Genomic DNA, 72,089 nt, shown 5'->3' with positions numbered 1-72,089 from the left:
ACGCATTTAATTCTCTAATCTGCTTGACCTATGCCAACTATTGGTTGGCTCATATAGCAATTCAGAGATGATTACCTTTGAAGTTCTACTTTTTAACTTAGACCCTAACTCCTTGAATTTTTTAGTTAGAGCCAGGAATGATGTTCTGTTGTGTCATTGGTTCAAAATGGACAGCAACAACTAGATCCTTCCCTCCCACTCCAAGTTCCTCTCCAGCGATGAGGAGGTGTTCTTAACCCTGGCACCGGGCAAGGCTATCACTATCACTAACACATTATTCCTTGCTGCCCTCACTTGAATGGCATCCTCCACCATGGTTCTATGGCCAGTCCACTCATCCACCTTGCAATCCTTCTCCTCATCCATACAGTTAGCAAGCACCTCGTACCTATTTGACAAAGTCAGGGGCTGAGGCTCCTCCATCACTAATTGCTGATTCCCTCATACCTGCCTGACTTGAAGTCGCACCCTCCTGCCCCTGACCATTGACCAACTAACTCTAGGGGAGGATTCTGCCTAACCTACGAGGTGTGACTGCCTCCTGGAACAAAGTGTCCAGGTAACTGTCCCCCTTGCTGATTACCCACAATGTCCATAACTCTGATTCCAGCTCAGCAACTCTGAGCCCAAGTGGCCTAAGCTGCTGACACTTACTGCAGATCTGGTTGTCAAGGACTGCAGTGCATTCCACAGATTCCCACATGCTGCAGTCACAACTCACCAGTAGCTTTGCCATTTCCATCCAGCCTTATTTATGTAATTAGTCAATTTGTTAATAATTTACGCAGATAAACTAAAGAAAGTTGCAGTCACCCAGGTTGGAGACAGAGGGAAAAAACTCACCAAATACTGGAAGCTAACCAGAAGTAGAAAAAGAAGCAGCTCTTTGCCTTTTTGCACGGAACTCCCACCTGAACCAAATTCTCAACTACACACTCTGTCTACATCACATTCTAGTGTAGTTTCCTCTCCATACACCTCCTTACTCCTTAAAATTGTTTTCTTTAAAAGCTTCTACCATAAGCTGAAGGATGGAGAAAAACAACGGGAAGTCAACCATTAGAAACATATGTACTCGTGCATAATTATATGGCAGCTAACTCTTTGAGCTCATAGCTGACTTGCTGGCTCAAGGTGAACTTGAAAAGAAAAGTGGATGGAATAAAGATTAAACCAAGCTAAAACATAATACATGAGCAACTTACTCTCACGTGTGCTTGATTGCTTCTAAACTGTGTACTGCTGTGGTAAGAAGACCCCCAGAAGATAGCACAGCATCCTGTTTTGCAATACATTCTAAGTGGGACATTATCACAGTGGAACGAGGCTTCTTTCAGAAATCATGATGGATGGTCACAGTCAACTGTTGACGATCATCTTATGAATAACACCTTAGAATTTTGATTCTTATGACAATTTATAACAACAGATCAATCTTAAGCATAACTGTTAATGGTATGTTACTTGTATTATTAAGGTTAAAGGTACACAGGTGATTGATTAAGTACTTTTAGCAGATATAAAGAAAGACTTCTGTGACACTGGGTGTTGGTGGGATGCAGGCATGGCATATGTAATGCTGTATTGTGTAAATAAACCTATTAGCAAGAAAAGGATTTATGTTTAGTTTCATACTTTACCATCTGGCTTGGGATCTATTTAACCATAATGACTTTGCTTAGATTAATGTAACCTATTTGCCAAAATACTGATTAGCCTTTGAAATAAGTAGGAACTTTCGTTAGTAAGTAAAAATTGATCAACACCCATCTTAACCATTTATTTTAAATTTACAATATGTAAATGACTTGATCTATTCCATGTTTTGCATGTGACACCATTGCAATCTGACCATTAGAGATGGGAGTATGCATTTTCCAATTAGTAAATGCTGCACAGTGCGAGCCTTATCTCCCTGCACAGGCATCAAGCAGAATGGGAGTTAAAAAAAGCAGTGCATTGGGTGTTAATTTCCTTCCCTACCCTCAAATTAACGCTATTGTTTTCTTGTGTGGTTCAGGTAGGTGCCTAACAAATAACTGAAAATTAGCGTCTGATGATGTTTGGTCTACAATGCAATTTTAACTGCCCATGGACAGAAATGTCATGGCAGCTACTCAACTCATTATAACCTTGAAGAGGTGCTGCCAAAAAAATGTAATCGTGTCTTTGTAGGACCAGGTGAAGGAGGAGTGTGCCTCCAGATCCTGCAAAGAAATTATGAGCCATTTGACAGTACAGGCTCCCCTCTGCTCTTCTTTGTAAAACCATGCTGAAGCATTTCCCTCTCCCCAGCACCCCAACACCCCGCACCTCACTGTATGCTTATCTGACTGCTAGCCTGGTGGGGCCCACAAGGTTTATCCTGAATTCCCCCCGATTTGATTTATTAGTAACTGCCTTATATTTATGACCCCGAGGTATTGATCTCGCCCATAAGTGAAAATGTCTTTTTTTACCCCGTACTCTGTCAAATCCTTTCATTGTTTGAAATACTTCTATTCATCTGCCCCTCAGTCTTCTCTTTGCAAGTGAAAAGGGCCTCAGCCTTCTTAATTTTTTCTTCAGATAATTTTAACCTCTATTTCAGAAGCAGTGCTGTAAAAATTGGGCACTTTTTTTACGAAGCTAAACAAGGGATTCCATGCCATGAAACTGAATAGTAACGTACAGGGAAACTTGTCACAAGGTGGTGTGTTTTATAAAAGCAATCCTGTGTGCATAGTTTTACGCAATTTAAATTTTTATTGCATTTTCTAGAACCTGTATAATACAGAGCCAACAGAATAGAAGTGCAAACGATACATCACGGGATCACTGTGAGTAGGTTTATAAGCTACCAACGAAATGAAGGTTGATAGGGATAGTTATATAATCAACATTTCCCAGCAGCCTGCATGTAGCAGCAAATTGGATTTTTGATTTTACAAATTAACAGCAAAGATCGTGCAACAAATCGAGCCAATGGAAATGTCAACTTCTTTCTTTTTGTTTCAAATTTTAGGAAAGCGATGCTGTCTTCCATTATTTTGAATCAGAGAGCTTTCATAATAAAACTGGGTCACTGGAATTGGGTGCAGTATCTTCTGACAAATTGGTGGTGGATGTGGAGGGGGGAGAGGTGAGCAGAAATGCACTTGAGGAAAAGGAGAAAAAAAATGGGTGTTGATGGAGGAATAACTACAATCTCTGATATTTTCCAACCTTATTTTATTCCAAGGGTATCAGAAATCATCTTCGCTGTCTGTCAGAGCTATCCAGACTGGAATAAGATTACAAGCCTCTTTCAAAGGGCTAACATAGGCTTGATGGGCTGAATGGTCTCCTACATGAACTATAAGATTCTTGTGATTTTGTAGTAATCACATTGAATTACATGGAATATATTGCACTGAAGCAGGCAGCCAACCCAAGTCCATGCTGGTTTTTATGCTTCACTCAAGCCTCCTCCCTTGCTTCCTCATCTAACTCTATCAGCATAACCTTCTATTCCCTGTCCCCTCTCCCTTTTCTTTGAGTGCAATTATACCATTCACCCCAACTGCATCCTGTGGTGGCAAGATCCACATTCTCACCACTCGGAGTAAAACATATTTCTTCCTGAATTCCCTTTTTGATTTCTTGGTGACTAGCTTGCACTGATTATCTTTAGTTTTGCTTTACCCAAAAAGTGGAAGCACTTTCTCTTTATCAAAATCTTTCATATTTTGTAAACCTCTGTTTAGGTCATCCCTCAGTCTCCTCCTTTAAAAAGAAAAAAAGATCAGACTGTTCATCCATTCCTGATGGGTGTAACCTCATAGTTCTGGTATCATTCTTGTAAATCTTTTTTGCACTCTCTCCAATGCCTCTTGGTGGCAGCCTGCCATCTCATAAGATAATGGTTTGTACCTAGGTGGTTAACTCTGTGTTAAGCATCACCTGGTGTGGCTCAGGAGCCTCACTCTGACATGGCAGTCTCTGCTATATTTGCTGCAGAGGAAGACAGTGGACTGAGAAGCTGCACTATTCACTGGCCTCTATTTTCTCTGGGCCCTCTTCTTGGCCAGCTGAGCTTTTCATTTCTGCTCCTGTCTTCCAATTCCCTTCCAAACAGTCAGCTTCCAGAGGTCACAGCTGTCAGCAACCACCTCACAGGTGTTAGTGTCAATGATTGCTATTTTCATATCTCGCTTGCTGATGTCCTTGTAGCGAAGGAACGGACGTTCAGGAGGTCGTGATGCAGTGACCAGTGCAATGTACAGAAAGTTTTTGCCTATATGGCCAAAATTAATGCAATGAATGTGGCTGAGCCAGCGCAGAAGTTGTTGGCTTAGCAATGAGTGTACGCTGATGGAATTAGCATGCTTCAGGACCTCTGAGTTGGTGACCTTGTTCTGCCAAGAGATGTGTCTGAGACAGCAAAGATGCAAACTGTTCACCCTTTTAGCTTATATTGTCCAGATCTCACCAGTGTAGAGGAATACACTGAGGATGCAGGCTTGGTAGACCAGCAGTTTGGCATTCTCAGTCAGGTTGCTGTTGTTCCACACTCTCTTACTCAGCTTGGACACAACAGTTGCAGCTTTCGCAATGTGTGTGTTGATTTCAGGTTCAAGTGACAGATTGTTGGTGATTATGGAGCCTAGATATGTGAAACCATCAATGCCCTCCAGTGTCACATTCTCAATGCTGTTGGATATTGTATGGCAATATCCTGGACCATGACATTTTGCTGATGATCAAACCTCGCTCTTTACTTGTGTGAGAAAGTCTGTTCATTTGCCGATGAAGGTGTTTCTCAGGATGGATGCTAAAGTGGCATTGTCGGTGTAAAGCAACTCTCTATTATATTTATATCCTTTATATAATATGACAACCAGAATTTAATACAATACTCTTAAAAGTGGTCTAAGTAAGTTTCAATACAAGTTTAGCATAATTTCTTTACTTTCAGATTTATTACTCTAGAAATAATCCTTGCTGCTTGGTTCGCTTTGGCAATTGCCCTATTGACCTGCATCACAACTTTGAGTGATTTGTACTGCCAGATTCTTTTTTTCCTCTCCCCCGTTTAGATTCCTATTTTCCAAGTAATATGTAACCTCCTTATTTTTCAAGCATTCTGTTATATTCGTGAATAATCCATTTTGTTTGGTCTGTATTGGTTATGTTTGAAGGTCTCTGAAAGGGCAAACACTACTTAATTTCTATTTTGTACAGAATAAATTACCGTTGAAGTTTATTACTTGTGATGCAATGCCCCATTGGAAATGAAATGATCCCATTTATCGGTTCTCTTCATGACAACAAACCCTCATCAGGTCTGATTTAACATATTGGGAATCAATTGTTGCCTGTGACAATGTCCCCTATAGAATAATATTTTCAATTGCTGATTCAATTGCCATGGTTATTGGATTAGATGGGTAGTCTGTTTACATATATTTTTTAATTGCTGCAACAATCAAGTTTAGTTTTGATGAATTATAATGAATTTTCTATAAAGACAAGCAGTATCTTAAAAGCTATAGATCCTCAGGGCTATCAACTGGTTTAGTGGTTGTGGTAATTTTGAATGTATCAACAGAGTTTAATTCTCAAGTCTCTTAAGAATCTTGAAACTGTCACCATTAAGTCCAATAGGGTATTCAGGAGAAGCTTCTTACCCAAAGAGTGGTAGGAATGTGGACCACAACAGCATTAGGAATGGCTAAGGCAACAGCAAGTGTGCATTTAATGGGAAACAGGATGAGGACAAGGAAGAAATGAATAGAAGGATATATGATAGGGTTAGATGAAGATGAGACACTTGTTGATCATAAACAGCGGTATAGACCAATAAGACTGATTGACCTGTTTGTGTTCTCTAACTTTGATTTAATTCTAGATAATGAATGATCAATACTGTGAGGCTCCTTTTTTTGAGCAATGAACAAACAATCTCAGGCTCTCAAACTCTCAGAGCTGAGGTGCATTAAGCTAGGTGTTAGCTGGGTTTCCTTTCCAGTATTGCTGCCAATGCCGGGATATCTTTGCTGTTATACAACAACCATAAATGTACACAGGATCCAGGGTGTGACCCAACCAGTACCTTGTAAATTGTCATTATCAACCTCGTTGATTTGTGCTATATCTGTTGACTCAACAGCCATTCCATCAGTTTTCTTTATTGCTGCTGGTTTCATTGACCTGCCCATCAATATCCCAGATCTTCTCTCTGTGTTGTGTCTCTGCTTATAAAACATAACTTACTTGGGTTTATTTTGCTTCCCACCCATTGGTTAAAGTCCCTTATTTTCTTTTATTTTTTAATGGGATATGGGCATCGCTGGAAAGTCCCCATCCCTAACTGCCCTTCAAATGGTGATAGTGAGCCTCCTTCTTGAACCATTACAGTCCATCTTACTGAATATAAGAGAGAACCTAGATGCCTGATATTAACTTAGCAACAAATGTCTCACAAGGAGCAAAGATGCAGGTCAGAATACGTTAAAGATGAGGAGATTGGCATTAAGCTCCTGCCCCATACTTATGTTTGTCCTTTCTGTTTTGATTTTCTAAATTTGACAGTCAAAATTGTCATAAATTTGGTATTCCACTATGACACTCAATACCTGCACAACTCTACCTTGTCACATCCTGTTTGAGAAGTTAGCCAAATCTCATTACTATAAATATTGCTTAACGAATGAGTTCATAGAGCTTAAGAAAATTCAAATGTCAGAGCCAGGTCATTAACAATGTATTTGTGTAGCAGAGTATTTAGATCTAATATTAATGTTATGGCACTTTGAGGGATTGTTCAGTAAATGTCAGGCCTTTGTAAAAAAAAACACGAAATGCTAGTAATTATTAGTTGTTGTGTTGTGGTTAAAGCTTTGTGCTGGTGACTTCAGATATCAATGTCTTTATCCAAGGACTGTATATTCCTTGATGCTAATGCCTAGTGGGATACAGATGGGGTAGGAGGAATGGAGATTCATGCCAACCTGGAAAGACAGAACAGCTTTAAACTGCTTTGTGAAGAAAGTCTTATTGCTTTTACCAGTAGAATGATAGTTGATCCAGAGAAAGATGAGATCAGCTACAAATGAAGAGACTTGGCCTGCATTGATATGAGGACATGTCAAATCTCAGGTTGTCAGTTACTGTAGTAATTACTGACCTGAAAAATTCCTTCTGAGCAGAAAGATTTTTCTTTCCTCTGAGCCCTTGGCTTTCTGACTGAACTATGTTCAAATGTGGCCCAATTGTTAGGATTCAGAAAGTGTTCAGCAATAAGAATACAGTAGATGTGTGCCCTAGAACGTCTATGTGATGCATAATACCACCTGTAGGCATTGTAAAGGTAACCTGTCATGAATAATTTATTGAACTATTATAGGAAATGGTGTGATGTTAGACTGGAAGAGGAACAATAGTCAATGACTGACTACAGAGAATTCAGATCAGAAAAATTTTAGACTGTGTTAAAGATTATGTTTAATGAGTCACTCCATTGAAGATGTCATTTGCAGAATGGATCAAAAGCTACATAGTACATGTTGAGGCTTCATCACATTGGAGTATTGGAATTGACATCAGACCAAGAGTAGGATAAGGGGGAGAACTGAGGAGATGAAAGTTTATTAACTTGATTCCAATGTTACAAAAATCAGACAGAAGAAAATAATTTGCAGAAAAATTGATTTTAGTGTTGAAAAGGAAACTTCTTTCTCTTGTGCCAAATGCAGTTTCAATCCAACCTTGTTCAAATGAGCTCCGGAAAGCCGAACTAATACACTTTTTTATTATAGAGTTTGATTATGTGGCTAAATCTTAGTACAATTACTAACTTGAACCTTTTGTGCATTGGCCAAGAAGATAAATAATGTAATCCTCAGACATACATACCAGGAGATCCCTAGTCTAATTTCAAGCCTTTTATGATCACAGTGACAGTATTAGCATTTTGGGGAATGCATGGCTAAGGAAAGGGAACATTGGGTATAGTCCTGCTTTGGATTGCCATCAACTACTGGATGCAAGTGGAGACAGATGACCTTGTTTCTCTCTAACTCTATTTTTCACTCATTTTCTCCCTCTTTTAATAAACCTGATCCTGTTTTCATCTTTTCATCCAAATATTTGTTTCTCACAATCTCCCTGGGCATTTTGCTTGTTCCTTTATTGGCTTACTCTATTCTGCGGTGAGCCTAGCAGCAAAGAGACTGCCAGCAGGGTAAATCTTCAGATGGGAGCAGAGAGGAACCAAAGATGGAACTGGGAGGAAGTGGAACTTGAAGCTGAGAGTGGGGAGAGAGCTATCCATAAGTTTGGAGAAGAGAGACTCGGAGATAAGAGTGGAGTGATACCCATATGCATGATAACAGAGTCATTGATGGTGAAATAACATTTCATAATTACACTTCATTGGCTGCTGGTAAGAATATAGCTGACACATAAATTGTTACTAAATGCAAATGAGATGTCTCCAAACACACCCCTAAACAGATGCAACCCAGCTTTTAATCTAACTATAACTGGTATAAGTAATATTTTTGACTTAGTTATTTGTTAGCTGGTCAACATACTTTTGACACTTTAACAAACATTCTTTTATATTATGAGTACATTGGCAGTGCAGGATTCATCTCTGATTACCTTGAATGCATTAAGAGTCAATGGCACATTGCGGACTGGAGTCAAATCTAGGCCAGACCGGGTAGTGGTGGCAAGTTCTCTTTCCTGAAGAACGTTAAATTTTTATAACAATCTGATGCTCACACACAATTACCAGATTTACTGAATTCAGTTTCACATAGCATGGTAGGATTTGAACTCCGGGGCTCTGGGCAGATCTAGGACCATGATCCATAAGGCAACCATCGGTTAAAGCTAAGACAGAAAAATTCTAAATACTGATTTACAGGATTTTTAACCTTAAAATTCAGTCTCACAGACCTTTTCTGCATTAATTCTAGGATATGAATGCCTCTCTTGTATGGCTGTATTTCCTCACATGGTATGTATGTTGAACAGAATTTGCTCATCTAAATAAAATAATTGCATCATTAGTTTCTAGTCCTTCTGAAATTCAACATAACATGGGAACAGGAGGAGGCCACTGAGCACCTCAAACTTGTCCTGCCATTCATGGCTTATCTGTTTCTTAAATTCATCGATCCGACTTGGTTCCTTAACTCTTAGATTTTTGTTAGGCAAAAGTATTATCAACCTTGGGTGTGAAATTTTCAATTGACCTAAGGTTAGCAGCTTTCTAGAGGAGAGAATTGCAGCATTGTATTTTCCTTTGTACGAAGAAATGCACCCTGACATCACCCCTGAACAGCCCTTCACTAATCCCTCTTGTCCTGGTCTTTGCTACCAGATGAATTAGTTTCATTCAATCTATCCCCTCCTTGAATCATCTGAAGATCATAAAATCATAAGAAATAGAAGCAGAAGTAGAACATTCAGTCCTTGGGGCCACCACCACTCATTAAGATTATGGCCGATCTAATACAAACTTACAAATTAGGAACAGGGGTAGGCCATTCTGCCCCTCGAGCCTGCTCCATCATTCAACAAAATCATGGTTGATCTCATTTTAATCTCAACTCCACATTCCTGCCTACCCCCAATAACCTTTCACCCCCTTGCTTATCAAGAATCTACCTACCTCAGCCTTAAAGTTATTCAAAATCTCTGCCTCAGCTCACCTTTTGAGGAAGAGGATTCCAAAGTCTCACAATCCTTTGAGAGAAAAATAATTTCCTCAACTCTGTCTTAAATCGTCAACCCATTATTTTTAAACAGCGACTCCTAGTTCTAGATTCTCCCACAAGGAAACATCCTTTCTACATTCAGCCTGCCAAGTCCCCTTAGGATCTTATATGTTTCAATCAAGTTGCCTCTGACTCTTCTAAACTCCAGCGGATACAAGCTTAGCCTATCCAGCCTTTCCTCATAAGACCATTCCAGGTATTAATATAGTAAACCTTCTCTGAACTACTTCCAGTGCATTTACATCTTTCTTTAAATTAGGAGACCGATACTGTACACAGTAACTCATATGTGGCCTCACCAATGCCATGAACAACTGAAGCATAGCCTCCCTATTCTTGTATTCAATTCCCCTCACAATAAATTATAACATTTTATTAGCTTTGCCAATTACTCACTGCACCTGTATACTAACCTTTTGCGACTCATACACTAGGAGATCCAGATCCCTCTGCATCTCAGAACTCTGCAATCTCCCACCATTTAGATAAATAGCTTCTTTTTCATTCACCCTGTCAAAATGGAAGTCCTCCATGTTCCTACATTATACTTCATTTTCCAAAAATTTTACCCACTCACCTAAGTTATATTCTTCAGTAGCTTCCTTATGTCCTCTTCACAACTTGCTTTCCTACCTATCTTTGTGTCATCAGCAAATTTAGCAATCATACCATTGGTCCCTTTCACCCAAATAATTTATATAAATTGTAAAGAATTGAGGCCCCAGCACTGATCCCTGTGGCACACCACTCATCACATCCTGTCAACCAGAAAAAGACTCATTTATGCCTACTCTCTGCTTCTTGTTAGCTTTACAATCTTCTATCCATGCCAGTATGTTACCTCATACACCATGAGCTTTAAGCTTCCGCAATAACCTTTGATGTGGCACCTTATCAAATGCCTTCTGAAAATCTAAGTACAGTACATCCACAGGTTCCCCTTTATCCACAGCACATGTTACTTCTTCAAAGAACTCTAATACATTGGTTAAACATGATTTCCCTTTCACAAAACCATATTGACTCTGCCTGATTACCTTGGATTTAGCTAAGTGCCCTGCTATAATGCCTTTATAATAGCTTCTAAGATTTTCCCTTTGACAGATGTTAAGCTAACTGATCATAGCCTTCCTTACTGCCCGGCCCCCATAACCCTTAACTCCATTGTTGATCAAAAATCCATCTAACTCAGCCTTTAGTATATTCAAACGCCATTTAAATATCTCAATTACAGCACTTCTTTATGTTCTAGATTCATGGGAATACAAGCTTAGTTAATAGCACAAGTTTCAGCCACCAAAGGCAATTTTAGGCCTGATACTCAGATGTTCTTCAAGCAGAAGCTGATCAGAACTTGGAATGGACTTCCAGTTGGGTAGCTTCAGCAAAAACCCTGCAAGCATTTAAGAAACAATTGGATGCTGTAAGGTGGGAACTATATGGAGATATTTTTTTTCCTGGATGGTTAAATTGGAATCCATGTCTATTTTCTGGTCATGTGACAACAATCAGAAGTAGAACCCTGACTCTTTCTCATTAGACAAGCCCATGAGGCCCAATTGTTGCATTTTTTCCATCAGTCCAGATGAGATTAGTCAGTCCAACACCGACCTGGAATGAAACTTGGATCTTCCCATTCTGCATATCTCTGTTCAACATAGGGGAGTGCAATTAACCAACTGAACAACGAAGTAGGGAGGGGAGAGTTTACTTTTGTGGAGGTAGATAATTTTATTGTCGGTTACCATGGTGACCAGTCTCTGTACTCCTGGATGAGACTTCACTAGACCTCTTGGCTCTTGTCATGCTGCAAATTCCCCAAACTCACCCTAATTTAGTTAGTGCAGAGTTTGTTACATAGGTCAGCTTGGTAGCCTCAATGGGGAAATAAGGATTACAAGCAGTAAGAATGACCTCGTAAAGAATAAAATGCAGTTAGGGGATATTCAGCTATTCACCTTACCTTTCTTTAAAAACCTACAATCCTCCATCACATTATCACAGTATATTTTTCAAGTGACACTTGTCAAAGTTTGTTAAATTTTTATCACAGAATAATCATCTTTCTGTAAGGAGTAACCAAAGGAGTGAGATCTGAGAGGCCTGCCCAATGTAGGTCCTTAAAGTGCATTCATTGATATGTCCACATTCAATAATTTGCATTTGGATTCTATTTGTTTTATCCCTCCTATCCTACCAACTTTCCTAGGCTGAAGGATATATGTGGACTACTTTGCATCTTTACCATTACTTTTCATCTAATTTGTCAAATTTCATTTTATGAATTTTTAAACCCAATATAAATTTGCAATAATTACAGAGGTTGCACAGTTTCAAACACATTCTGTCCAGTTATCAGAAAACAGAGTTTTGTTTGTTAATAATCTGTCATAGAAGCACTGAAGAGTGAATGTTCCTGTGTTCTTCCCAATTAAGGAAAAGTGGCCTGATCCATTCCTGATTCTGACACGCAATCAAAACACAAGATATGTTGGCCTGGATTTTGTGGTGGTAATGATGGCAAAACTGTCAGCATTCACAGACATTACTGCACTGAAACTGACAGTAATTCCTGGAGTTTGAACATGTGCAGAATGACACAGAGGGCAGAAGTTTCAGCTCAGTGGGTGGATGCGCGCCCGACCCGCTCGAGCGTTAAATAAAGTGCGTTGATGCCGGCCGAGCGTGCCAACATCAACGTGCACTCTGTGATATTTCACTAGGCGGGTGCACGATGGAGATGGAGGTGCGCCCACCAATAATTAAGCGGCCAGCTAAGGCCCTTGGGACACCAATTATCTTTGACTTTATGTACACGGGAAAAACGGGCAGGCCACAATTTGCAAAACCTCATCCACGGGCGGGTTACGAGGAGTCAGTGGCCTGGTCAAAGTGATTAGTGAGGAGTTTTGGATAACTCTTGCTGCTGATTGCTTCTGTGAACAGGACGGCTTCATCTTGCTTCAGAGCTGCAATCAGAGAATTTAGAGGTTTCAGTTCAGGACTCAGTGTTGTTTTCCAGGCCCCCGCAGGACTCACACCGCATGGGGCCTTACAAGTATCAGACGGCCTTCCCTTACCCTGGTAATGGTGATTGTGGCCTCTGCTGGAGGCACCTCAGAGAAGGAAGAGGAGAGGGCCAGAAGGGGGAGGAGGCCAGGTGTCCCAGTGCAGCTTCCAGGGGGGCGGGGGCGACCTGTGGGAGGAGAGGTGCGGGCACAAGGCCGGGGGGGAAGGGCCAACAGGAAGGCCAAAACAGAAGGGGCCACAGAAGACGCCATTATCCTGCTGCCAGGGTTTACAGGTGGCAATGCAGCTACCTCAATATGTCTGAGGTGCAATCCCGAAGGAGGTTCTGCCTGTCAAGGGAGCCAGTGACCTCCATCTGTCAGAGGATCAGACCTGAGACCAGCTCTGACTGTGTGGGTGGACACTCCATGCCAGTGGCTCTGAAAGTCACAGTGGCCTTCAACTTCTATGCCTCCGGCTCTTTCCAGGGCTCAGTGGGGGATCTTAATGGAGTCTCCCAATCAGCTGTCCACAGTTGCATCAAACTGGTGACAGAAGCTCTGTTCAGGCGTGCATTGACTTTCATTCATTACTGTATGGATGAGGCCAGCCAGGCAGAGCGAGCCAGAGACTTTGCAGTGATTGCTGGTTTCCCCACGTCCAGGGTGCAATCAATTGCACACATGTGGCCATCAAGTTGCCAGTGAGTGAGCCCGGTGCCTTCATCAACAGGAAGGGATTTCACTCCTTGAACGTGCAGATAGTGTGTAATCACAAGATGCAGATTCTGCAAGTCTGTGCTTACATCTTGAGGCACTCCCAGGTGCTGAGGCCCTTCAGTGCTCCAGCCTGGCTGAATGGATGGCTGCTGGGTAACAAGGGCTATGCCCTCAAAAGGTAGCTCGTGACTCCTCTCCAGTATCCAAGAACATAGGCCGAGCAGCGGTACAACAGGAGCCACGTCTCCACAAGGGCTGTGTTAGAGAGAACCATAGGTCTTTTCAAGATGCGCTTCTGATACCTGGACCGTTCAGCAGGCACACTGCAATATCCCCCAGATTGTGTGTCACTGATAGTGGTTACATGCTGTGTTCACCACAATCTGACACTGGAAAGGGGGGACGCAGTGGAGGAAGAAGATCTTGACGCAGCTCCACAGGCAACACATGATGAGTCCAGTTGTGAGTCTAAGGACAAGCACACTCAGGAAAATGCTGAGGGGATAGATGCTGACCCGAGACACCTGAGATGCCTTGATCCAACGCTCCTTCAGCTAGACTACCAATTAAGAACCACCACCACATACTAGGGCTGCAGGCTCTATACTCGATCCCTGACAGGACCTGTTCCTTAGCCAAGGACATATACTATATGCTATTGCAATAAAGTTTCAGGAGACACACGTCCATCATTATCATCATGGCCTACCCTGCACCTACAGAACAAATGAAGCATATGAGGCCAGTTGCACAAAATAACATCTCATTTACTTGGGAATGTGAAACATTGCAGAACTTAACATTAACCGGTGTTTTCCGTCAAACCATTAAAAAAAGAAAAGAGAAAGGGGAAACAAATATCACCCGTGATAAGGCCATGTTGTGCAGTTTTCACTTGGAGGCGCTACGTCTAGGTATTCCCCCCTCGCTGGCACTGGCATTGAAGACAGCCTGCTCTCTCTGCTGTCTTGATGGCCATGATGACCTTGGTGGTCGTCCTCTGGCCCATGGAGCCTGTGCTGGCCCTGCCTGGGAGGGAGCGGCCAGTGGCACTGCTGGTAATCCCCAGTCGCCGCAGCCTCATCAGATGCCAAGGTCACTGGCAGAGGGGTGGAGGAGCTGCTGCCATCATCCGGAGTGCCCTGAGAGGAGCCCACAGAGATGACAAGCAGCTTGTGCACCAACATCAGGCTGCTTTGGACCTCTTTACTCACCACTGATCGACGGGCACCTAGCTGGGATACTGGGTGCCCAATCCATCACCCACACTGACACTGACCAGCTGAGGTCATTGCTGGTGTGAGGGCTTGCAGCCCCGAGTGCATCCCCAGGAACCCCTGATTGAGTCCCCGGAGGAGCCTCTCCATGAGAGTCACCACTCTATCCATGGAGGAGGCAGTGCGCTTGGCCATGAGAGTCAATGCAGTGCTTATGCTTCGCAGGAACTCATCCACAATGGACACCATGACACGCATTCCCTCAAGTATCTCCATCAGATCCTCCCTCACACTCTGCTGGGCAATCAGCATCTGCTGCCTCATGGATGACTCCAGAGGCCCATCATCAACCATTGATTGAGCCTTGTCCTGGGCCCCAGCAGTACATTGACTGCCGACACCTGGGCAGTCTCTGCCTCCGCCTGCACCTCAAGCAAGTGCGAAGTGTCCTCACCAGTGTGCACCGATAGACTACACAGGGATGTTATGCCCACCGAGGTGCTGGTATCTGTGCTGGTGCCCACTTGACAGAGAGGGTGTGATGCAGGTGTGTAGCGAGCATTGTGGTCCTCAAGGATCAGGGGTGGGCCTTCAGGGTCCTCACAACGAACAGCTGCTGGTGAGCCAAGAGGGGAGAAGAAGGACATTTCATTTGTTTAAGTCATGACACTGTCACTGTGCATGTCAGGTGCCTGGTGAGACAGAGATCTGCATCATGGTGCCCTCATCTTTCAATTATCAATGGGGTCTCCAGGTTCGAGGCTTACATCAAAATAGAGACTACACTGGAATGGTTGCAATAACCGACATTCTCACCTCAGTGCACTGCACTCTTGCCTTCCTCTGGCACCCCAGCCTCACCATGGCCACTTGACTGAGGTGCATGATGGTGCTTCTCCAGTTCCAGGGCCCCCTGCTCATATCATATGAGGATGAGGCTGTGTGTGGTCCCCTGTCAGTCCGTGACCTTTCAGCATTGCTATGGGATGTTTTCTCCTGAAAGGGCAGAAGAGAATTGATTAGTCCACTCTCTACCTGCAGCACCATTACAGCCTGGACAATCCCACCTGAGGAACACCTCGCAGGGCACAGCCAATTTGTGACCCTGGAGCCACAAGGCACTCAGTCCAGGCATGCCAGGGTTCATCCCCTTAGCCAGCTCCTGCCTCATTGACATTTGCCACTCACACTCTGAGGCCCAAGGGGGATGAGCAGCTCTTAACTGTTCTGCAAAGTGACCCATACCAGCACGGTACTCATCCTTCCCGGATTGCAGCAGATCGTTGAAGTGCTTCCGGCGCTGCACACATGTGCGCCTCACCACATCATGGCTGCTGACCCTGGATGCCACCTCCACCCGGGCCTTTTTGGTGAGGTGTGGGGACCTCCTCCTCCCGTCCCCGGGGACAAGGGTTTCTCTCCTCACTGCCACCTCCTCCAGGAGGGCTGTGAGGCACTCGCCCGAAAAACACGCGGCCAACTGCCCCACCGACCTGCCCTCCCGCCTGCCGTGTCCACCGCTACAATTTCCATTCACAAGACTTCCAGGGGCTGCCGAGGCTGCATTTGTATTGGCCACCGGGTCGCCATTGGACCTGGCGGACATCATGCCCCCGCCCCCGCCCTACACTTGGCGCTCATTCCCAAGCTGCGTATCATGCTGGGCGGGCTTTAATTGACCCACCCGTGTAAAATTGCGGAGCCCTGTTGATCGCCGTCGGCTTCCTGACCACCCTTGCCGATCCCGCACGCCAAGGGCAAAACTCTGCCCAGAGATACAGAAGTTGCTATCAGTGACTCTACGCTGCTCCAGAGGGTGCGCTGCTGAGGCATTCCAAGACTTAGGTCAATGGGAAATCTATGAATTGACAATAACTTGATTATGTTAGTCTTGTTGCAAAATCCCTTTAAAAAAATTACACCTTGTAAACTGAGGTGTAACTTGATTTTTAATGGCGTACTAACTTCATAATTACAGCTAAACACCCTCACTAGCCTTGAGAAGCTAATTTATATTTGTAGAATGTCAAATTTCTCTATTTTTAAAAAAAGGGAAAAAACATTATGTTGTTTGTCTTTATTTTATCTTCCATCTTAATCCAATCATAATCGTTTTCTTTCTACCTGAACATTTAACTTAAAAGCTAAGGATGTTAAGTGCTTTTGACTTCCTAGTTTTCTGTCTGTGAGACTTAGTCCACGCAATTGCTGCTTCCCTGCTTGTTGGCATCATTCGCTGCTGCATGCCAAGCACTCCCCTTAACTTGGTGCCACATTTAAACTGCTGTCGGGAAAGGGGAAGCCTGAGCACCAGAAATCTTTGTGGACAGCTTTCTTCGAGGTCAGCAGCGAGCTCTGTCTCATCAATAACAACAAAATCTAGTCAAGGACAATTTTTTTTTCATTACATTTGGTTCAGTTAATACAGATTCACCTTCTCCTTCACCCCTCCCCTTCAGACATACTTGAAGGTGTTAGCTGCTGTATTGTTCTGTATTGCTCACTCAATATCTATTCTCCACATCTGAACCTAAATAGTTATTGTTGGCTGGCTATTATAGCACAGGCAGCATTACAGTTGAGTAGGATACAACCCTTAACCAGTGGTCACACTAAATATTGAACAGGTTTGGGAGCCTGTGGGATTTCTCCAGCACCCACCCCCACCACCTCCGTCCTCTGTATTACAGGGACGCTGAAACAACTTCTAACACCATTACAGCTCTCCAGACTGAGATCCATGAACTTAACACAGAATTTGAGCCTAGGGCTTTCCTGCTGTTCAGGCATTAGTAAATTTACCAAGTGAATCAATTTTTTCAGGTTTAAATATAGTATTTGTATCTTATGCAAATATGAAGTAAGGTTCTGTAAGCTTTGTAAACTTAAGCTCATCTGACAACTTGGCTACTCTGTATCCTAACTTGCACAACATTCTATTCACCTATTACTCATGTGCTTGCTGAACTGCATTAGCTTCTGGTCCAGCAACAACACCTCAGCTTTAAAATTCTCATTCTTGTTTTAAAATCCCTCCTTGGTCTTGTCACTTTTCCAGCTCTATAACCCTCCAAGGTCCCTGCTCTCTACTAATTCTGGTCTTTTGCACTCCCACAGCTTTCATTGCTCCACCATTAGCGATCGTGCCTTTACTGCCTAAACTCTGTGCCCTTGGATTCCTAATCACAGACTCCCTAACCCTCCCTGTCTCTTTATCTCTCCTCCTTGAAACCTACTTCTTTGACCAAGCTGGTCACCTAATGTCTTCTTATACAATTAAGTGACAAATTTTGTTTTATAATCACTCCTGTATAGCACCTTTGGATATTTAACTATGTTAAAGGTGCTATATAAATGAAAGTTGCTGTTGTCCTGGTTTACATTAGTCCATGTTTCCAAAGCCAGTTCATATTGAGTGCCCCTATCTCACCTAGGTTCAGTATACCACTCTGGACTAGTCCCTTCCTTATCCAGAACGCATAGGGATTCTGCCATGAATTTCAGTCATTATCCTGCAGGATATACGAGTAACAGTTAGCAATTCAGCCCTTCGAGCCTGATCCAACGACATTCAATTAGATCATTGATTTGAATCTTAAAATCTGTAATCCTTAATATCCTTGCCTAAAAAATCTATTGATCTCAATTTTTAAATTTTCAGTTGGCCCCTAGTGTTAACAACTGTTTTTTGGAAGAGAGTTCACATTTTTATGCATGAAGAAATCCTTAACTGAATGGCCTAGCACTTATTCTGGACTAGCCCACCATAATTCAACTCTATTGAAAATAGCAACTCCTTGAATCATCCTAACAACCTCAATGAGATCACCCTTTAGTCTTCTATACTCAAATGAAAAGATGCCTAGCCTGTGTGCAATCTATTCTCGTAACTAAACTGTTTCAGCCCCGATATCATTCTGTCACACCTGCGCTGCACACCATCCTTCCTGAGGTGCTGGTGCTTAGAACTGAATGCAGAATGAAGAGAACTTAAGGAAAAGAAACTTTGAAGTAAATAAACTTTTCTAATGTTTTAGAGTAGAATTAAATGTATTTAAAAAAGCAAAGTAAAGGGAAGAAAAAGATTACTTTTTCAGGCTGTACACTTTTGTAGGAATGTTTTTGACCTTGGAATGAATAGGTCAGACAGATAAATCCCTTTCCTCATTTTAAACCACTCAACTACGATGCACTGTAGCTTAGCATAAGCCATTATAAATTGATAGGATGTGACTTTGTAGTGAATGCTCTGTGACCATATAGAAATGAATAGCCTCATTTAATCTACTCATTATTCCCACAGCATAACTGAAAACTATTAATACTTATTAACATCCATCTGCGCTCAAAAGTGGAAAATAGATATTTAGGGACGGTACTTGATCATCATCAGAATGGGGTAAAATCGTATTGGCTCACTGGCTTGGGAATTCTCATTGAGATTATTAAGAGATTTGTAGCATCATAAATTCATATAACAACTTGTTAATTTTGATTTAGCCAAGTCATACAGGATAAATGGACAATGTAAGGGGGAAAGTGAATATTTTCATTAACTGGTAGACTTATATTGACATAGAGGGTTTGCTAATGTATGGTATTACCATATGCCATGCTGAAATGGCATGTTTTACAGCATATGAAGGCAATAACGTTCAGTGAATGGGTTTAACTGGATGCCATGGTCAACTTCATCTGAACTGTAAGATTTGAGTTAAATTAAGCAGGGCCTTCATCTCAGTGCATTTAATTGAAGATTGAAAAGAAAATCACTACACTTCCATGTTGTGCATGATGAGGTGCTGACATGTTCACTTGATTATTATGGACTACCACTGTTATCCCACAAGTCAGATAAATGGTGTGATGCGTGAATATTAATAGAAATGAGTTAAAAATGCTTTTCTCATGGGTCAGATAAAATCCATTGTTAGGTGGAAATGAATAGAAAACTCTGACTGCTGGAAATATGAATGAAGAAAGCTAACTGAAAGGATATTGTATCTTTCTCACTCTGATGTTGGCTTTTCTGCTATGTATTTTATTGGAACTATAAGTTTAAAAAAGTGGAGTAATTTTAAACAGGAATTTAAACTGTCTCTCCTAGGAGTTGACTAATTATGCCTTTGATTGAATGCAGTGTTTCCAAATTTTATGAATGTTGTGCTGAGTTTAAATAGACCATATTTTGGCTGTTCCAAGGGCTCTAACCTGTAGTGCGGGAGTCACGAATTGATGAAGTAGACAGAAACACCCTTGAAGGGCAGATAAGGTCAGTATAACTATCACAGCCTGAAGATTTTCAAATCAAAATAGGCTAGATCCATCAGTTTTACAGTTAAAATAAAAAGCAGTGTCTGCCAGACCATGATCATTTGTTCCTGAGGTTTCAATAGAGTTTTTGTTTACATTTCCCAAAGGCTGCAGCTGCAGCTGGGGTAATTATGAATGCTTGGCTGAGTTTTAAAAGCTACAGTAGCACTTATCTTAGCAAGGGGCTGAGTTCACATTTTTATGGATAGTTTAAAGAGGCCATTAAAGGATTAGCTGTCTTTAGAGTGGTTTTGAAGTTTATGTTTTATAACAAATTGAATACTTAATAGGATTTAAAATCTTTTTATGGGTTTCATGAATGGGAGGTTTTTTTCAATGTCAAGTGTGAGTGAGAGCTATATTAGATTGTTATCAGTTTATTTTTTCCACATCTGTATGATTCCTGAGGTGTGCCCATGGTGGTTACTGGATGAGTAGCTATGGAGGTGGCATGGAAGTATTAGGTGGCATGGGGGTAACATGGAGGGGGTGTGTAGGGTGAGGGGTAGAGGGCCTAACAACTTTAAAACAGCTGGTACAAAGTCTCAGAGAATGAGACAGGCCTTCTAACCAGCATGCCCTGGCACTCACCCACCCTGTGACTACCTACAATCTGCTTCTGGGGTTGGCGGGCCTACCTCTACCCTGCTCCCACCTCCTCCGAGTGAAAATTGGGTGTAAGGGTGCGTTTTAAACCAAGGTGTGTCTGCTGAGATGGCAAATTTCCTGACATGAGCTACCTGCCTCAGTATGGAAAATTCAGCCCTATGCTTTCATGACTCTGTGACCAAAACCTTATACACTCTTTCCCTTGCAAAGATTTTATGGACTTTATTTTATGTGGTGCTTTTCCTAATTTGGGGTAGTTTATCATCATCTATAACATCAAAAATTGGAAATGAAATATTCAAATTATACTTGTAAATATTTGTCATACCTTAGTTGCAAAAGTAAAACATCTCTGTCTGTTTCTAATGGCCTGTTTCTATTTACAAGAAGGTTTAACATTTGGAGCGCAAGTGCCAAAATTGATTTCACCCAAATCCCCACAGCTAGTAAGAGCTGTAGGGATCGAGGAGGAATGATAGAACAGCTAAGATATGTTAACTACAAAATAACACTTTTTATTAAATGCAATTAATTAAATTTACATCATGATCAAAAACTCAGCACATTTTTGAAGGTTGCACTGCTCATAGTTGGGTAAACATTCACAATTAATTAGTGAAAAAGACCTTCATATCTTTAAAGATGCCTGTTGTATTCCCATGAAATTTCCATTGCATATTCTGAACACGGGAGTGCAGCACTTGTTAAAGTCTACATGAACTTTATTGTTTTTGTGGTAAATATTTGGAATATTGTTTTCAAAATAGAAGGTTGCTTTAACTTGGGTCGTGATTTCTGAAGAAAAATAGTGAGCATGGGTCTATGGACCTTTGTCTCAAAAGCCTCATTGGCTAAACTTCTCTTGATTCGCAAGATATTCTTTGGCAACTGAACATATCAAGGACAAAAGAAAAATCACAAACAAACCCTGCAGGCAGAATTTTAAATTTTGCATGCGGGCGCGTGACCGACAAGCCGGAAAGTTAAATTACGCACGATATTCCGATCAGCGGGCACGTGCCAGAGTCGGCTGTACACCTGCTAATAATTGAAAGGTCGATTAAGGCCATTAACTAGATAATTAACGGTTGACGGGCAGGCGAAAAGGCCAAGCGACCTTTACGTTTTTTAGGAAAACCCATCCACGCACGGGATGAGGTTTCCTAAAGCTAACAATGATGAAATAAAAGCTTTATTTTGAAAATAAAAACATGTCCCATCTCATGTGGCACAGTCACATGAGGGGACATGTTTCGTTAAATTTTTATTGTCCTCATATATTCTTTTAAAAAGCGCTTTAATCTCCCTGAAGCAGCTCCGTGCCTCAGGGAGATTGAAGCGCTCTTTTGTGTGCATGCGCTGGACCCAACTCTCCCTCCTCCCCCTGCCGTTACAGGTAGTGCTCAGCGCTACTGCTCGCAATCCACATAGGGCAGACCTTAATTGGTCAGCTCCGCGACCGCCCCCCCACCCCCCCCTCCTGCCCAGACCCCCTGACAACTGGAAAATCCTGGTCTGCAGTTCAGGAAATAATTCATATTAGAATCATATGGAACAAAAAGAGACTATTTGGTCCATTGTGTCTGTGAAAGAGCTTTCAATTTTTTTTCTTTTCCAAGTGTACATCCAATTCCCTTTTGAAAGTTACTATTAAATCTGCTTTCACCAGCTTTTCAGGCAGTGCATTCCAGATCATCATAGAACACTGCATACAACAATTTCCACTCATCTCCACTCTGTTGCTGTTGTTGTCAATTTTCTAGTTAGTGGAAATAATTTCCTCTTATTTAATATATCAAAACTTAGTAGTGACTATATTTTTCAACAAAGCCCAATTTTATATAGGATTGGATGGAACACAATTCCTCAGAAAGTGGATGGTATGAACCCAAACTTTACAACGTACATAAGCATGAAATAGGAGATAGTTGCTCATTGATACCAACAAATTCATCTTGTTGGGATATAGTGCTGCGCATATTAACAAGTTTCTAGTATCTCTGATAGGAACCTGTTCTGATTTGAGCCTGGAGAATGAGTTTCAGCAAGCTATTTGTCTTTCAAGGTTGTTAAAGCAAATTTTCACCCTTTTAGCATTCAGTGGACCTACCAGCACACCTTCCAGTATGAATAGTGGGATAGAAATCAAAAGGAGAAACCTACTTGTTTTTCTTGCCCTTTCCTTCCCCAGGTGGTGCTGAGGCCAATTGCAACACTCTACCAGCTTCTCTTGTTGAGACCAACTAGTGTAGCACATCTGTGATCTTCTGATCTCTACGTTAATTAGTTCTGTTTGTCCACTAGAGCACTTGGGAAACTGATTTCTTGTGTGGGCTTCACTTTGGTCAAAAATAGCTGGCTCAATTTCAGTTATTGAACTGTAGGAACAGAACTAGTCCATTTAGTCCCATGAGTCTGTCCTGTCATTCAGTGAGATCATGGCTGGCCTTTTTTCTGCACACTAGTTAAGCAATTACAGCTTGAATAGAACAAAGCAGAAACGTCATAACTCTTCATGGCTGTGATTTAGTTAGCACTGAGTTGAGCAAACTGAAGTCTATCAAAGGTGTCAAGTGATGGCTGTAGAACTAACCCCCTCCAGACAGTCAACATTTTTGAAAGAGGTAACAAAGGGGGAGAACATTTTTAAAACAAAATAATGGCTGTGTCCTTGTACAGTAAAACAAAATTGTCCCTCTATGGTTGCGCTTGGCTACTTGCCAAAGCTCATCATTGATGTTCACATGTGAAGAGATACTTTATCAAAGCACATTCTTGATTATGAGCGTCTGCTCAGATCTCCCTTCACACCTTGCATGAAGCTACTGCAGAAATATTTCCTTCAAACGTAAAATTCAGAAGAAGACCCACACGTTCTGCAGTTTCCTGCCTCTCATTTTTAGGTCTTTCATTAATATACACTGTACACAATTTGATTCCTAATCCTGTATACAAGGCTGTAATGCAGCAACATGTTGGATAATGAGATGAGCAAGTAGTGAATTGAAATGTAATCCCGGTACAGAATTTCCCATTAAATTGTAGTAATCACGGATGTAGGGTTTGGAGGCTGTACTTGTCTATTTCTGGTGCATTTACTGAGGGACCAATAGGCACGAAATGACCAATGTAATAGCAATTACAATTTAAAATAGTTCATTATCTATCATTTATCACCAGACAAATTCAAGTGACAATGGTGCTCAGCGGACAGCAGATGGCAAAGGTGAATGCTGGTCCCTCACAGCCATTAGCATAGTTTGCAGTTTTAATGCTGAACACAGGTAGATGTGTTACACATTAGTAAATTCCTCAAAGCACTCCTGTTAAAGAACATCATCACTCAGTAATCCTGCTATATTCTTAATGTCTTCCCAGAGAGCAAATACCTTCCAAAATCAAGCTTGGGAATGATAGATAGTTCTATTGCTTTTGTTCTCACCTCTTCTCCTTGGCACAGCTCATTGTCCCTCTATGTCTTTTGGCCAGGATTCCAGTTAATATAAAATGTGAAGTAATGGACTGGGATCTTGACTTGGACTGCAGATGGGAAGAGCTGGAATACACCTAGCCAGAACTGAAGTATGTAACATAATTGAAACTGGCTTGACGTGCAGGGATGTGCATCAAATCCATTCCAATACTAGTGCAGCAATATGGTGCACTTAAGAAAGATTAATTTGCAGTTCCCAGTGGCCAATCTTTATCTCTGAGACATTGCATTGAGTCTCCCGAAGATGTTTACAAGAATGGTTCCAGGGTTCCAGGGATGAGACACTTCAGTTATGAGGAAAGGTTGGAGAAGTTGGGACTGTTTCCTTGGAGAGGAGAAAGCTAAGAGGAGACTTGATAGAAGTTTTCAAAATCATGAGCGGTCTGGACAGAGTAGATAGGGAGAAACTGTTCCCGCTCGTAAATGGATCGAAAACCAAAGGGCACAGTTTTAAAGTGTTTTACAAAAGAAGTAAATGTGAGGTGAGGAAAGACTTTTCACACAGCAAGTAGTTAGCATTTGAAATGCACTGCCTGGAAGTGTGGTGGAGGCAGGTTCAATTGGAGCATTCAAGACGGCATTGGATGGTTATTTAAATAGAAACAATGTACAGGGTTACGGGGAAAAGGCAGGAAATTGGCACAAAGTTAAAATGCCTAGAGAGCCGGTGCAGACACGATGGGCTGAATGGTCTCCTTCTACACCATAACAATTTTGTGATATCAATGAGCGCACTATTCCCGTTTCCTGACCACCCCAAATCCATTTCTTTTCCAACCCAGAGATAAGGGTGTTTCAAATCACAAACAGTTTGAGTGGTTAAGTAAAGAAAAATTGTTTCCAGTGGCAGAAGGGTGGGAACCAGAAGGCACAGATTTAACACGATTGGCAAAAGAACCCAAGGTGAAATGTGGAGAAAAAATGTTCACACAGCGAGTTCTAGAAGCACTATCTGAAAGAATAATGGAAGCAGATTCAGTACTAGCTTTGAAAGATGAATTGAATAGATACTTGTAGGGAAAAAACTTATTATGGGGAAAGAGCAGGGGAGTATGATTAATTGGATTGCCCGACCAAAGAGTCAGCATAGACACAATGGGCCAAATGACCTCCTTCTGTGCTGCATCATTCTATGACTCAATGAGTTGTAATACCTCTTCAAGTTCTATCCCAGCACAAGCTATCAAATTAACCTGGAATTTAGCTGTCCTGTTGACTAAATATGACACATCCTCACCAAAATGTCAGACATGCATTGAAGTGCTGAATAACATATTGATATCCTTGAATTCTGTTATGTTTGCATTATAATTGAAAATTAGGATGATTGGGTAATATGGAGAACATATAAAGAACCGAGTAATGCTGCCTGAATTAGTACATTAATGGGCTTCAGATAATTTTGTTACCCTCTCACTAGTAGAGGGATAAAGGAATAAAAACTACCAAAATCAGCATTGCTTGATGTAGGTGTTAGACATGAGGTAAAATGGCCTAAATATTAGAATATATTTTGTATTTACATGAATCAGTCTGCATTTGGAACATCACAATGGAGACCTGTAGAAAGATGTTAAAATGTAAGGTATTAAATTGCAGAGCAGAGGAGAAAACCCAAGAGAAAGCCTGAGGGAAAAAATCTATCTGTTGCAGGCGGATATATATTTATGGATATTTGCAAATCGGTTGCTCTTTTTTAGTGGGCCACAAGCTATTTCCTGGGCAGCTTCTGCCAATGCAGCTCTAGGGATTTCTTTCATTCATTCTTGGGATGAGTGTCACTGGCAAGGCCAGCATTTATTGCCCAACCCCAATTCCCCTTGCGCAGGTGACAGCAAGCCATTCTGTCTGTGACTGGAAGGTGCACAGGATAACTGGGCCTTTGAACTGTTGTAATATGCATTTTAGGACAAGCAGCATGCCATCGCTAGAAGGGAAGCATGTCATGCGATCCAGCCTCAGTCTCACTTTGGCCTGTGAACAAAGCATAGCACACCCTGCTCCGCATGCTGATGTCTTCAAACTTCCTACCTTTGTATGTTCTCATGTGCCTATTCTCAATGAATGAACCTACAACATTTTTACCCAATCCCTTATGAGTGCCTTTATATCATTATAAAAACATAACAACCCCTCCAAACACCCCTCTTCCTTGTGCTTAAGTACCAGCTCTTCAATCAGTGTTTACTGTCCAAATACATTTGAGGTCAGGAGCTTGCTCGCCAGGGAATCCAGATGTTGTCTGTCCCATTTGAACACAATAAATCACCTTATTTTTTTGCTACACTTTCGAAAGGATGCTATTTAAGAGAGCAAGAGTAAGCGTTCTTGAGCTGCAAGGAAATCAAGTAGAGTGTACACAGAATGCTAACTAGCGCTGCAGGCTAGATTTTAAAGGTGAAGAAAATGATGAGTGTGAGATCAGTGGAGAATGCAGTGAAATAGAAAGTGCAGCTGGCAGGCTGGCTGCTGTTAGCAGGTTGATTGGTTTTAAATCTAAAATAGTTCACAGGCAGAACAATGAAGTGGATGCATGTGCAAATTTGGGAACATTTTGTTTCAAACTAATTTCGGTGCAAGAACAGGTAGACTCAGCTAAGCCAACATTACAATGACTTAGTAAGTAGTACCCTGGTACATTGCAGTGCCTATAACTGTATTTTTCTTCGTACTCAAGTTAGAAATCTCAGTTAATTGGCCTTGATTGACTCAAGTTTTTTTAAGTATTATCCAAGTGTTAAAATTCCTCCTGTGTTAATGAACCCTGACCATTCACCATACCATTGAACATTTCTCTTCCCCGAGCAAGTACCTATTTCCCTTTCTTTTTTAAAGATATTTATGGATTCTGCTTCAAGGTTGATCTTGTTAGCTTATCTATGTTCTCTTACAATCTTCCAAAGACTTCATCGCACTTTGTCATACCCCTGTCAATTTGTCATCAACAGATTTCGATATGGTCCAGTTTAAATCCAGATCATTTTTGTTTATAGTAATTATAGCAGCTCTAATATGGAGCTCCACCTATTTATTCTCCTTACTCTCATATGTACTCCTTACTCTTCAACCAGAACCCTACCCATACGATAGTTTCCCTCTTAATTTTATCTGTCAATGCCTTTCTCATAAATCCTTTATCTGGTACCTTCCCAGATGTTTTCCTTCCATGAGAATCCTTAAAAAACCATATCCACTGAATTTCCTTTATCAACCCCCTTCTCATTTCTGCAAAGAATTCTATAAAGTTGGCCCAGCATGATCTGCCTTTCAGAAATCTATACTAGTTGGCTTCTGATTAACTGAGGCTTCTCCAAGTGTTTAGTAATTTTATTGCATATTGTGGATTGCGGAGGGCAGATGTTCTGCTTTGCTATCGGCAGAAGTCTTAGCCTACTCATCACACAAACTGGAGATCATGGGGCATTCATTAAATTGACGGGTGTAAAATCCTGGACAGGGAGCCTGCAATTTTCCACATTGCATGATTATTGAGCAAAGTTTCCACCTACAGCCCATGTGGAAAATTGGTCCTCAGCAGTAAATCAACTGCTAACATGATCATCAGAGAAAATGTATAAAGAAAACTAATGGGATTATAGGCTGACCCGATGGCTTGCATCCCAGGGTATTAAAGGAAATGTCTGCAGAGATAGTGGATGCATTGGTTATCTTTCAAAATGTCCTAGGTTTTGGAGAGGTGCCAATGGATTGAAAAGGCACCAATGTAACACCTCTATTAAGAAATAAGGAGACAACAAGCAGGAAACTCTAGGCCATTTAGCCTAACATGCCATTGGGAAAATTGCTAGAATCCATTATTAAGGAGGTAGTACCAGGACAGTTAGAAAATCATCATACAATCAGGAAGAGTCACTATGGTTTTGCAAGCTGAGCAAGGGTGGAACACGAATATTGAAAGATATTTGACATTTTGAAAAGATAGGAAACTAGGAAAAGGTGGTGGGGTAGCTCTATTAATTAAGGATGGCATTATTACTGGAGTGAGAGATTACCGTAACTGAAAATAGCAAAATGTAGAGTCAGTTTGGGTGGAGATAAGACATAGGAAAGTAAGAGGTCACTTGGTAATCTGCAATGACACAGGATTAATCAATAACATCATAGTAAAGAAGCCCCTGGGTGACAGCAATCATAACATGATAGAATCTCACATTTACTTTGAAGGCGAGAATTGTGGGCCTAAGACTAGTGTCTTAAACCTAAGTAAAGGTCATTATAAGGGTCTGAAGGCAGAGCTAGCTAAAGTGATCTGGAATACTAGTTTAAAATGTGGGACAGTAGAGATTGAGTGGCAGACTTTTAACTCTCAGCAAAAATTTATCCCAGAAAGAAGAAAAAGACTTTGAGAAGGATGCATCATCCGTGACTAAATAAGGATGTTAACGATAGTATCATATTGAAAAAAAACTGTAAAGAAAACTGCAAAGGTTAGTGGTAAGTCAGAAGATTGGTCAAGTTTTAAGAACCAACAAAGAATGACCAAAAAATATAATTAAAGGGGGTGAAAGTAGAGTATGAGAGAAAGATAACTAGTAATATAAAAGCAGATAGTAAGAGTTTCTCTCTTAAACTAAAGCTACTGTTGGTCTTCTAGAGAGTAAGTCTGGGGAATTGATAATGGAAAACAAGGAAATGACAGAGGTGTTGAACAAGTGTTTTCTTTCTGTCTTCATTTTGGATGACTAGGAAGGCTGCCCGAAGATACTTGAAAATCAAGAAGTGAAAAGGAGGGAGGAACTTAAAACAATCACCTTCACTAGGGAAAAGGTGTTTGAAAAGATATTATAACTAAATGTTGACAAGTCCCCAGGCCCAGACAGCCTGCATCTCAGGATCTTAAAAGAGTGGCTGCAGAGATCGTAGAGAAATTGGTTATAATCTTTCAAAATTATTTATATTCTAGAAGGGTCACAGCAGATTGGAAAATAGCAAATGTAGCACCCTTATTCAAGAAAGGAGAAAGTCAAAAAGCAGGAAACTATAGGCCAGTTAGCCTAACGTCCGTCAGGGAAATTGCTAGATTCCATTATTAAGGATGTTATAGCAGGATACTTAGAAAACCATCAAAGGCTCCGGCAGAGTCAGCATGGCTTTGTGAAAAGGAAAATCATCTTTAACTAATTCTTGAGAGTTCTTTGAGAAAATAACAAGATGGATAAAGGGGAACCTGTAGATGCGGGTGATAGAGATTAGCTAACTGACAGGAAACAGAGAATCGGGACAAAAGGGTCATTTTCAAGATGGCAAACTGTAATTAGTGGAGTACCGCAGTAATCAGTGCTGAGGCCTCAACTATTTACAACCTATATTAATGATTTGTTTGAAGGGACAAACTGAATTGTAGCGAAATTTGCTGATAATACAAGATAGGTAGAGAACCAAGTTGTGAGGAGGATAAAAAGGGTGGAATTATCCCAGATTTGCACTATGTTTAGTAGCAGGTGGGTAAAATGATGCTTTACCCGCTGGCTACAATGGCAGCTTCTCATGCCATATTGTCCCAAACCCACCGCATTAATTGTGCATTCCCAGGAAACATGCCATTTCCATGGAGGGCGGGCTCTCATTCACCTGCCACACCATAACCTTGCCACTTCAACATGCTGGACGTCATATTTAAAGTCCAGCTGCATGCACACCTCTCAGTGCTTCCAGCCCACGATTGCTGCAAAGAAGACACAGCCCTGAAAGGCAAGAAGACTGCAGTCCCCAGGTTCAATAACGCGCCACTTGAGCGTCTTTTGGATGCAGTAGAGGTTCACTGTGATGTCCTCTACCCCGGCTCTGGCTACAGGATGGGCAGCAACCTCACTCATCCGGCTTGGGAGGCTTTGGCATTGGTGGTCAACGCCAATGCCCTGCAATTGAGGATAGCCATCCAGTGCTGCTACAGGATGAATGGTCTCATCTGTTCCGCCAAGGTAATTCACATGAGATGGCATTGAGTTGGCATGGGTGCACAGAGATGCCATGGAGATGGGGGGGTGGGGGGGGGGGTGGTGATGGGCATGAGGGGTGAGGGCTTGTGTGCCTAAAATATAACTGGGCCTTTTAACCAGCCTGCCTTAGCACTCAACTGCCTTCTGGCCACCTCTGATCGGCATCCGGGGGCAGCTGGCCCAACTCCATCCTGTATCTCCCCTCCCTGACCAAAGATAGTATGTAAAGGGGTACTTTATACCAAGGTGGGTCTCCAGAGTTGGGAAATTTACTGACTTGAACTACTTGCCTCCGTCGCAAAAATCTGGCCTTATAGTTCAAGAGTGCTTCATTGGCTCAAAAGCATTTTGGGATGTCTGGTTTTGGAAAACACTATAGAAATACAAATCTTTCTTTTTTATGGGCAGATGCTCACCAAAGATTTTATAGGATGACCTTTGAACTGTGCATAGGCCCAATCCCATAAATTTCATTGGGACCATCCAAACTTATTTCACCCTTTTATAACAATCAGAATGGAATACTTTAACTCCTGTGATCTAAACTGAATTTGAACTGAATTCCGGAATTGAAAATGTGTGTGCTCCAATTCATTTCCTCACTCTGCATCTCTAGTTAGTAAAAGATTGGTGGTAAAATTTACTTTGGATGCATTTCTCTCAGGTTGCATATTTGCAATTTGCTAGTCTAGTGCAAACTAAAAGGATAAACACATTTAAAAGAAAATGCAGTTCTGCGGTTTTTTTAATGCAGTCAACTGAAAACCTAATCCAACCATAACATTTGAAATAGAAGCAGACTTCTATTCTGTTTCACGTATTTATTTTTAGCTTCATAATATACATTATTGAACTAAAATAATATGTGATTTATCATTCTTTATTACTGTGTGAGAGAAGATAAATGTGTAACCAATGAATTAACACCCACATCCTCAATATTTGACATAAGTATGGCATGATGGAAAGTGAATGTAAAAATAATTCAGGATGTGTTAGCTTTATTTCTAATACAGGCATTCAGTTTCCCTTTTGAATATTTTTGAAGTCTGATGTTTTCAATAAATATTCCATAGACTTGTTTGAACGCAAGGTGTTAATTTAAACCATAAATGTTCAATGGGTACACTATGAAGACATACTCAATACCAACCAGTTAAAATAGAATTTGCATATTGCTTTTACAGTTATATCCTGGATATTTTACATAAAGCACTGAAAGTGGGCTGAAGATCTGTTCAAATTGCAGCTCTATAATATCCCACCACGAAGACATATTCCACATTCTTCTACTCTTTCAGTTAATGTGTATCTACCCAAAAGTGCTTCAAAGGTGGCATGATGGACAAAATCAAGCCTCCCACATCTCATGTTTAGACATTGCTGTTCATTCAGGTTTGGAAGCTAGAGAATGCAATATAATGTAGAGACCAATGTGGAAGTTAAGTGTTCTTGGATAATGAGAGGATTGTTTACCACTCCAAAGGTAACCCAATAAAGGTCGTACCGTTTAAAACAAAAAAACTATAATTAAGAAGCTGGAAAAGGAATCAGTGCAGTGAGAAGTGGTTTGAACAAAATGCCTCAGCATTACAATTGCATGACAATGAAACTGTGTTTGAACATGGTCTAACTTGTTCGGGCTGTATCTGATTTCCTTCTTCAGGACACTACTGGCTTTTACAGTATTAATATTAGAGTTTTTCATCAATGGTTTGATTACATAAGGCCTTACCAATGTCTCCTCACAACTGGGTAGCTATGATTGCAATTTCGCCAAGCGGGTTATGAGCATTTGACACATCACTCCATGGTATTCCAAAATCTGGTCTCTCCAGTTTCGCCATGATAAAACTCCCATTCTGCCACTCATATCCTGTCCCCTATTTATTGCCCTGCATCCATCACCACTGTCCTTTCTAAATTCTATTTATGTCAGCCATGAGTCAATGGTAGAACTCATGTCTCTAAGTCAGAAAGTTGTGGATTCAAGTTGCACTCCAAATATTTAAGCACATAAGCTCGGGCTGACATTCCAGTGCAATACTTTTGTGACATTTGTCTTTGGATGCCTAATCAAAGTTTAATTTCTCAGTCACCTACTGTAAGAGCCCCACCATTTCTGGCAGCCTTCCAATTACCTGTAAAACATCTCCAGGCATTGTGTCCATGAAAGATAGCAGGCAAGTTTGAGATGTTGAAGGTGTAGTTGAAACATTATGTAGCACAGACCACTTGGGGCCTGTTATAAAGTTTTACATGTCAGTTTTTGTACCACAAGATGAATGTGAAGAGATATAAACTGGGGAGAAACAACCCTTCTGTCCTTTGCTACAAGCTTTGCATTGTGAATGTTCTTTCAGTTTTTGTAATTTGAATAGGCTACATAATTGATTCAGATTCTTTGCAAAACAGGCCAACGTGTACCAAACCTCAATTGCCTTCCAGCCTCTTCGTGTTTGTGGCAAAATCAGTGGGAATAAAGTTGCTGGCTTTTTTCTGTACATTAGTTTGCACCTTATTATTGTGTTCTAGGCTTGCTAATGTCTGTCCTTAAATAGTCTAATATTGGCAGATGTGGGCAATGTCTTTGGGGGAGAAAACAGAACTCTGCACGACCTGAGTTTAGAATTTTTTTTATATAAGTAAATTGAAACTCCTACTTTCTCCTGGGGCCACCTGATTTCATCAGCCCAAATACCTCCAGAAATTGAAAGTAAACATCTTGCTGTTTCAAGCATCAGTTTAGTGCAGGATGACACTTGTTGTCATTTGTCATCTGTCACCTACACAATATCTCCTGACAACAGGATGGCTCTGACTGCTATTTAGTCAAGCAGGTTATGAGCATGTGGTCCCATCGCTCCATGGTATTCGAACAACATAGGTCACAGCACCAAGTGGCATACATCACTGTGCTGCTTCATCAGCATGCTTTGTAATCAACAGCCTTGCAAATTGTGTATTGATGTGGCAATATATTCAATCATTATGTGCCAGTTTGAGTTGCATAGTGTCATGGTTAGTTTTTGTCTTAAACAAGGAGTCATTTTGAGACAATTTTCCAAGCCCTGGCAATAAATTTACATAAATTATACTGCGCTTGATAAAAGAATTCAACCATAATTTGCAACCTTCTGGATCTGGAGATGTTTATATATGTCATCAAAATAAAATGAAGGTAAAAAGGATGTAGAATGAACAATTAATGAAGAGCCTGATAAAAAAAGTTACTGTGAGACACTGAAACAGATCAAATAAGTGAAAAAAAAGGGCAAGAGGCAAGATATTGAAGATGTCTCAGCCAAAACTAATTAAGTTCAGGAGTATCAGGGGGTTAGATTTTACCTGACCCTGCCTGGTGTGTTTTCGGCAGGGGGCAGAGAGGCACATAAACCAGGATGGTTGCCCATGCCATCACTTCCCACCCACTCCTGAGCTTATCCCCATAACATGGAAGGCGGATAGCCTAGCTGCCATAGTTAGATAAATAATCAAGGGTAAATTGAGCTTGTTAGCAAGCCAATTGACTCCAATAATATGCTGTCCATGCCAAAATATGGTTGGTGTGGGCCGTCAGTTGGGAGTAGGAAGGCCATTTTATTGAAAAAGTTTTTAAAAGGGCAGGAAGGAAAGGGGGTCTACTACCTTTGGGGAGTGCCCATTGCGCATCCAGGAGCAGTCTCCTTAAGAGAGTACCCCCCGCCCTTTTCTCTCTATCCACCTGCTCACACAAACCCACCGCCCCCAACCCCCTCCCTAAACTGGCCGAACCCTTCCCGCCCAATACCCCGGACTTACCTTACTCTGGGATCCATTGGGCCTTCTCCTTGGGGCTGGTTGCAGTCTCGGTAGCGCCCACTCATCAGATCTTGGTGCTGCTGGAGCTGCCAGGCAATCAGATTGGCCGGCAGCTCTCGAGGGTGGGACTTCCTCCACAGAGAGGGGCGGAAGTCCCCCTGTCAGGCAATTTGGATCCAGTCGGCTTTCCACCAACTTTGATTCTTGGGGGTGGGTGGGGGGAGGGGGTGGTGGTGGGAGGGGGGTTGGCGGGTGAGGTGGGGGGCCATTGAGTTGGGTTGGGGGGGGGGGGGTGTGGGGGGGGGGTGGTGGGGGGGGCGTTGCCAAGCCATCTTGAGGTCAGGAAAGGAACTGCTATTCAGATTGTTTGGAAGGGAGAGGTTTACAAAAATTACCTCACGTTCTTTACCTTGAAGCTTTGAGTAGTTCAGGTGACCTGATTTCATATTAATAAACAGTAAGGTGCCACCCTCTTTCCTCTTCCCTCAGAATTTTTTTATATTTTCCTGAAGCACATTTTTAATAAATAGAGATTACAAAGCACTCCTTGTCAAAGTGGAGTGTCAGTTTATTTTTGGAGACAGTTGGTTTTATTCCCTCACAATGCCTCAATATATGAAAGATAACCGATTGACAGACTTCTTATGCACATTGAAAGCAATTAAAATGCCTGTCCTTGATGGTTTGTTCCCCTCTGCTAGTCAAAAAAAACATTTGCTAGTTTTACAGGGGCAGCTGGAAGGCTCACCATGTCCGGGCAGAGTCAGCAATTAAGTTTCTGCAGTTGGGTATGTTCTGCATTAGAGGTCAGTGATACTGATTGTAACTTTGGATGACCTCACTCAGAAGGCAGGAGAGATGGAAGATGGTTAGTTAAGGCTGCGCTGCACTAAAATGTCACCTTGCTTTTAGTCTGCCAGTCAGATTCTGCTGAAATCTCTAGGCAGTGAGTCAGGATGCCTCGGGGATCTGCACATATGACTGCAGCGGGAAAAAATGTCAGAAATCCAATTAATCAAAATCATGAACAAGTCACAGTACACAAGGAACCTCCCTCCTAAATCTTGACAAAACCACATTTTCTAATTTCACCCATCATAATATTGCAAAGGTGAATTTTCATTGGAAGTACTATTCTCATTGTAGAAACATATTCTGGGAGGCTTCCTAATCAAACAAAACAAACTTTATTTACACAAGAGCTTCTGTTGCTGCTTGTATCCAGCCAGTTTCTCACGCTGCCATCTTTTTCCTAGGAAACCCCTCTCTAGAATTTATTCCCCACACTAGCCACACATTGGTTGAACAAATCACGTGACCACTACTCAGTTGAACTGATCTTAAACCATCATCACACTCATCCTGCCATCGTTTAACTGCATCTTATCCATTGAGAAATGTGTTATCACTGTACATCTTTGTTGCTTCTAAACTTCGACAGGTCATTCCATCATCTGTTGGAGCACATGCCCATCCTTGTCAAGGAAAAGATAGAAGAGATTCACACACTCTTTATTTCAGAACTGTTTACGACCTCTGAGAAAGTTTGGATGTGACAAACTGAAATGGCCTCCTAAAAGTATAGGGATAAATTGTCTATGATTGTATGCAACGTATAACATAGACCTGGATGATATCTAATTGCTCCTTAAAACCTCTGACTTCTCCAACATCTCAGTGGTAGCTTCCAGATCCCTTCTCTCCCCTCTGTTCTCGTTCCATCTCAATTACTTCTTCACCTTGTCCAACCATATACACTCTTTGATAGGTACCCAATAAACTTTTTTATATTGAGTTTTTCAAGCCATCTCTTGCTATCAACAACTTCTGGACAATATAAAAGAGGAAAGTCATTAAGTGGGTATTTTTTTTTCTTTCATTTTCCCTATCCAGACAGTTTCACCATGATAACCTTTGTCTCTCTCAATTCCACAAGAAGGGAATCCAACATTTTCTACTTGACTATATGTACTCAGAGAGAGAATTTGAATCCTACATGTAAAGCGTTCTGCTTAGCATCCATTTGATTTTTCAGAATTTTGTGACTCTTGGAAAATACCACGAAAAGATAGTGACACCTGCTGGGTCACTAGTTTTTTTTATTATTGGGGACAAATTCGTGCTGGCTTAACACTGGTAGCGGTAGCGCTATTAACGAATAGGGAGATGATGGCATAATGTTATTGCCACTGTAATCCAGAGGCCCAGGCTAATACTTTGGAACATGGGTTCAAATCCCACTAGAGCAAGTGGTGGAATTTAAATTCAAATTAATAAAAATCTGGAAATAGTTTCAGTCATGGCGCCTGAGTCATACAAAGTTGAAATATTAATTCTGTTTCTCTCTCCACTGATGCTGCCAGACCTGCTGAGATTTTCTGGCTTTATTTCAGATCTTCCAGTATCTGCAGTATTTTAGTTTTATGAAAAACCATCATTGATTGTTGTAGAAACCCACCTGGTTCACTAATGTCCTTTAGGGAAGGAAACCTGCTGTCCTTACCCAGTTTGGCCTACATGTGTCTTAGACCCACTGCAATGGGGTTGGCTCTTAACTGCCCTCTGAAATGGCCTATAAAGCCTCTCAGCTGAAGGGCAGGTAGGGGTAGAAACAAATGTTGACCTTGTCAGCGACATCCACATCCCATGAAAGAATATAGGAAAAAAATTTGCTTCCACAATGGTTATGTACTTCAATTTGTCTTCTTAACAATTCCAGCCTCAGTAATTTGTAGTCATCTTATTGGAAAATGCTGATGCTCATGGTCTGTTTTTAAGTGGCTTTGAAAATTTCTGAAGTGTCAACCCAATATCATAAAATGGTGGTTTTAAGCTGGATTTCCTCTGTGTCCCGTGGTGTGGGGACATTTTTAAACTTTGAGAGGATCTTTGGTCACCAGGAACTAAGATTCTGGAAGTTAGGCCACGCCACACCAACTGCATTACTTCAGTTGTGTTCTGGACATGAGGAACAGATAGGAACTCAATCTTCAAATACTGAATTGAAATAAATACAATAAAATAGAGGCATTGATAGAGGGATTATTCTTGTTAATTCTTTTGCAAGATTCTCTTTTCAATATGCACTGAGCTAAAACAAAGGGGAAAAATGCAGTCAGTTTCACAAGGAAATGGCACTTGTTTTCACTTCACCAGATGTGAGATACTACAACAATAACTTGTATTTATATAGCACTTTTAATGTAATAAAACTCACAGGAACATTAGGAAACAAATGTGACACTAAGCCACAAAAAGAGATGACCCAAAGTCTGGCCAAACAGATGGGTTTTAAGGATTGCCTTAAAGCAAGGCAGAGAGGTGGAGAGGTGTAGAGAGGGAATTTCAGATCTTAGACCCTTTGCAACAGCCAACAATGGTGGACTGATTAAAATTGGAAATGCTCAAGAAGCCAGAATTAGATGAGCACAGATATTTCAGAGTGGAACTAGAGGAGATTACAGAGGTAGGAAGGGTTGAGGCCATGGAGGAATTTTAAAATGAGGATGAAACTTTTAAAATCAAGGTGTTGCTTGACCAAGAACCAATATAGATCAGCAAGCACAGGGGTTAGTGTTGAATGGGACTTGGTGCGAGTTAGGACATGGACAGCAAGCTTTGGATGACCTTAAGTTTATGAAAGGTAGAAAATGGGAGACCAGCCAGGGGTTCAATAGAGTAGTCACATCTAGAGGCAGCAAAGATTTGAATGAGGGTTTCAGTAGCAGATGAGTTAAGGCAGGGGAGAAAGTCAGGTGCTGTTATGCAAGCAGGAATAGACAGACTTAGTGAAGGTGTGAATATGTAGTTGGATTTTCATCAAATATAACACCAATGTTATGAACAATCTGATTTAGCCTTGGACAGTTGCCAATGGTTTTTGGTCTTATCAATATTTCATTGATGGAAATTTCTGCTTATCCAGTACTGGATGTTGGAAAAGCAGCCTAAAAATTTAGCAGCAATGGAGGAATCAAGAGAGATGAGGATGAGGTAGAACTGAATGTCATCAGCATACATGTGAGAACTAACGCTGTAGTTTGATGTCACTCAGGAGCAGCATGTTTTTTTTCATGGGACGTGGGTGTCGCTGGCAAGGCCAGCATTTATTGCCCATCCCTAATTGCCCTTGTTCAGAGGGCATTTAAGAGTCAACCACATTGCTGTGAGTCTGGAATCACATGTAGGCCAGACCAGGTAAGGACAGCAGATTTCCTTCCCCAAAGGACATTAGTGAACCAGATGGGTTTTTACAACAACAATCAGCAATGGTCATCGTTAGACTCTTGATTCCAGAGTTTTTTATTGAATTCAAATTCTATCATCTACCGTGGTGGGATTCGAACCAAGGTCTCCAGAGTATTATAACTAAAACAAAAAATGCTGGAAAAACTCAGCAGGTCTGACAGCATCTATGGAGAGAAAGACAAAGTTAACATTGTGAGTCCGTATGAATCTTCTTCAGAGTTCGCATTCCTGGAAGAGAAGTGGCAGTGAATTAAACACTAAGATGAAGGCAAAATATTGCAGATGCTGGAAATCTGCCTTTATATCCAGTGTATTACCCTGGGTCTACTGGATTACTAGTCCAGCGACAATACCACTAGGCCATCACCTCCTTGGAGGACATTAGAGGTAATGGTGCAGAACAGGAAAAGAAGCCATTTTGAGTGATTAGGTAGATAAGATTGCAACTAAGTGAGAGCAATCCCACTCAGCTGGATGACAGTGGAGAGGCCTTGGAGGAGGATGGTGTAGTCAACCATGTCAAAGGCTGCAGACAGGTGGAGAAGAATCAGAAGGGATAGTTTATCATTGCCACAGTCACAAACTTATTTCTGAATTTGATATAAGCTATTTCACTGCCTTGGCAGAGGTGGAAACCTAATTGGAGGGATTCAATTACGCAGTTCCAGGATATACAGGCACAGATTGGGGGATGAGAGAAAGGGGAGATGAAGCAGTAATTTTATGAGGATAATGGGATCAATAGTTAGCTTTTTGAGGAGAGGAGTGATGACGTCAGATTTAAGGACCAACACCTGAAAATAGCAAACAATTACCAATTTTGGCTAACGTGGAGACCAGGAAGGTAAGCTGGTTGGTCAACAATTTAATAGGAATAAGGTCGAGGGGGCCGAAGTTACAGGATGAGCTCGGAGAGAGCATGAGGAGAAATAGGAGAGAATCTAGAGTAAGATGCAAGTTCCACACTAGATATGGGGCAGTGGCAGTGGGGTGTAGCTTTAGAAGAAGCTTGGGCAGGTAGGCTAGTGGAAGAGAAGAGCACAGCAGAGGCAGCTATACAGATACTTTCAGTCATAATGACAAAGAGCTCTTTGCACTTATTTTTGGAAATGAGGGTGAAGGAGACAGGGGAGACGGATTTAAGAAGATGGTTTACAATACAGAAAATAAGTCATAGCTTATATTTGCATTCCAGGATGATCCTGGAATTGTGAGCAGTTCTAGCAAATGAAACGAGGACTCAATAATGCTTTATGTGGTCCAGCTAGATCCGGCATTGGATGGTTATACCAGTTGTCTGCCATATCATTTCAAGCCTGCATCTCTTGGACTGAAGAGAGTGGGGGTGAGGGCGATATCAGTGGAAATGGCCGGGGTGAGAGACTAATGGTTTAATTGGGGACAAGAACATTAAAAGTGGAGGAGAGGGTGTAGTTCAGCAAATCAATAGCTGCAGAAATGATGTGACCATTGAGAGCCAAAGGCACAGTTGGGATTTTGAAAGCTTGGTTGTAAGTGAATTGGGGCATAGTTTTTTTTCCCTCAGATGCAGATACTGAAGGAGGTAGGATTTGGGTATAAATGTGGGTGGAGTGATTTAAGGAAATCATCAAAGATGGCCTTTCCTGTGATTGATACGATGGGACCAGCAAGACCACACGAGATGGCAGGGTCAAGGGGGTATCCATGAATGTGGCTTGGAGACTTTACATAGCAGGAGAAATTTAATGAAGGTAAGAGGGCAGTGAACTCAGAGGAGCAAGAGCATGATGACTTCAGATGGGGGTTGAAGTCACCGACGATGGGAAGTCGCTCAGTACAGCGAGGCTGGGTGGGGGGGGGAAGCAGTGAAGATATCTCAGTGGAAAAAATGTCATACTTCAGAGAACAATGATTTTTGAATGAGCGGTGAGAGAGGTTGAACAAGGTGAGATTATGCAGGCAAATTTTCCTCGAAAGTGAGATTCTGTAACGTTTACAAAAGTCCACGTTTGGATTTGTGGCTTATTTTGGTTTCCATTGACATATTCTGAATAGTTCCAGTATATTCAGAAATGTAAAGGCAATAATAGGTGTTTACCTTAAACAGTTTTACGTTAATGGCCTTTCTGTTAGGGAGCAGGAAACCGTTAACAAACCCATGGAGGTGAGGATGTCACAAGCGATGATTTGATATTTATGTTCCATATGGCATGTTGGTCTTTCTGCAGTCTGAGTTGTTGCCCGACACTGTTAGCAGATGCTGTTCTTTTCAGCTTAGTGAGCTGTGAAAATGTAATCACTGCCACTGAACAGTAAATAAAGAGGATTGTTTCAGCTGTACGTTTAGTTCCTCAGTGCCTTGCTAAAAAGCAACACTTTGAATTCTACAATCTTATCATACTGAAAATATATTTATTATTGAAAAGGAAAATTTTTAAATTGATCAGTCTAACAATTTTACCAAACATTGAATTGTTCTATATTCCCATCTATCAGTTAGTTAGAAATTTTCCTCATGGTTTTGTTTTGAATTTAGGCCATTTGGGGGTCAAAATTTTAGGTGTATCCTCATTCAGTTACCTGTCAACTATCATGGTGGACAAAAACCTTCATTTTACACCACCTTTTACCACCTCAGAATGTCTTAAATTGTTTTACAGCCAGTAAAGTACTTCATTGAAGTGTAGTCATTGTCATAATGTAGGAAAGCAGCCAACTTGCTTACAAATGTCCATCTGTCAAAGCAATCTTTCTGAGTGATTGGTGGCGGGGTAAATGTTGGCCAGGACACAGAGGGAGAGGTTGCCTACCTTTTTTCGAAATGGTGACATAGGCAGCGGGTGGGAGGGGTTTGGGGAAAGGGTGTTTAAAATTAGGTGCTTTGGAGCAGGGCTGTGTCTATCGCCTGCCCACCTATACGGATATTTTACCCACAGCGGAGAAGGGAGCAGCTGGCCTGCTTGCCAATTGAGGCCCTTAAGGGCCTCCCCCCAGCACCTCTGGGATTTTCCCATGGTGGGGGGAGGCCAACACCAAGTGTCCAGGAGGTGTGCCTACTGTTTAGTGCCCATCAGGTTCCCCTCCTAAGGTTTCTCCTCACCTGTGTTTCCCCTTCCCCCTCCACCCTGTCCACCCTGGGCCTCCCAAACCTCTCGCCTGGGCCTTCCAGCCTAGCCCCGGTGAGAGCCCAGACTGTCCTTTCTCCAGGCTCCTGGCTCCCCTACTTCAGTGGACTCTGTGCAGTCCTACCAATGGCACTGGTCCCACTGACCCTGCTGGGATAAGATAGATGCTGGCCATTTAATTCACCACCAGCTGTCTGAGGCAAGACTTCCTCTTGGATGGGGGTGGAATTCCCACCTCAAGCCGGTTAAAGGAGGTCCGTGCCCTCCATGTAAAATCCAGCCCCTCATGAATACACTGGAGTGTTAGGTTTGATTTTCTGCTCTGACCCTAAGAGTGCTGTCATTGTAAAGAATATTGGGATTGAATCCCATGTTGCCTACTTTCCAGAAGGCTCGCAGATAATTAGTGCCAATTGACACTTAACTGGGCAGCGGCAGGCCTTCTCCAGAATCAAGGGCCTTGAGGATGGAAATCCACCAACCCCCTCCTGCCCCCCAACCCACCCCAACATCTGCTGGCCGATCAGAGGCTGGCAGCCGTGCCCAGCTTGGCAGCACCACCAGGGAGGTGGTAGATCCTGCCAGTAATGCACCTACTTGGGGCCCAGGATTGCTCAGGGACCCAGGCCACAGGTGAGTTATGGGAAGAGAGGGAGTCATGGATCTGGGGTGTCAGCAGCAAGTCCTGACGACGAGGAAGCCTGTAAGCCACCCCAATTCTCCTGTTCTTCATCAAAATAGTGCTATGGCATCTTTTACATCTGCTTGAGAGGGCAGTTATGGGTCAGCTTGAACTCTCACCTGAAAGACGTCTCCTTTGACACTGCAGCACACTCCCTTAGTACTGTACTGAAGTATCAGCCTAGATTGTGTGCTTATGTCACTTGGGTGGAGTTTCAACTCTGAAAATTCTGAGTCTAAGGTGAACACAGAAAAAAAATGGATGCATTTATGACTTGTGTGTGCAAACTCTTAAGGAGACACCCAGTGTAAATGCCTGGAGAGTGAAGGCTCCATCTCATATTTGATAGAGTTGATATGGATTCATGGTTAATTAAAAGCATATTGTTACCATTTGCAATGTTCATTCTTACCCTATTAATTTGGATTTGATCTTTTTCTCATAAAAAATATTTTAGTCTGGTACGTTGATATGCAAAATAATCAACCACATCAAACTACAAATGTAAAACCAAATGGACTTAAATTAACATTTGAAAGGAATAAAATGCTTGGGCTGCAATGCTCAGTCATAATATATTTTGACTCTGATCAGCAACTTCCAATATTTATGCCCTTTGGGCTTACTTCATACGGCTTTAAAGACTTTGGGATTTTATTTGCAAAACGAGAATGTTTTCAATGTACAGGATCATTGTACTTCAAAAGAAAGCAACAGGAAAGGGGATGGATGGCCAACAACATTGCATGGACTGTTGATTGATCATTATCACTTATTCTTTGAACACCGATGAATAGTTCTTCAAAACATTTGATTTAGTTAGTACCTCAAACCATTGCCAGGTTAATGCATGTGTTGCATATAAAGAAGAGATATGTCCTCTCAATGCTACTGACCACTGGAGATGGCAAATTAAATGGTTTTTCACCCTGTCTTCCAATGCTCCTGGCAAAGGCATTGCTCATATCTTTGTATGTAACTTGAATACTAGATAATCATTGCATTATTAATAAGGATTCCTTGCAGATTTATTCCAGTTATTTTAAAATTCTGAATAAAGTGCTGTTGGCATGCAATCAAATCTGACGGAGTTTTAAGAGTCAGCAATCCCTTAACCTTAACCTTCTACCACAGCAGGCTGTCAGAGATGGGAACTGACATTGACGCTGTTGATATCAGTCAGAGAACCTTAAAGGGATGCGATCAACAACATTAGATGGCAATTCATTGACTCTATGGGTGTTTTTAGTTGGGTTGTGAATGATGTAAGTTCAAAACCAATGTCGTGACATTTATAGCAGCGCTAAGACTTTGCTGTAGCATAATGTCTTACGTTGTGCTGTCTGATTTAGTGCAGCAGGTTGAATTTTGGTGAAGTTCTTTGACAAGAGTACTGACATGCTCTTCAGGGGGATTCTGTATGCACACTGAGAATTAGAGGCACCTATGCAATGTGCACAGCTGACGGGAGCCAAAAATAGACCAAAAGGCATAGGGTAGATGTTTCCTGTGGCTATATATTAATGAGGTGTGTAATGGGATGATACAGCACAAAACCCGCCATTGCAGCCAGTGGGTAAACCCGATCAGGCATAAAATCGTGTGAAATGATGTCATGCAAGCGAATTGACGCCATTGCACACTCATGTGATATTTCGCTTGGCGGGCGTGCATGAAAGCCTGAAGCGCACTCCGATTTTTCGTGGCCCGTCCGGCGTTATAGTAAGCGGACGGGCAAATCATCTTTACATTTTTTTTGCCAAACCTTGTCCAAGGGCGGGGATGAGATCTCCGTTATGAAAGAAAATAAAACTAAATGTCCGTGAACAACACTTTTATGAGGTATATTTTTAGGTGCCTGATGGTGATGCATGGACATTTTTTTGCCGCTTTTTAAACTTTTATTTCATCCTCTCAATGTCTTCAGGGAGCTCTCTCGCAGCATGATGACATCATCGCCCACCCTAATCCTGCCCGTTTCACGCTGGTTGCCCGTTAATTGCCAGCCAGTATGAAATCGCGGTCAGGGACCGATCGCTGTCGGTGGTCCATTTCCCAGCCACTCCCAGGCTCGCCAACCACGCATGTCTGCCAAAGGTAAAATTCAGGCCATAGATATTTAGAACTGATGGTTAATTTATGATATTAAAAAAACTGATACTCCATAGGACAGTGTTCGCTCTTTCTCAAATAAGTTAAAATTGGGACGGTTGAAGCCATTGTTTTCAGGCCCCACTCCAGCCTTCGTTCCTAGCTACTGACTCCATCCCTCTCCCTGGCAGCAGTCTGAGATTAAAACTAATCTGTCCGCAACCTTGGTGTCATATTTGACCCCGAGATGAGCCTTCGACGGCATATTTGCGTCTTCGCTAAGGCCGCCTATACTTGTGTAACATGGCCTGGCTTCTCCCCGTCTCAGCTTATCTGCTGCTGAAACCCTGGGTGGAATCGTCCTAGATTTGCACAAAGTTGGGTTGCGGGTGGGAAAAAAAGTTGGCTTACCCGCCGGCCGCCATGGTGGGTTTTGTGCCCTATCATCCCATTGCGCATCTCATTAACATAGAGCCGGGGAAACACGCTGGTGCACAGCCTCCAATTCACCCACCACGCCGTTACCTCGCCGCTTCCCTCACTCAGGGCGCCATATTTAAACTGCGGCTGCACGCATGCTTCTCAATGCCTGTAGCTCAGGACTGCTCTGGTGAAGACATGGCCCCAAAAGCTGAGAAGACTGCAGCTTCCCGAATCAGCGAAGCATCCCTGGGATGTCTTCTGGATACTGTGGACGCCCATCGCGATGCCCTCTACTCCCGCTCTGGCTGCAGGAGGCCCATCAGCCTCACCACTCTGGCTTGGGAGGCGGTGGCAGAGGTGGTCAGTGCCAATGCTGCACACAAGAGGTCGGCCAACCAGTGTAGAAAACAGATGAATGATCTCATCTGTGCTGTCAGGGTAAGGTAACCACCTTATCACACTAAACTCATACTCTCACAAGGCCACACATTCACTAGCACCTCACTCACTGCCAGCTGAAGGGACATCACCACTTACTCTCTCACACACACCCTCACGTCTCCATCAGACCTATCTCCTCTGGAGACTGCCTCCTCAGCCATCACCATCTTGAGGCCACTTGCGAAGCTCAACATGGTACCCCACACACACCCAGAGATACCCCCCTTCCCCAGTACAATCCTCGCCCTACTGCCTCTTCCCTTGCCTGAGGCCAAACCTCCCCCTTCACCAAGCAAGCCCTAGCCCTGCAGCCGTTGAAAATTCACCACCGCCTTGCGGCTGGTCTGGTAGGTACAGGCCTGCCCATGAGCCCCCCTAAAAGTGATTTGGTGCTGCCCGCGAAGCCTGGCGCTGATGACCATGAATGCTGCCCGCAGCAAGGTGGGCAAACAAACCTCAAAGTCCCGAGTGAAGTGCAGCTGGCCAGGTGTGCGTTGCTTATGTGTTGTTGTGAAACACATTGGTGTGTAATCACTCCAACATGCCCAGATGATCCAGCTTGGGAGGATGATAAGCAAGCAGGGCTTATCATGAGATACTAAAGTATTGAAATTAGGTTCCCGATATGCAGCGGCAGGAAACGAGGCCCACCATTTAAGAGTGGAGCAGATAATTGCAAACTGGTTTCATGATGGCTAGAAACTGATTCTGGCCTTCCCGCCATATTGTTCCTCCCATCACCCCCACCCATCATGACACCCGACGCCAATAGGGCCAGAAAATTCCGGCCCCTCATTCATACATTTGTTACCTCTAGACTTAACTATTCCAATGCATTCCTGGCTGGTCTCCCACATTCTGCCCTCTATAAAGTTGACATCATCCAAAATTCTGCTTCCAGTGACTTAACCCGCAGCAAGTTCCATTCTCCTATCATCGCTCTGCTCGCTGACCTACATTGGGTCCTGGTCAAGCAATGTCTTGATTTAAAATTCTCATCCTGTTTTCAAATCTCTCATTCCTCTCATATCTCTGTAATCTCCTCCAATCCCACAACCCTTCCAGAAGGAAAAACCAGTAAAACTTGGAATTGACTGGCTCTGGTCCAAGCTGGAGTTCCATTTTAAAATATACAAGGCCAGTTCAGACCAGTACCACGCATTTCCCAAGTTTTACTTGTTTTTCCTTCTGGGTCAGATATGTTCACTCATTTAATTCTGGATCCTTGAGTATCCCCAATTTTAATCATTCCAACCTTCAGTTGTCAAGACCTTAATGTATGGAAATGCTTCCCCACACCTCCCTGACTGTCTATCTCACTTTCCGGCTCTAAGACACTCCTTAAAACCTCCCTCTTTGACCAAGCTTTTACTCATCTGACCTAATATCTCCTTATGTGGCTTTGTGTCATGTTTTGATTTATAATGCCCATGTGAAGTACCTTGGGACATTTCTTTTTACATTAAAAGCACTACATAAATATAATTTGCTGATGTTGTCAAGTTGCATTTGTCTGTTAGGATATTAAACTAAAATCTTTCCAAGAGGCAAATTAGTTGAGGAACTCAGATTCGAAAATGATGCAGTACCTTCCCTTTGAGAATCTCAGGTAATATTTTAAATAATTAATGCAACTGTTTCATTAATCAGTTGCAAATTTCAGGTAACACCTGAGGAGAAGTTTTAAACAGACATGTTGAAGTTTTAGTCTTCTATTTATATGTTCCTTTGCATTCTCCCTACTCAAAAATTATTCATGTCTTTGTGTGGCAATCTAAGATATTTTTGCGGCTTTTTTAATAATCGACTCTCAATCTTAAAACTGCCTTGATTTATGTAATACCTCCTCACTTCCATCAGATGCCTCTTAGAGCATTTTACACACAATTAGTTCTTTTTTGAATTGTCATGATTACAACTGATGTAGCAGTCTTTCATGCCAAGAAATCCTACAAGTCATGAGATGAATGAATGATTGGTTAATCTGATTTGCTGTTGATTGAAGGGCTAATATCGGCTTGGACCATGATAAGTATTTGAATCTCTTCAAGTGGTGCTGCATGATATTCAGTATTAACCTGAATGGGCTGATGAACCGCAGCTTAAAGCTTTATTTCCACGAAATGATTCCATATACACAGCATTCCCTCAGTACGCACACAAATCCTGAATGGAGGCTTGACCTCAGATCTTCTGACTGAGAAAAGACCACCATCAACTGAACCAAGGAGAAAAATATAACCTAATTGAATGAAATATCTTTTTCCTGCCTTCTGTCTTGGTGTGTGGCATCAGTTTTGTACTTAGTGACCAAATCAAGCAGTTCTCACATCTCTGGCTGCAGGATTTCCCTATTGAGTATTAGGGAAGCCAAAGACATGAAGTTGTCACTGAAATGTGACAAATCTATGTGTTTTTAACTCTTCTGAAGGGATTGGCAAGTCCGTGATTTTTTTTACTGCTAGTAGACTATTGAGGAACTTCTAATTAGTTCATGGTGAGGCCAGACATGTTTCAGAACCATTTAGGGAGCAGTGGGAAAGAACTGACAGGTAAGATGTAAGCCCTGAATCCATAACGTCAGCTCATAAATATTTGGAGGGAACAATCCAAAGGCCATTTTCTTCATTAGCATTTGGTTCACAGGCAAATTGCAGCTAGAGCCATCAAATCTTCCAGCTTGTATTCCATGACTAACGGTAATCTTGCTTTTAAATTCATGTTCAGTGTCAGTCAGTAATCTTTTCAAAGTAAAATGCTGTCACCTGTCTCCATCTATAACCTGATATAAAAATACAGTGGAAGCATAACTGCAGCAAGCAGGTTAAAGTGACATTGTGCAGTGCTGGGATCAAACTCTGACTGAATGTTTCTTGTTATGTGACTGGACTGATTAGTTAACACCTTGTAAATACTAACATGACTGAGCATTTAATTATAATGGAAGGGTTTTTTTTAATTTAACAGCTCCCTTTGTTGGTTTTTCTGAGAATAACAGACAGAGGAAAGGACTGTGCACAGATTGGAGAAAGTGAAATGGGCAAGAAGTTAAGATGTAGAACCAATTATATATCTTGCTTCTTAAGAGTGAAACTAACAATAATATCCGGTTCCATATCTATTATCAATGTGCATTGACTTTTAATTTAACAAACAAAATGAAGACTTTGTCCTGTTGAAACATTGAGGATAAGTCATTTTCTGGTGCAGACTTTAGATGGTTAGATTGCAAAGGGTGCCCATCTGCCACCCAATAGTCCCAGTTGGAGCCCTGGTCTATTATGAAGGGTGGACCCTGGAAGTATTGAGCCAGAACACCTCAGGAAGGCCTGCTAGCTCCGGGCTATCATGTGTTCCGATGGGGAAGCATGCCAGAAGAAAGTTAGTTCATTATGGGAGTGCTGGGATGAGGATGGGAGTTGGCCGGGTTGGAGACCTAGGGCCTGGATGGTATTGTGGAGCCTAGAGGAGCATTTCAGGTCCACTGGCCCCATGTAAACACAGTAGAAGTCTTTGGCAGGAATGTCAGCTAATGCTGGCAGGGTGTACACTGTGTCCAGTATTGTACTAAAATGCTAACTATGGGTTCTTATGTACTTCAAAAGACCAGGTTTCGTATATTTGAAGTGTCTATCACCTAGTGGAGGCAGGCATTCCAGCTACAGCAGCAATACGCCCACTTGATGGTAGCAATGTCCATTCTGATGGTGAAAGCAAGACGTTGTGGCATTTCTCCACCATTCTTGCCTGCTAATTCCCTATTTCTGCCAGGCAAGAAGCCTCAAGACATCTCCCCATTGTTTTGTTCATTTATCTGATACTCCAAGTATGCTGAGGAAGGCTATCTTGCAGGTGTTTGACGATTTGATAAGCAGAGTTAGTAGAAAAAGAGATGGAAACTGTCTCTTTAACAGAGCATTCCTTGGAGATTGGTAAGCAAGGCATGAAATTACAGCCTGTCAGCACTCAGCAGTAGACAGAATTGGTAAACATTTTCAATGGAACTTAGCAGTGTCACTTGAAAGCCTTCGAATGAAACTGAGGCATCCAATCATTGAACCGGTCTTGAGTAAATGATCAGATATTCGACTGAGTTTCAGTCACATTTACTCAATTGTCTAAAGGCAAGACACAGTGAATGAAATGAATGAAACTATTGTGTCTGAAAACATTGCTGCACCAAATCTAATAAATTGTAGGAGGCAAGTGTCATTCACATCTATGTTCTTTACTAATCTCTAATAATCACTGAGCAAGTGTTCATTGCATTGGCCTCGCATTTTTATGACTGGGTTTCGTGTTGTGTGATTCCATGTATTAGCGGAAGAGACACAACAATCCTTGTCTTATTGATAAACATTTATATATTTAAACATGTAGGAGTCTCAGTACTGTATAATTAATCAGAAGCTTCAAAAGATGTAAATATATTCAGTTCAACAAAAAAAAACTGCAATAAACTTGTAGAGAAAATGTCTGTCATGCCCAGGTGACTTTAGAGTAAGAGTACCCAAGTCATATTGGCTGTAAATATGGCACCAGGTGTCATTATGTAAATAAGGCAGACCATGGAACCTCAGTAGTATAAGCAAAGACAACATGCCTCCCAACCAGATGCTCACAAGTTTGAGTCCCAGTGATTTTGCCTACCTACTGTTACTGTAAAGCAGGTTTCATGTGAGTTGGCAATAGGGAATGTTGGCTAGATTGTTAGATAGATTACAAATTATTCATCTCCGGGGGAGGAGGATTTGGTATTTAGTTGTCAATTAGTGCCACTGGAGACATACCTATTATTGGCTCATGATTTGAGAACTAACAGTAAGTAACAGTTAGGGAAGGTAAGGCTGCGAAAATGTTAGTTGATCCTAAAAACTCATGTATTTAGTATATTAATTCTGTCGCCTTGGCACTTAATTATATTTTGAATAGTTCCAATATTTTCTGCTGCTGTTAGCTCAGTAGATTATTCCAAACATTTATCACCTTTGAGTAAACAACATTTTCCTCATGCCTGTTTTAATTTACTTCTCATTAATTTCCATTTCTGTCCCTGGTCCTATAATCCTGAGGGACTTTGATATTGTGGTTGTTCAAGAGAAGTTCACAACAACGCTGTTGCTTTCTTCATAGATAGATGTTACTTCAATATGAGTTGGCCTGGTGGGGAACAAAGAGATACTATTAAGGGCTAGATTACACAAAAAATTGCGGCAACTTTTCATTATTCTAGTCTTTGGCATTGAAATTATTATGATAGAAATGCTGAAACGTAGTATATGCTGTCTTCATTTTTGAATTGGGTTTATGTTGTCACATTTCCCGATAAGAGCAAGTGGTAGTATAATTAAATGAAGCTACTGGTTCTTCCAATGATTTTATACTAAATTATTCAGTTGAGAATATCAAATTTGAAGTGTTCTACATCATATTTTTCTTCACGTACTATGTCTAAAAACAATCTTCTTTGGGGGCATCCCAATGTGTGCTGTTATCAGAATAATAAGCTTATATCTGACTACACTGTTGCAAATGTTACTTGACCCAGTAATTGTCTACCATTGGACATCTTACATTCATTGTTGAGTAGTTGCGAAGTGTTGCATTGCAGCAAAATCAAATGAACCGACCAAGAAGAGTTAACTTCATTTGCAACACTTTCAGTAATGAAGTGGCCCAGGCCAGCCTCCAACACAATTTGGATAACATCCATACTTTGAGCTGACAGGTGGCAGTAACATTTGCACCACATTCGTGCCAGATAGTAATCATCTCAAATGAAAGAAAGGATAGACCTCTAACCTTATTTTCAAGTTGTTTGTTGCACAAATGTAAATGATTGGCTGTGAGTTGGTTGCTGAGGAATCCTTTTTAATGATGGACTGATTAATACTCACACACATGAATGTAGCTTATAAGTTTCTGTTTAGAGTTTGCAGGTTATGTGGCTTTTATGCTAATCAGACATGTAATGCTACTCTGACAGCACTACTTGACAAATCGGATTTGAATTTGGTTGTCAGACATCATTTTCTTGGTATAATGGATGCGTTTTTAAAAATTGTTTCACTGGATGTCAGTGTCACTAGCTAGGCCAACGTTTATTGCCCATCCCTAATTGCCCTTGAGAACATGGTGGTGAGCCACTTTCTTGAACTACTGTAGCCCACATGGTGTAGGTACAACCACAGTGCTCTTAGGGAGGGAATTCCAGAATTTTGAGCCAGCAACAATGAAGAAACGGCAATATATTTCCAAGTCAAGATGGTGTGTAGCTTGGAGGGAATCTTGCAGGTGATGGTGGTGTTCCCATGCATCTGCTGCCCTTGTCCTTGTAATTGATTAAGTTATAGCCTTTGACTCGTGGGCACTGTCTTATGGACCATCGCACAGACTGTTTCTTTTAAATTAACAAGAGTTCACCTATAGATTCCCCCTTTGATAATGCTACTTACTTAGAATATATTTTGTAGCCTACTATCTCTCACAAGATTTATCTTCATCTGTTTTAGGCCATTATGTTTAGCCCAGGCCTCAACAGTGCCTGTTTCTCCTATGCCAGTCTAAATATTTTCATTTCCTATGTTGGCTATAATTGTAGCATCTCAAGATTGCCAGTATAACTCAGGAGTTGGGTCCAGAACTGACTACAGCATAGTGATCTGAGACTCCCTTAAGATGTACATCTTGCACCACTTGAGTTCAATTCTGATTTTCATATACTGTAACTCCAAAGTGTTGTCAAACTGGGTTCAAAAAGTGAACTGAAGCAGAGGTTTTTTTTTTACATTGAGGATGCTTGCCTACACTCCAAATGCAACCAAAATGTATCGGGTGGAAATAGTGCTTGTGAAGAGTATAAAACTTCAGTGCTGCCAGTTGGTAATTGCTCTCTGTAACCATTGGAATCACATTGATAATGCTATATAACTAGAGTCTGAGTGAGACAAACTTTCCTTCTGTTTCACTTGCACTTTGTGCAATGTTCTCAAATTAGAAAGTCAAAGGTCACAGAAAAATTATCCCCATGCGATGAGGCCAGTGGAATTGATTTTGAATATCTTGTTATCACTTCATATTTTTTATCTTTGAGCATTAATGTAGACTTTTTTTTCATTCTTTATTGTAGGTAAGTGAAAATCATTCTTCCACCCTGCGCAGAGGAGATGATGGATGGCTTTTGAGATGCTGGTTTATTGTGGTAAGATAAGAGGAAAAGTCAAAAGAGATGAAGGCAGCTAAAAACATAACAATTGCTCCACACTTCTGATACACTTGTTTGGACAGCAGGTTTACTCTAATGAAGCTTGAGACTTTTGCATTATATTGGTGTCGGAGTGGGATGATCAGTTCATTATGTTATAGCCTTTGAAATGAAGAGGCACTATCTTATGGACCATCGCAAAGGCTGTTTTTTTTAAATTAATATGGGTTCATCTATAGATTATGCCCTTTAACAATGTTACTTAGAATATATTTTGTAGATTCATATCTCACATAAAATTTGGCTTTTTATCTCAGGGTTCCCTGTTGATGTACATCATTATAGTGCTACTGGTAAGCTCTAATACCTCACAATGGATGAGTAATTAATTACAATTAAGGGCACTTTTCATTTTCCTGTGCTGCACTTGTAAGCATAAGTCAGTCTTATCAGCTGTTGTTATATCCAGAATTGCTCATTGATCCAAAATGAGCTAAGTAGCAATAAATTAGTCTTTAGTTGCTGTATTTTTAAATAGTAATGTATAAATTGCATTACAGTGTGCTCTATCTTTTAAAATCACAATGTAATGATCTTGATGTTGCGGGAGTTCAAAGGGCATTTATTTATTAGGCTAAGTAACTGACCGGTTCACTGATTCCTAGTGACAAAAAGACAGAGATAAAGCTGCTGTAGAGTTCTGTAGCCAAATAATGAAACACAGTCACTATGTAAGGGCCCTTACAAAGCTGAGTAGCATTATGTTTTTGTACCTAGGAATGGAAAAAGGTCATTCAGCTGCTCAATCCTGTTCAAACATTCCGTGAGATCGTGGCTGATCTGTGCCTTTACTGCATCCAATTGCCTTGGTTCCACATCCCTTAATGATTTTGTGTGCCGAAAATTTAACAATCTCAGATTCCAAATGACTAATTTATTAGGTAACTGAAACATTACAGTAATTAAATAATTGGCAGAAAATGCTAGAATCACAGAAATCACAACACAGAAGGAAGACATTTTGTACTGCGCCTCATTACTGGTGACTTGAGAGCTAAAGCCAGCTATTGTCACCCCATTTCCTCCGTGACCTTAATCACAGTTACAGCAGAATACCATTTGCAAATTTTGAGGTATATATGGTTTTATGTGGATTGTATTGATATTTAATAATGCCAGTTACAGGGCATAAAGGCATGTGGCTTCAATCGCTAGAATTCAAAACAGCTGGAACTAAGTTTAAAAATTTAAACCTAATGGAGTTTTAGTGCCGTGAATATTGTGATGTTAAATATTTTGCCAACATGATAGTATTTTTTATTGTCAAGCCTTCTTTTATTTTTATTTAAGTTATGAATCTTGCAGTACCCATTCCACCTACCCACCTTCCCTGCTTTTCTGAAGACCTTTATTTTTCACTAGATCACCAACTACCCTTTAATGTCTGAAAAAGTGGCTATGATTCATCTGATAGTCTTGCCACTGAGTGCCAGAGAAATCCATCCATGAGAAGTACCACTGATGAGCCAATATTAATTTTACCCATCGTCCATGCATGTGCGAGAGTAGGTGAACAATCATGTGTAGGAATGCTTAGCGATATATCCTTGTGAAAACTATCAGGCCTGAGGCCAATTTTAGCATTTTATGGTTGCCCTCTCTCAGTCCATCATAGAGTTAAGTCTATGATTTTCTGCTGCACCTGGGTCACCGATGTATACAATAAAAGGCTTGTGCTGTTGAAGAAGCATGGAAGTCAGTTTTCTTCCCAGGCCACCTCGAGCTTTGAGGGAAAGCAGTTTGCTTGCAGCTTTCGGTCAATTGCACAGAGAGGTGCCCAACAATAGGAGTTCCACAGTATCTCTGTTTTTGTTAAGAGTTCTCTGATCCATGCCTGATGTGCTAAATAGCAGTTCAGCAACATAAGGGATGAATCTGTGTCTCCACTCCCAAGACACTGTATGTGCACTCAGGCTGTGTGCTGGCAATCAAACATGTTCTACTCCGGATGGAACTTACTGTCTTACAGCAAATAAAGATGTCTGCAGGATGCAAGCTGGATTCCAGGAATTTCTCAAGCCAATGTATTGTCAGTTTGACTAGTTAGTTTTGGTAAGAGGGGTGATGGACCATTGACACTTCTTTATGGCAGGATTTTTCAGTTAGAAGTGAATGAACATCACTTTGTCTGCTTTTGTACAATTATTAACAGACATCCAATAAAATGCAGCACCCTCCAGAGTGGACCTTGGACCTGTGTGAACAAGGAAAGCAGCAGTGTGTCTCTTCAGCCAAGCAGATTAAAGAATCCTCATTGAAACTTGCAGGATCTGAACCAGGGAGTGGAAATGAGAATATTGAATTCAATGTAAAATTAATGGAAGTGAAATAAAGAGAGGGAAAGAAACACAGGATTAAGAGAGAAAGGGGCAAGAGACAGAAAAAAAAGTTTTTAAAAAAATCTCCAGCAATTTTTGATATCTGGAAGAAGGAGATTCCACATTTGTACAAGTGCATTTTCAGTGCCAGGGAGGTTTTTTGACATTAATTAAGACTTGTAATACAGTTCAAAAAATTACTTATTTGAATGGACAAGCCCTAACTTTCTCTGCCACGTTTAGTGGGTATCTAATGGAGTACTGCAACTTCATTCTTTTCACGTGTTTGATTGCTGAAATATGAATGGTAAGGTACTGATGTGACAGAGCTTGTCGAGAAGCAGGAGAACTGGGCAGCAATGTCCTAATTTCCATGTTTAGCAACACATGAGAAATTACTGTCCAATTTACCCTTTAATAATGATGAGCATGGACATGATTCACCATTCCTCCAATCAAAAAGCTGGTGGACCTTTTTTATTCCCCTTCGCTTTTATGTCTGTGTGTATTTTTTTTACATTTCTTCCTTTCCTTTTTTTTTATCCCATGCCTCGTACTTCCACTCCACCCCTTTCACTTCCTTCATTTTTGTTCAAATGTACAGGTCTGCACTGATGTTGCAAAATTTCCTGTGAGCTAATAGAGTCTGATGCAATTCACAGACGGTTTTTTGCAGTGATGTCTCTATATAGCCACTGCAGTAGAATTGAGCTGAGAATAATGTGGTAAAAATAGATTATTCCAAAATTACCATTTAAAAGCCATTGACTCAGGATGGTTATTAAGCTTTTAACTCTTAAAATAGAGATGGTATTTAAAGGTCCTGCAAAAATGAAGCTTCATTTATATTTTAACATCCAAACTTACTTCAATTTTTTCACATTTTTTTATTCATTCAGGGGATATGGCTTCGCTGGCTGGGCCAGAATTTATTGCCCATCCCTAGTTGCCCTTAAGAAAGTGGTGGTGAGCTGCCTCCTTGAATTGTTGTGTCAATGTGGTGTAGATACATGCACAGAGCTGATAGGAAGGGAGTTCCAGGATTTTGACCCAGCGACACTGAAGGGACGGCAATATATTTTCAAATCAGGATGGTGAGTGCCTTGGAGAGGAACTTCAAGGTGGCAGTGTTTCCATCTATCTGCTGCCCTTGTCCTTCTAGATGGTAATGGTCGTGGGTTTAGATGCTGCTGTGGAAGGAGCCTTGGTGAATTCCTGCAGCGCATCTTGTAGATGGTACACACTGCTGCTACTATGCATCGGTGGTGGATGTGGTCCCAATCAAGTGAGCTGCTTTGCCCTGGATAGTGTCAAGCTTCTTGAGTGTTGTGGGAGCTGCACTCATCAGGGCAAGTATAGAGAGTATTTCATCACACTCCTGACTTGTGCTTTGTAGGTGGTGGACAGGCTTTGGGGAGTCGGGAGGTGACTTATGCATCACAGGATTCCTAGTTTCTGACCTGCTCTTGTAGCCACAGTATTCATATGGCTAGTCCAGTTCAATTTCTGGTCCAAAGTAACCCCCGGGATGTTGACAGTGCAGGATTCAGTGATGGTAATGCCACTAAATGTCAAGGGACAATGGTTAGATTCTCTCTTATTGGAGACAGTCATTGCTTGGCGCTTGTGTGGCGTTAATGTTACATGCCACTTGTCAGCCCAAGCCTGAATATTGTCCAGGTCTTGCTGCATTTGGACATGGACTGCTTCAGTATCTGAGGAGCTGTGAATACAAAGAACAAAGAACAAAGAAAAGTACAGCACAGGAATAGGCCCTTCGGCCCTCCAAGCCTGTGCCGATCATATTGCCCGTCAATAAAACATTTTGCACTTCCAGGGTCTGTATCCCTCTATTCCCATCCTATTCATGTATTTGTCAAGCTGCCTCTTAAACACCACTATTGTACCTGCTTCCACCACCTCCTCTGGCAGCGAATTCCAAACACTCACTACCCTCTGCGTAAAAAAACTTGCCCCGCACATCTCCTCTATAGTTTTCTCCTCTCACCTTAAATCTATATCCCCTAGTAATTGACTCTTTCACCCTGGGAAAAAGCTTCTGACTATCTACTCTGTCCATGCCACTCATAATTTTGTAAACTTCTATCAAGTCGCCCCTCAATCTCCGTTGCTCTAGTGAGAACAATCCGAGTTTCTCCAACCTCTCCTCATAGCTAATAACCTCCAGACCAGGCAGCATCCTGGTAAACCTCCTCTGCACCCTCTCCAATGCCTTCATATCCTTCTGGTAATGTGGTGACCAGAATTGCACACAATATTCCAAGTGTGGCCTAACCAAGGCTCTATACAGCTGCGGCATGACTTCCCAGCTTTTATACTCAATACCCCTGCCAATGAAGGCAAGCGTGCCATATACCTTCCTGACTACCTTATCCACCTGCGTTGCCACTTTCAGTGACCTGTGGACCTGTACACCAAGATCCCTCTGCCCGTCAATGCACTTAAGGGTTCTGCCATTTACTGTACAATTCCTGCCTGTATTAGACATTCCAAAATGCACATAAGGAAATGTTTTTTTCACTAAGAAAGTCATTGTGAATGGTACTGAACATCAGCGAACATCCACACTTTTGAACTTATGATGGAAGAAAGTGGCTGAAGATGGTTGGGCCGAGGACACTACCCTGAGGAACTCCTGCAATGATGTCCTGGAGCTGAGATGACTGACCTCCAACAACCACAACACCTTCCTTTGTACTAGATATGACTCCAACCAGTGGAGAGTTTTCCCCTTGATTCTCATTGACTCCAGTTTTGCTGGAGCTCTTTGATGCCACACTCGGTCAAATGCTTGATGTCAAGGGCATTCACTTTCACCTCACCTCGGGAGTTCAGCTCTTTTGTCCACGTTTGAACCAAGGCTGTAATGAGGTCAGGAGCTGAGTGGCCCTGGCAGAATTCAAACTGGGCAACAATGAGCAGGTTATTGCTCATATTGCTTGATAGCACTGTTAATGATCCCTTCCATTATTTTACTGATGATCAAGAGTAGGCTGATGGGGTGGTAATTGGCTGGATTGGACTTGTCCTGCTTTTTGTGTACAGGACATACCTGGGCAATTTCCCACATAGCCGGGTAGATGCCAGTATTGTAGCTGTACTGGAACAGCTTGGCTAGAGGTGCGGCAAGTTCTGGAGCACAAGACTTCAGTATTATTGCCAGAATATTGTCAGGGTCCAAAAAAACTTCTCTACTTATTCCCAATTAAATACTGACCTTTGCAGTGCTATGCTTTCTCATGTAGCCGTGAAGGCACAAGGGGTCTTTTCCTTAGAAGGGAGAGGTTATGGGGCGATTTATCAGGTGTAGTCAAGATCATGAATGATTTTGACAGGGTAAATAAGGAGAATTTTTTTTCCCAACAGCAGAAGGATCGGCAACTGCAGGAGTCATATCTGAGGTGATTAGCTAAAGCATCAGAGGCGACATAAGGAAATGCTTTTTTCACAAAGAAAGTCATTGTGACCTGGATTGCACTGCTGAAAGGATGGTGAAGACATTCAAGAAAGGATTGGATAAATACTTGGGAAAAATACAGAACTATGGGGATAGAGCAGGGGAGTGCAATGAATTGAATAGCTCCACCAAAGAGCTGACACAGGCACAGTGTGGTAAATGGTCTATGAATCCATGATTTTTGATATCAAAGCAGTTACCTGATAGCTCAGTTGTATATCAAAAAAAGAAACACCACCCGAGGCCATTCTGAAAGGCTTCTGACTAAAGAATGCCATCTATATATTCTTTGCTGATCATTTACATTTTCCATGATGTTTAAAGCATCTCATTTTGGGGAAACTCATAAAATGCCCTGACATTTTAGCTATAGCTATACTTGTGTCCATTAGTATGTATGAGTGTGCACAGATGGAGTTGACATACTATAAAAGTAGCATTGCTAAATCTAGAGGTATGGCAAAGCTCATTAACTGTATCATAGTGCTGTCAGCTCTGGTAGTAACTTTAGGATTGTAAACCTCTTTCCCTCCTGGACAATTTTATGATTTGGTTACAATATATCCAGATAATTGTTGTTGTTCCCAGAGCAAGCACATATATCCAGTCTTTCTTGTAAAGATGGAAGAGTTAACATGCCCCAGAACAATAACTCAATTACCATCAACATATACGTTGGAAACAGTTAATCTTTGATCTGAACAAGAAGCACTATAACTGTTCATATATTTCATATCACAACTGCAAATCGGGTTTATTAGGAAATACCAACAACAGCTTGCAGTTATGTTGTGCCTTTATTGTAGTCAAACATTCCAAGGATGACAATTAGACAAAAATTGACACTGAGCCCAAACAGAAACTATTAGTTCAGATTTTGAGGTAGGAAAGACAACAACCTTCACGGTCATCACATGAAACTAACAGCAAATTCAAGAGTCTGCTCATGTACAGAATAACATGGAGATTCAAGAGTTGTTGTCAGTGATCTACATTTTTTCAGAGGGTGCAATGTTGGCACTCAATTAGAATTTTTAAAATTTATTCATTCTTGGGATGTGGGCATCTACTGGCTAGGCCAGCATTTATTGTCCATCCCATTGTCATTGAGAGCATTTAAGAGTCAACCACATTGGTGTGGGTCTGGAGTCACATGTAGGCCGGACCAGATAAGGATGGCAGATTTCCTTCCCTAAAGGACATTAGTGAACCAGATCGGTTTTTACAACAATCAACAATGGTTTCATGGTCATCATTAGACTTTTGATTCCAGATTATTTATTGAATTCAAATTCTACTATCTGCCATGATAAGATTTGAACCCGGGCCCCCAAAGCGTTGCCCTGGGTATCTAGATTACCAAAATACCAGTACACCACCACCTCCCTGAACTGACAAGAACCTTCACACTTACACTGATAGTTAGTCCTGCTGCAAACTCTCTTGAAAAAGTTACATTTTGTTGAATGAGATGTAGAAATAGCACAGTTGAAGGAGTGTGTACCATCTGCAAGATGCACTTTAGGAATTCACCAAGGCTCCTTTGACAGCACCTTCCAAACCCATGACCACTACTATCTAGAAGGACAAGGGCAGCAGATAGATGGGAACACCACCACCTGGAAGTTCCCCTCCAAGTCACTCATGAACCTGACTTGGAAATATATCGCTGTTCCTTCACTATCGCCCAGTCAAAATCATGGAAATCCCTCCCTAACACCACATGGACTACAGCGGCTCAAGAAGGCAGCTCACCACCACCTTCTCAAGAACAACTAAGGATGGGCAATAAATGCTGGTCCAGCCAGTGATGCCCACATCCCATGAATGAATTTTTTATAAAGCTGGGTTGTTAACACCATACCACATTCATAATTTCTGCTCAACATCCTCACTGGCTCTGAAAAGTAAATTTTATATTTGTCGCAAGTCAGGTTTCAACATTAAGATAAATTCCACATATTTTTAATGATGTTTTAGAGAAGAATCTTATCATGAATTGATTAATCATCATGAATATCAGATATCCGAACTGAAATCACTGCTGCAATAAGCTCTCAGCTCATGTTGGGCCCCCCTGTGCAGGGACCAATTTAAAAAAGAGGACCAAACACAATCTTTCTAACAAATAGTTAAACATCCAGAGCCTTTGGAGGTTTAAAAGCCAAACCTCCTATTTTTTAGATGAAAATTATGGCCTGCATTATACGCTGAGGGCTGGCTTTCCACATCCCAGTGTAAATGTTGGGGGTGGGACCGGCTCCCCTTGGCTAGCTTGCCCCAGCTCAATTTTTCAGGCAATGATGCTTTAATTAGAATGAGGCAGGACTTCAGTCCATCTCTAGGAGGAAGACCTGCCTCATAGAGTTGGAGGCCAATCAGCGGCCAGGAGTTCTGTGCCACACCAGGATTGCTAGCCACTGCCAGGACTTCAGAAGGCCCGGGAAGAAGAGGAAACAATAATGCCCCCAAACCCAATTAAGTCCAGAATCTCATCAGGGACAGGTTGGTAAGGCCCCAGCGAGGGGGTTGGGGGGGGGGGGGGCGGCGGCGGCATGTTAGACAGTGCGGTGGGGAGTGGTGGTGCAGGGGGTAGTCGCGAGATGACAAAACTGTAAGGGGACCTTAGATTAGCAGCTGGGATTCAAGAAGGAGAGACCCTTCTCCTCTTCACTGACCAGCATGGTTAATCCTACCAGGCTACAATTTGGACACTGGCCTCTCCTGCCACCTATAAGATCAGAGCAGTGTGATGAGGCCCTTAATTGTCAATTCAGGGGCTCAGTTGGTACAAGGGTGGACAGATCATCCCACAATTCCCTCGCCACCCATGAAATCGTGGCATGTTGAGGGTGGGTGGGCCAACGATGGGCATGCCACTGATGGCACGGCAACCTAATTTATGGGTCCACCTGACAGTTTTCCAGCCTGTGGGTAGACTGTAAAATTCAGCTGATGCCAGGTTAGAGTTCAAAGCTTGACAGAATGTTGTGGACATCTGCCATCAAGGTGAATGGCTAGAGCCATTCCTTTGCCACTGATTGCATAACATGAGCCATAATGTTTCTTTCTCAAGCATAAATTTCTGACTCCAAGAGATAAGACCATAAGACGTAGGAGCAGAAGTAGGCCAATGGGCCCATCAAGTCTGCTCCCCCATCCAATGAGATCATGGTTGATCTAATAATCCTCAACTCCACTTTGCTGCCTTTTCCCCATAACCCATGATTCCCTTACTGATTAAAACTCTATCTCAGCCTTGAATATACTTAACGACCCAACCTCTACAGCCCTCTGTGGTAAAGAATTCCACAGATTGACTACCCTCTGAGAGAAGATATTTCTCCTCATCTCTGTTTTAAGTGGGCGCCCCTTACTCTGAGATTATGCCCTCTGGTCCTAGACTCTCTTACAAAGGGAAACAACCTCTCAGCATCTACCCTGTCAAGCCTCCTAAGAATCTTATATGTTTCAACAAAGTCGCCTCTCATTCTTCTGAACTCCAGTGAGTACAGGCCCAACCTACTCAACCTCTCCTCATAAGAAAATCCCTCCATCCCTGGGATCAACCTAGTGAACCTTCTCTGGACTGCCTCCAATGCCAGTATATCTTTCCTTAGATAAGAGGACCAAAACTGTTAAGTAAGTTTATTTCATTATTATTTAATATCAATCTTCAATGACAACAGAGTAACAGCAACACAAAGTTGTGTATTTTCATTCAAAGGGACAAAGTTCAGCAACACCATTTCCAAAATCCAAAGCTATATCTTAAAGTTTGGAATGTTTCTCCAAGGATTCAAAAACTGTTAAAAAAAATGAAGGTATAAGCAAAGGGCATAATTTATAGATAATGTATTTTAAATTGTTAAGCTCTTCAAAAGCCTGGTCCTGCTGATAGTTTCTCTTACAAATGCAAGTCGAAGTCATGAGTCAGATGATCTCTGCTACACTGTTTATTGCATTTATAGACAGATCTTCGGTAAGCACCTTGATTGCTTTGTGATTTGAGTTGGTTGGATATGGACCTCTGAGTAAGTTGTTGCTATACTAAATGACCTGTACTCTGGACTATTCCTGCCACACTTTGATTAAGGAGAATATTCCCTGTGCGCGCTTTTGAACAGCACAAACTATTTGGCAAACTTTGGTGATAGGCACTCATTTTTAATAATATCTCTCAATGACCAATAACGGTGGTGAAAACTCCTGTGGTATAAGAGCAGAAATTTTCGTTGTTCGAAGATGAAAGTAGTGGGCCATCTTGTAAATGGGTATAAAACATAAAGAAACATTTGAGAATGAAGAATAAACATTAAGTTTTTAACATTTTAGAATGTATTGTCACTGCAGTTGGGACTTTACTGGGTGTCCCATTCAGTGTAAAAGCTGTCTTCAGTCCTTGTGGTGCTACAGTTCAGCTGTATCTTCAACCATGCTTCCTTTCATCTTAACTGAACAGGATATGAACTTCTTATACCTGGCAAAATATTTCCTCTGCAAATTAGCTCCTGAGCCAATGAGTATAAATACATACTTATTGGCTCAGGAGCTAATTTGCAGAGGAAATATTTTGCCAGGTATAAGAAGTTCATATCCTGTTCAGTTAAGATGAAAGGAAGCATGCAAGTGAGTACAAATACATACTTAATTGCATCCACAGTTGTAATTGTCCCCTATACATTGTATGGACCTGTTCTCTGCGCTGGAATGTATGGATTCCATTGACTATTGGTGCTGCTGCATTGAATGTTGGATATTTGAATCTCTTCATGTTTCAAGGTAGAGTGTTTCTGGCACTGAAATCAATATTTAAAAGTAATAGTACTAAATTGGCTGGAAAAAAGTAGTGTTCCTTTGTGTGTGGGTTCCCTTATATATATTTCATTTGGCTCTAACTTATGTCACAGGAAATGCTTTTTGGATAACTAACTAAATAAAACATTCCTTGTTCCCAGATATTTTATGTATTGTTTCCTGTTAACACCAATGGCCGTTTCTTTAAATATCTAAATATCTTAATGCGTGGGTAAAAATCTGAATCTGTGGGTAGACCCTATTGTTGCAAACTTTGGGGTTGGTGATGATCAGAATTATGACTCAACCGAGATCTGCAATGTTCAGCCATGACAACGTGCATTTTACCTAAGCCATCTTGTAGATGCTTGTTTGTGAGGTTTGTATGTGATCTGCCTGCCAGCCTAAGTTGCCACCACTGGGAGCAAGTTCTGTCTGTTCTCAGCTGGTTAGGTATCTCATTTTGCGGAAAGGCAAAGACCACTGTTACTGATTTATCTGCAAGGTTACCTGATCAAACCATGAGTTACTCACGGATTTTTGTTTCAGTGAGGTGCGTGTTCCTTTCATTGCTTGGTTTAAGAAATACCTTGAAGGTCTTTAATAATTCTCTGGTATGTCCAGCTGTAGCTGGAGTCACCTTCTCTGTGAGCCATGACTAAATGCAGCTTTACTGCAGCTCTACATTTTTAATAATTCCATTCTTCATGAATTTCAATGAAAGGATTATTACCACTACAGTAACGTGAAGTGGGTTAATAACATTTCATGGGAAATGTTGATAATGATGGAGGCAAAATCATCTCTGAGGCTCTTCAAAATATATCAGCGATTCATGCCAAATCATTCTTATAAAGGCCACTGGGAGTTATAAATATTTAAATAGAAACTCCATCTAATTTTTCAAAAATCCTAAATTTTGATGGTTACTTCAAGATTCCCTTTTAAGTACTTAGCCTGAATCATTGATTACTTTCCAGCAAACTACAATATTTCATTGTAACGAGAATGTACTACATGAACGAGGACTGCCCAGATTCTTTGTTAAGGGCTGAATTTCTCCACAGCTCAGTGCAGTTGAGAGGACATGGGTCTGTGAGTGACCTACAGAAAGCAAAGACCTTTCATGCATCAATACTGAATCTATGAGGTCTGACTGCTATCACCTGGTTCCCTTAGCAACCAGGATGTCTGTGTATGCTAAGAATCTGTAAATGTTGGAATGAGTGATGTGGCAGAAGAAATTATTCCAAAGCTGATGGGCTGAAATAATGTGTCCCGGGCAGTGAAAACATTGTGTCATGAGAAGGTTGCTCAGCAACATTCCTCCTATCAGTTTAAAGAAGCTAAACTGAGACCAGCCTTCCAAACTGCAAACTGTTTACCTAAAAACCTCCTTGTTGCTCCTTTGTGTGTTCTTCATTTAGTTATAGATCAGAAATATTAAAGTAGTCTGTGTTATAAGCAGTTTTATGTTCAATTTGGAGCTATATTAATATACATATCATAAGAACTAACAGCAGGAGTAGGCCATTCGACCCCTTGAGTCTGCTACACCATTCAATAAGACCATAGATGACCTGATTATGGCCTTAACTTCACTTCCCCTGCCTTCCCACCATAACATGTGATTACCTTGTAGATCAAAATTCTGTCTAACTCAGCCTTGAATATATCCAATGACTCAACCTCCACTGCTCCCTGGGAAAGTGGATGCCAAAGACTAACAGCCTTCTGAGCAAAGAAATTCCTTCCCATCTCGGTCTTAAGTGAGAGACCTATTATGTTTAAACTATTCTAGATATCCTCACGAGGAGAAACATCCTCTCAAATCTAACCGACTGGAAAAGACCATTCCCATCCACCCAGTCACTATACGTAGAAGAATGCGAGCTGTTCTGATTAATAATGTTGTTGGAGTTCAGCAAACTTGAAAAGGCTACACTTACAGGGAAAATCGACAAGAATCAGCAGTGTTTTGTGACATTGGAGGAGCCTGAAACAGGCCTGCACCATTTCAAACATGGCAGGGCATTGGCACCATAATACAATGTTTGAGCAACCAAAGAAGCTAGCCCCAGAATTATTACTTATGAGCTGCAGCCAAGTAAATTGAATGGACAGAGAGTCGTGCCAGGCAAGCAGCAAATTCCCAACTCTTGTCATCAATTTTTATTTTAAAGGCCAGACTGGAGGATCAAACTAACAATTCATACTTCCATGGCACTTGAATGTGGGAGAAATGTATTGTCAGAATATTTCATTTTAATTTGGCCCAGCACATTCTCATAGGCTCACAGCAGAAGCAGAGTACATTTTTCAGATTAATCTGACTACGTAGTTAAATGGAGATATATGAGCAGAACAGGTTTGGAAACCTATTGGCTTATTTCATGGTCAAGTACAGCATTTACCTGGTAAGGGGAGGTGCTTATTCATACTGTGAGTAAGTATCTTGAGTTGTGGGTGCCATAGGCGAGGGAATGTTTATTGCTTATCCTAATTGAAACCAAACTATACATTGGACTGGGAAAAGCAGTTTATTGATATCCCCATTGGATAGAGTACGGAAAGTAGATAAAACTAGAAAATAGGGTGATTAAAAGTATATATTAGAACTGGTTGCAAAGGAGTACACAACAATGAGCAATTTTTGTAATCATTCCTTCCACTTTAGGTGATGCTATTTTCCAATTGCTGCCTCCCCACAGGAGTGCAACTGAGTCTGGTACTAACTCATAATAGATGTCAAATGCCCTCTGGTAACTCACCCAAATAGCTGGTCTATCTGTGTAAGCCTTGGCACTAAGTGTCAGAAGGCTACCTGGCTACAGAGAGAATCACAACTGATCACAAATTGTGTCTTCATTTAGCATTCATACCTGAACATATTCCAGAAGGAGTCATTAACAATCCAGAATGACAAGCCAGGCTTTATTTTTCCCTCTCTATTCCAGAGAGATTTAGGGCAACTGTAATCAATACCCTGCTGCCCAGGTTAAACTTAGCCAACAAAGCAGATTTTGTTGGTTTGTATGACTTAGCATCACATCACACTATCAATCTGACATTCTCAAATGAAATTTGAGTGGAGTGTTTTTTTTTAAATTGGACTATGTTGCTATTCATCATCGGTGAAGGTGCCAGGGATCGTTTCACCCAAGCACACAAAAGAAAATTGGGTTTCAGAGATCTGTAGCTAAATTTTCCACACTGTGATCTTCATCTTTTGTGATGAACTCAGTTAAAGTGAAAAAGGACGTTCAGATGGCCTTAATGTCTAGAATTTTGAAAGCAACTTATTGAGCTTGGAAAAAACAACCCATCTTTTGAAACAGTCATTAGTTAACTGTGCTTGAGTGGTTGATGACTGTTATTGACTAGTTAGTCCTTGAGATGCCAAAACAGAGAATTTTAAACATTAATCATTCGTTATTTTGGAATCTATTTATTGATTGCCTTTGTTGTGGTTCTTAGCTTTGGATACAGACAAAAGTGATTTTTTCCCTTTAAATGGTTATGTCTTGATAGCTTAAATTTGAAATTAAAGGCAATAGTCTTTTTGTTTCATTATTGGTGTTGCTAGTACTTCCTAATGTATGCAGACCAGATAATTTTCCTGGAATGATCTTTAAATGACTTTTTAATGAATTTAATGAATGGCAGCAACAATGATATCATTATTAATTCATCTGCAAAAATGCGAGGACAAACGAATGACATGTAGCATATTTGCAGCCCATATGTACAAATACAGCCAATAGAGTCACAAGGGTGTACTTAATACAAAAGCACTCTGCCACACTTTCTGCCCCCCTTCTAGCATAAAAGCTCTTTGATTATGTGGCAACCTTCTGATCTTACATGACCCAACAGATATGAGCATGGCATAATTAGAAACTTGGTTTTATGCTCCTTAATTAACATTATCTAGCTGAAACATCAGTTATATATTCCAGTTTTAACTGGAGAAGGACATTTATCTTCAATTTAATTTGACTCAGCTAGCTAGAGATGCAAAATACCCCAGTTCAGATAGGGTGACGGTTGGGCAAAAATCAAGCTTATCCATTGATTATCCAGGTGGATTTCTGGCCAGTTATAGACATGTTAGGTTTTGATATACATATCTACTGGAGGAAGATATCACAGTATTTATAATGTCAACAGAGCAATTGATAATAAAATTACCAAAGAAGAAATTACAATTCTAACCTTTCAAGATTTTGAAACTATTGTTACAATTATGAGGCTTATAAAATGGTAATGTTTTGGGACTGTGCCTTTAAATTTAAGGTAAAATGAAGGGGGTCACGTGACCTGTTCTGAAGTCTGCCTGACAGTAAGTCTGGGTGATTTGATCGTTAGAGATCAAAGGAGGCTTAGATTACTGGGAAGAAGGTCCAAAGTATTTACTTTTGGAGACAGTGGCAGAAGCCAATGTGTGTTAACAGTGGAGACTGTGAGTCACCAAAGTCCCAGATGATGAAATATGTTGGATTAGAAATATAGGAACATAGGAAATAGGAGCAGGAGTAGGCTATTCAGCCCCTCAAGCTCTGCCATTCAACTAGATCATGGCTGATCTTCTACCTTAACACCATTTTTCCGCACTATTCTTAAATTCCTTGATATCTTTGATATCTAGAAATATATCACTCTTTGCCTTGAATATGCTCAATGACTAAGCCTCTACAGCCCTCTGGGGTGGAGAATTCCAAAGACTGTAAATAGTTGAGCTTTAAACTGTCCATTTAGTTCAAAGATAAAAGAGAGTTGGGCTCTCAAGCATAGCTAATTAGCATTTCTGCCTAAATACAAAGCCCATGTGATTCATGTTGCCATGGGGAAGGATGCAGAGGAAACCATTATAAAGAACAGGTTACAGGTTTACCAAGAATATCACTGAATATCACACACACTGTTTTAAACCTCCTTGAATCTGGCGAGAGGGAGGTGCTGTGGGCCAAAAAAATCTCTATGGTTCACTGTGCAGGAATGCAGGTGGGAGCCTGCGTGCTCATATTGAAAAGACCAAATTCATGGGGAGTTAAAACAAGGTTGCAAGAGTCACCTAGCTTGGCTAGAGAGAGAGTCTCTGGGAAAAGGAAACCTGACTATGAAAGGTAGCTCTAAGATTGCAAGTTAACAAGCTGAGAAAAAAGAAAAGGAATAAAGCCTTGGGAGCTAAGAATCACTTTGATCCTAGAAAAATGAAAGGCTACATAATGGACAGTATAAACTATACCTGTGACGTGTATATTTTTGGTTTGGGTAAGAATAAGAAGATTCTCAAATTTCTCTCCATGATGGTAGTCCCTTATGCTGATTAATTTCTGAGTGAATCAGCACTGCATCTTACCAATAATAAAAACAGAGAATGTTGGAAATACTCAGTAGATCTGTGGAGAGAGAAATGCAGTTAACATCTCAGGTTGATGATATTTCATCTTATTGTTACTTTTATACTCTCTCTATGTTGGGATGGCCAGAACTGCACATGATACTCTGTCACCTAGAATCAACATTAACTCCTTGCTTTTCTTTAAATTTCATGCCTCTGGATACAAAACCAAGGATTGTATTTGTCTTTTTATGGCTTTATCTCTTTGTGTTGCCACTTACGGTAATCTGTATTGCTGCACACCAAGGTTTCTCTCTGCTGCAGGTGGACTTTTGACATGGATAGTTAAAGAAATGGCTCAGAAAATCATTCCCATTGCCAGTATCTTTGGGAATCGTTAGAAACATGAATAGTGCCCAAGAAATTAAAGATGAGCAAGATAATGTAAATTGTCGGAAGGATTTTCGGGACACCACATGCAACTGCAGGCAAATGATCCTATGGTCCAGTTTAGGTAATGTATCAGAAGGCAATCTGAAAGATTGATAATGAAACCTTGATAGTTAAGAGGTGTTGACATGGATTTGTGACATATGAACGTAGGAAGAGGAGTAGGCCATTTGGCCCATTGAGACTGCTCTGCCATTCAATTTGATCATGGCTCATCATCTACCTCAACAGCACCTTCCTGCGCTATCTCTATATCCGTTCATGTCATTGGTCTCCATAAATCTATCGATTTTTGTTTTGAACATACTCAATGACTGATCCTCCACAGCCCTCTGATGTAGAGAATTCCAAAGATTCACCACCCTCTGAATAAAGAAATTTCCTCATCTCAGTCTTAAATGGCCCTTATTCTGAGACTTGTCCCCTATTCCTAGACTCACCAGCTAGGGTCAACTTTTGTATCCATATCCACCCTGTCACGCCTGTAAGAATTTTGCAAGTTTCAATGAGGTCACCCTTCATTCTTTGGAACTCTAGGGAGTACAGACCCAGTCTCCTCCATCTCTCCTCGTAAGATAATCCCGCTATCCATAGGATTAATCTGGTGAACCTATGTTGCAAGGTGGACCTCATGCTTTGATAAGAATATCTCCCCTTACATAAGGGGACCAAAACTGTACACAGTGCTCCAGGCGAGGTCTCACCAAGGCACTGTATAGTTGCAGCAAGACATCCTTACTTTGTACTCAAATCTCCTTGTGATGAAGGCCAAATACCATTTGCCTTCCCACATGCATGCTAGCTTTTAGTGACTCATGAACAAGGACACCCAAGTCCCTTTGGACACCCACACTTCCCAACCTATCACCATTTAGAAAATACACTGCATTCTTGTTTTTCTACCAAAGTGAATAACTTCACACTTCTTTACATTATATTTCATCTGCCATGTTCTAGCCCATTCACTTAGCCTGTCCACATCCTCTGGGCCCCCTTGCATCCTCCTCACAATGTATGGAGTTTGGAGTCATCAGCAAATTTGGAAATATTACAATTGGTCCCCACATCCAAATCATTTATATAGATTGTGAACAGCTGTAGACCTAGGATGGATCCTTGCAGTACCCCACTAGTAACAGCCTGCCATCCTGAGAATGACCTATTTATTACTACTCTCTGCTTTCTGTCTGATAAACAATTCTTGATCCATACTAACATATTTTTTCCCAAACCCATGTGCTGTAATTTTATTTACTAACCTGTGTGGTACCTTATCAAAAGCCTCCTGAAAAATCCAAATACGCCACTGATTCTCCTTTATCAATGCTACAAGTAATATCCTCAAAAAACTCCAACAAGTTTGTCAAACATTATTTCTCTTTCATAAATCCATGTTGACTCTGCCCAATTGTACTATTCTTTTCTAAAGATCCAATTATCACATCCTTTATAATAGATTCTAACATTTTAACATCTAACTACTGTCATCGGGCTAACAGGTCTGTAATTCTCCATCCAAATGCAACAAGAACTGGACAATATTCAGTCTTGGGCTAACAAGTGACAAGTAACATTCATGCCACACAAGTGCCAGGCAATGATTATCTCCAACAAGAGAGAATCTAACCTTCACCCCTTGACATTCAATGGCATTACCATCGCTGAATCCCTCAATATCAACTTCCTGGGGGGTTACCATTGACCAGCAACTGAACTAAACAAGCTATATAAATAAGGTAGCTACATTAGCAGGACAGAGGCTAGGAATTCTGTGGCACGTAACCCATCTCCTGACTCTCCAAAGCCTGTTGTCCATCTACAAGGTACAAGTCAGGAGAGTGATAGAATATGCTCCACTTGCCCGGGTGGGTGCAGCTCCCACAGCATTTAAAAAGTTTGACACCGTCCAGGACAAAGCAGCTCACTTGATTAGAACCCCATCTACAAGCATTCACCCCCTCCATCAGCAATGAACAGTGGCAGCAGTGTGTACCATCTACAAGATGCACTGCAGGAACTCACCAGGTGTCCTTGGATAGCGCCTTCAAAACCCATGACCACCGCCATCTAGAAGGACAAGGGCAGCAGATACATGGGAATACCATGACCTGCAAGTTCCCCTTCAAGCCACTCACCATCCTGACTTGGAAATATATCGCTGCTCCTTCACTGTCGCTGAGTCAAATCCTGGAACTCCCTCCCTAACAGCACAGAATCTATTGAATTTTGAAACCACCAATGCATCCACTGTCTTTGTAGCCACCACCTTCAACCCACCTCCTTCAACACTCTGGGATGTAACTCATCTGGTTCAGGGGATTTATCAACCTTTAATCCAGTTAACTTTTCAAGTACGATCTCTTTACTAATACCAATTTATTTTAGTTCCTCAGTTTCACAAGTCCCTTGGCCACCTAGTATTTCTGGGAGATTTTCTGTATCTTCTTCCATGAAGACTGACACAAAGCAACTGTTAGTTTCTCTGCCATTTCTCTGTTCTCCACTATAATTCCCCTGTCTCTGCCTGTAATGGGCCCACATTTGTCCTAGCTAATCTTTTCTTTTCACATAACTAAAGAAGCTTTTACAGTCTGCCTTTATGTTCCTCAGTCCCACCACTTTTTCTAGTACCCTTATAAGCCACTTCCACTGATTTAATGCAAACTCCCTTTGTTAACCATGGTTGATTTATCTTTCCCTTTGTGTGTTTGTGCCTTAGAGGAATGTATATCTGTTGTAGATTGTATAGTATTACTTGAAATACTAGCCATTTGCCATACTGTCGAATTTTTTAGTTTATTATCCCAATCCACCATAGCCAACTTGTCCTTCATGCCTTCATAATTCAATTTCCTCAGATTTAAGACCCTAGTTTCAGAATGAATTATGTTGCATTCAAACTTAATGCAAAATTCTTTCATGTTATGGTCACTATTTCCCAAAGGCTCCTTTACAGCAAGGTTATTAATTTGTCCTTTCTCATTACACAAAACTAAATCCAAAATAGCCCAATCCCTAGTTGGCCCATCAACGTACTGCTCCAGAAACCCATCTTGTACAGGCTCCAGGAATTCATCCTCCACAACATTAATGCTGATTTGGTTAATCTAGTCTATGTGCAAATTGAAGTCACTCATTATTACTGGATTACCCACATACATGCACCTCTAATCCCCTGATTTATACTGTGCCCAATATTACTACTACAGTTTGGTGACCTGTAAACAACTCCTACCAATGTCTGCTGCCCCTTGCTGTTTCTTAGCTCCACCCAAACTGATTCTACATCTTGATCCTCTCTTACCAATGTGCTGATCTTGTCCCTTATTAAGAGTGCTACTCCATCTCCTCTTCTATTTGCCTATCCCTCTTAAATGCCGAATAGCCTTGGATATTCAATTCCCAATCTCGGTCACCCTGTAGCCACATCTCCGTAATGGCAATTAAATCACACCCATTTGCCTCAATTTGAGCATTCAAATCATCAAACTTTTTGCAAATGTTACGTGCATTCAGATAGGAAGCTTTTAACTATGCTTTTTTAAGTTTATCTCTATTCTGACTGTATTTGATGCT

This window comes from Carcharodon carcharias, chromosome 25, assembly GCF_017639515.1.
Source record: "Carcharodon carcharias isolate sCarCar2 chromosome 25, sCarCar2.pri, whole genome shotgun sequence".
Classification (NCBI taxonomy): Eukaryota; Metazoa; Chordata; class Chondrichthyes; order Lamniformes; family Lamnidae; genus Carcharodon; species Carcharodon carcharias.
The sequence above is the reverse complement of the archived record's forward strand: the minus strand, read 5'-3'. Positions refer to the sequence as shown.